The following is a 53,533-nucleotide window of genomic DNA, read 5'->3' as shown; positions in this document are numbered from 1 at the left end:
AGGCTGTCTACAGTGTCCCTCTGTCTCTCTACGTGTAGGCTGTCTACAGTGTCCCTCTGTCTCTCTACGTGTAGGCTGTCTACAGTGTCCCTCTGTCTCTCTACGTGTAGGCTGTCTACAGTGTCCCTCTGTCTCTCTACGTGTAGGCTGTCTACAGTGTCCCTCTGTCTCTCTACGTGTAGGCTGTGTCCCTCTGTCAGTGTCCCTCTGTCTGTCTCTACGTGTAGGCTGTCTACAGTGTCCCTCTGTCTCTCTACGTGTAGGCTGTCTACAGTGTCCCTCTGTCTCTCTGTCTCTCTCTGTCTCTCGTGTAGGCTGTCTACAGTGTCCCTCTGTCTCTCTACGTGTAGGCTGTCTACAGTGTCCCTCTGTCTCTCTACGTGTAGGTCTGTCTTTCTGATGCTGTCTGTGCCCTGTATAAGTAGGACATGCTGTCTGGCCCATATAAGCCATTGATGCCGCCCGTAGCATTGAAGACAAGGGAAGCCAGCCAGTGTTTGGCCTGCCTTGACAAAAAAAGTATGAAAAATGTGCCAATCAGCGTTGAGCTAAACTGAGCGAGCTCAAATGTGAATGGTCCTGGCGCACCAAAAATACTGCGTCACTCTTATCAAATCCCATTGAGAGCATAAATCATTGACAAAAAATCTTGAATTGCTGCATCTCGTTGTTGTCCTCCGGTGGCTAGCTAGTCAGCAAGCTAAAATTGTCCCTTTCCTAAATTAGTCATGGACTGAGATAGGGCTCAGTCCATGACTAAATGAGATCATTTCCATACTGTCACGTAGGGCTGCATGATATTGGCAAGCAATCTGGGCCTTATTTTTAACCAAATGTTGCAATTTGACTTGCGGTTTAGAGCAAAACACTTGGGTTAACTGTTGGAATCATGGAAATAGAATATCTATCCAAATGATATAGTTACAATATAATAGTGGGCTTAGTGTTGTTTGACATGACAACGAATGAAAATGCAAGAGATGAGTTATTGTGACAGGGTAGGAAGTAATGTGTTTCCTAGGGGACCTATTATCTTTGGCTACATTGAATGTTTTTTCTTAGCTACTTCATGTAGCTAACATATTCTTGCTTTGCCTTTACCTCTTTAATTTAGAAGACACTGTTGCTGATTTAGGTCTACACCATCACTGTTATTATCAGGCTGTATAGCTAATTACGCATTTAATTACACATCTAATTACACATTTACTAGCTAGCTAGCGATTGCGGCTAACAAGATTTAGGAACAACTTGCTAAGAAAAGATGAACTAGCTGTTTGCAGATGTAAGAAACACAAGCTAATAGTCTAATTATAGAATGCTAGTTGATTTATATTAAGAAGCAAAGTGACAACTGCATCATTGTTGTCAACATTGTTGCATTTGCTGCATTGACCATGCAGACTGTATGTGTCTCCTGGACGAGGAAAAACAAATGCACTCCTTGAGTGACAGGGGGCGGGGCTAGGTCTGTGTGGAAAGCATTGTGGAGAGAGATGACTCCAGTAGCGAAGTAAACTATAAAAATGGATGTTACACACTGCGTGTCACATTTGAACAAACCAAAGATTCAAATACCGTTATAGAAGGTAAAGTAAAAACCCAAACAGATCCGTGCATCAATACTGGTATATCGCAAAAAACTGTAAACCGACCAACCCTAGACTGAGATAATTTTGAGTTGTGCTTTTACTTAATTCTCTGTACCCGGCCAATGACTATAATGGTGATTCTGATCCAACCATTAATTAATACATTGTTGTGCCCCTGGCCTGAGATGATGGAAGTTCAATATGTAGCTAGATGTAGAAGGCCAATGAACTTCATAGGGATAGGCCCCTTTTTTCTCCACTTCCGGTCTGAATGACGTGCCCAAAGTAAACTGCCTGTAGTTCAGGCCCTGAAGCCAGGATATGCATATAATTGGAAAGAAAACACTTTGAGGTTTGTAGAAATGTTTAAATAATTTAGGAGAATATAACACAATAGATATGGTAGAAGAAAAACCAAGCTGACTTTTTTTGAGAGAGAAAACATCCTCTTAGAAATGCAAGAGAAAGGTCATATTGACAATTAGCTCCCTGGATGCAATTCCTTTGGCTTCCACATGGTGTCAGCAGTCTATGTTCAAGGTTTCAGGCGTGTAACTTCAAAAACGAATAAGAAATATCAGTTTTAGTAGAGGGACAGTCTTGGAAATTCACGTTTGCGCGCGCCATGAAGACATTACGCACCTGCTAAAATCAGTTTCCTATTGAACATACTACTTTCCGAAATAAATATTATAGTTTGATTACATTTTAGGGTATCTGAGGAGTAAATAGAAATGTATTTTGACTTGTTGAAACAAAGTTTAGGGGTAGATCTTCGGATTCCCTTCTCTGCAAGTTGAACGAGTGGATTACTCAAATCGATGGCGCCAACTAAAAGGACTTTTAGGGATATAAAGAAAGATTTTATCTAACAAAACGACACTACATGTTATAGCTGGGACCCTTTGGATGAAAAAGTAAGTGAATATTTAATCGTTGTATGTGAATGTATGAACCTGTGCCGGTGGAAAAAATATTTGGATGTGGGGCGCCGTCCTCAAACAATCACATGGCATATTTTCACTGTAATAGCTACTGTAAATCGGACAGTGCAGTTAGATTAACAAGAATGTAAGCTTTCTGCCAATATAAGACACTTATATGTACATAAATGTTTAAAATCCATAATATTTCTGACTATTTATTTGAATTGCGTGCTCTCCAGTTCCCCAGCAGTTTGTCCCGCTAGCGGGCCACCTGGTCCTAAGAAGATTGAAGTAGTTCTAACTTTTCCCATGAATAGAAGTTATGCTAGTGAGCAAGCATTTTAGCCAGGTAGCCTAGGACAACAATAATAAAAGTGTGTACTGTATGACAGAGTGATAGACCGTTTCATCCACATGAAAGAGAGCAGGATGGCATTGGTGTTTCTCTACAAGTAGGGTGAGTCAACATGTTTTTCTACTTGCATGAACGCACACACACACAAATCAGAACCATGGACAGCCACATCATATTTAGCTTACATTGATTGGACTAAATTGTTTTTGATATCTTTTAGTTGTCACTGTATTAGACTAAGCAGAAGTGATTGGGTGATGTTGAAATGGTGCTGGAACAGTGGAGGCTCTGTTTTCTTTGTGACTTGTGGTAACTCTGTGGTTCTAAAGCAATAGTTGTTTAGTGGTCCAAAAATGTCAGGAACATTAACTTGCTTTACCTTTAGCTGTAGGTCATGTAACTGTCTGTTACTGTACATGCAATATGCTTTGTGGACTTCACTAGACAGAGGTTGCTCTCCAGATTTGTGATAAAACAAAGGTGTGGTTGAATCTATTCTGCCACTGTGTCTTCTTGTTGTCTCGGCCTTTAGGCCTGTGTATCACTGTGGCAAGGCATGTGAACTAGCAGGTTATAGAGCAAACAATGCAATTATCACAACACATAATATGGATCTTTTTGAGGGTGTGTGCTTCCCCAGTGATTTTACCCATTCACCACTACTGCCCATTTTACCCATGCACCACTACTGCCCATGCACCACTACTGCCCATGCACCACTACTGCCCATGCACCCACTACTGCCCATGCACCACTACTGCCCATGCACCACTACTGCCCATGCACCACTACTGCCCATGCACCACTACTGACCATGCACCACTACTGCCCATGCACCACTACTGCCCATGCACCACTACTGCCCATGCACCACTACTGCCCATGCACCACTACTGCCCATGCACCCACTACTGCCCATGCACCACTACCCATGCACCACTACTGCCCATGCATCCACTACTGCCCATGCACCACTACTGCCCATGCACCACTACTGCCCATGTACCACTACTGCCACTGAGTCACGGTATTCTCCTCCTATTCTGCACTCTGTAAGCCTACATGAATGGTGCTGATGCATTGCTGGTACCCAACTCACTAACGGCTGTCAGGTTGCTAATGAATGGTCTGGTACTCAGCGCTCTATTGTCCCTCTAATCACTCTGATATCAATGCAAATTAAATCAAAATCACATCACATTAAACACTTCATGATTTGAATTTGTATAATCTGAATGATGAGAATAAATGCTGATGGGACTTAAGAGGGCCCGTTTTGAAATGGACGCGGGGCTTTCCCAGCTGGACACAATTAATTTTTAAAACATTCGCCCGGTCCACACCAGGTCCGGTCCGAGTGAGGGAAGTAGTAGTATTTTATTTTTTTGTACTTTATTAACCAGAGCAGAGGAAGGGAGACAAACAGAGCATGGTGCTAGGGAGCAGGGGAGAGGCTGTGTGGGTGTGTTTGTGTGTGCAATGTGAGTGACATGGGAGCTGGCACAGAAATACAGAGAGACAGAGAGACACACAGAGACATAGAGAGAGACAGACACAGAGAGAGAGACAGACACAGAGAGAGAGAGACACACAGAGAGAGAGACACAGAGAGAGAGACAGACACAGAGAGAGAGAGAGACACAGAGAGAGAGAGACACAGAGAGAGACAGACACAGAGAGAGACAGAGAGAGAGACAGACACAGAGAGAGAGAGAGACACAGAGAGAGAGACACAGAGAGAGAGAGACACAGAGAGAGAGACAGACACAGAGAGAGAGAGACACAGAGAGAGAGAGAGACACAGAGAGAGACAGACAGAGAGAGACAGACACAGAGAGAGAGACACAGAGAGAGAGAGACACAGAGAGAGACAGACACAGAGAGAGAGAGACACAGAGAGAGACAGACACAGAGAGAGAGAGACACAGAGAGAGAGAGACACAGAGAGAGAGAGACACAGAGAGAGACAGAGACACAGAGAGAGAGAGACACACAGAGAGAGAGACACAGAGAGAGAGAGAGACACAGAGAGAGAGAGACACACAGAGAGAGAGACACACAGAGAGAGAGACACAGAGAGAGAGAGACACAGAGAGAGAGAGACACAGAGAGAGAGAGACACAGAGAGAGAGAGACACAGAGAGAGAGAGACAGAGAGACAGACACAGAGAGAGAGACACAGAGAGAGAGAGACACAGAGAGAGAGAGAGACACAGAGAGATGGCAAGTACTGTTAACTCCCTCTAGTAGACTAACTTCTTGCTAGTTATTTATCATCCCATCTGATTACATAATACTTGTATTGACTGCATCAAACCGAGAGAAACTAGTTCATTCTTAATTTAGTTACGCAATGATTTTCATTCAGCATTCTACCCCCTCCTGCAGAGAAAAATACATTCCCTCTTTCCCCCGACACACACATGAGGGGATATCTCAAGGCTGCAACCCAATCTCTTCCCACTGCACCATGAGAGAAGGAAGGCCAAGCTAGATTAAAACTATTTGTCACTGTTGGGAGAAAGGAAAGGAGAAAGGTAGAAAAGAACAAAGCGAGCAAACAAAAAAGAAGAATTCAGCTTTGGGAGTTGGTAAATGAGTGTGTTGCCAGAGATAAGTATGTGTCGTGGAAATGTCCTGTATTACCAAATCATGAGAGAGCAAACCACACACAAGTCAGAGTTATATCATAAAGTCCATATTTAATTATATGAGCTTCACCACAGCCCTGTTTGACTCTCAGATCAATTCAGTGTCTATAAATGAATTCTCTGAGAGTGCTTACAAAACAATTCTTAGTATCATTTATAGCCAAGACACACCCCTCTCAACTCACATGACGAATAACAGATCTTAGGAACATTACAAAGGAAGACTTTACTTGAGAGAGGAGTATCCCATAGCCAGACAGCATTAGCTATAAATTATCGTTCAGTTTGCTCTCCTAAAATGAGGTTCTACTTCTCGTTCTTGGTACAACATAGTACCAAAACATTACCTCATCCAATGGCATATATCAATTGTCAATTCTAGATACATCAAAAATACAACCCCTCCTGGACAAGCTCACGGAGAGGAGTGACTGGCACACAGACATTGTGGAGCCACCTAACTGGTTCCCCATTAATCACACCATCCCTTCACATGGTTTAGGAATAGTTACAGACACATCCACAGATAAGACTAACCTGACTTCTCCCCTAACTGGTTCCCCATTAATCACACCATCCCTTCACATGGTTTAGGAATAGTTACAGACACATTCACAGATAAGACTAACCTGACCTCTCCCCTAACTGGTTCCCCATTAATCACACCATCCCTTCACATGGTTTAGGAATAGTTACAGACACATTCACAGATAAGACTAACCTGACTTCTCCCCTCTCTGGGCCCCAAGGAACTGAGCCCTAGCAGAGAAGGGATAACTGCAAACTGCCAACAGTATCATCCAAAAAGAAGACATCCTAATGACAAATATCTCGCATAAGCATTATTATGTAAATAAAACATCTTATTTATCAATGTTACCTAACTAATTGTGATTCTGCTACCACACATGGCAGGTAGTTGGATGTAGCCTTTCAGCTGTGGTGGTGTCAGAGTGAATCCTGTGGAGGAGAAACGGTTTAGACTAGTTCTCTCTTAACCATGCACTCCCTGCTTGTACAGGTTTGTCCTCCTAGATGAAGACACATTTCCCACAGATTGATTAGTTGTATAGTAGGGCACTGCACGCTTCACCTCACCTCTGAGATGGTGCCAGTGTGGCTTCATCCAAACACTCACTCATCTTCTCCAGCTCCTTGCGCTGCGACATTTGTCTCTCCACGCCGTCCTGTTGGATGACAGTAACGCTGGGTAACGAGGGTGACTCCCTCTTTCCCCTCCTTTGTCACATGGATGTGGCACACAATACAATGCTGTACCCAGGAGAGTCTAGCCAGGGTCTAACACACACTGAGGCTATGCAGCAGCTGCTGTTTCCTGGCCCCTTGGAGCCTCATCAATGGAGACATTGTCATGTGACGCCACGGAGAGGAGCTCCTTCTGACAATCGGACAGCTGAAAGATGTCTCATGGCTGATGTTTGCATTTCTCCTCAGCAGCGGTGCTGTGTTGGTGTGGTGCCCTGGGGGCCACGGAGAGAGGGGGATTCTGGGATGTGGGGTCTATACAGACAGTGTGATTGGCTGTTGCTGTCTGTAGGGGGAAGGGATCGGAACCCCTACCTGACATATCTGACAGGGTCGGGGAATCCCTGAGAGAGCTGCTGTGTGCTTGTTGTTGTTGTACGGCTCAGCTCACTGACCTCCATCTCCTGAGATCCACTACCTCTCTGTGTGTAGTTGGACTGCTTGGACACCTGCTCAAATGATTCTCTAGGTTTGTTTTATACCGGTGAAACATACTCAGGATACTCCAGCACGTGTATTATGATAACCGTTTGACCCTGTCATTTACATCAAAATGACAAGTTAAACAGCTGTAAATATAACAAACGTTAACTGTGAACTCTGACCTTTGTTGTTCCTCAGGACAGCGACCTGGAGGCCATGATGAGACACATGGAGCAGGTTCTGGAAGGAGAGCTCAGTGGTGAGTTAGAACACACCACGCAGGGGGTCGATGGACTTGTCCTAATGGTAGCAGAGAAGTGAGAAACCAGGTTACAAGTGCTCTGCAGTGGTCATTGATGTAGCTGCAGCCTACCGATGTTAAGGATATTGATGTGTTTCCACACCGTGAACACACTCCTACATTAACTGTACTGGAAGGCCTGTGGTGGGCTGAGAGCCTGTCTGGTTGGAGCATTGATCAGGTCTTTCACTGTGCTGCTGTTTACCGGTGCTAGAGTAGCTATATCAGATGTGCTTACCTTCGTATGGATGTCTGGATAGGGCTGGGATGTTTTCCCTGCATTACATCCTCTCTATACCTTATTAGGGTTCTTCCTCCTGACATGTTGAACACGTTGATGTTGTGTGTTCTATAGGTAGGTGTAAATCCTCCTCTCTCACCGTCCAGCATGTTCACCACAACACCATTCAATGCATTTCCTGTCAAGGTCCCTTCTTTCTAAACAAGTTAAAAAAGCACTTATTTTTCCTCTATTTTCAAGTTCTCCATTTGATATTTGAAGAAATTGCTCACGTTACTCCTGTGTGTCCAAGCACTAGATTACTGTCTGTTCTGTCACTAACAACAGAGAGACTAGTTACTCCTGTGTGTCCAAGCACTAGATTACTGTCTGTTCTGTCACTAATAACAGACAGACTAGTTACTCCTGTGTGTCCAAGCACTAGATTACGGTCTGTTCTGTCACTAATAACAGACAGACTAGTTACTCCTGTGTGTCCAAGCACTAGATTACAGACAGACTAGTTACTCCTGTGTGTCCAAGCACTAGATTACTGTCTGTTCTGTCACTAATAACAGACAGACTAGTTACTCCTGTGTGTCCAAGCACTAGATTACTGTCTGTTCTGTCACTAATAACAGACAGACTAGTTACTCCTGTGTGTCCAAGCACTAGGAAAACTAGCTAAAAACAAGCAAAAATTCCAGTATATTCAGCTGTACTCAGTTGATATTCTAATGGTGAATATTATACCACGGATATGACAAAACATTTATTTTTACTGCTCTAATTACATTGGTAACCAGTTTATAGCAATAAGGCACCTTGGGGGATTGTGGTATATGGCCAATATACCACGGTTAAGGGCTGTGTCCAGGCACTCTGCTTTGCGTCGTGTGTAAGAACAGCCCTTAGCCATAGTATATTGGCCATATACCACACCCCTCTGGCCTTATTGCTTAACTGTTGCTGTCCTCTTAGGTTGATGTGTTCGTTTGCATATTTTGGGCTCTGACAGGTGGGTGTTCTCTCTAACAGGTTGTGCTGAAGCCCTATGCTCTATGTATCCCTCCATGATGTTTACAGGGAAGGGAGTGGAGAGCAACAGTGGTCTGGTGGAATAGAAAGGAAAGGAAGGAATGCCTGTTTCATCCACAGAGAATGGAAAGGAATGCCTGTTTAATCCACAGAGAATGGAAAGGAATGCCTGTTTAATCCACAGAGAATGGAAAGGAATGCATGTTTAATCCACAGAGAATGGAAAGGAATGCCTGTTTAATCCACAGAGAATGGAAAGGAATGCATGTTTAATCCACAGAGAATGGAAAGGAATGCATGTTTAATCCACAGAGAATGGAAAGGAATGCCTGTTTAATCCACAGAGAATGGAAAGGAATGCATGTTTAATCCACAGAGAATGGAAAGGAATGCCTGTTTAATCCACAGAGAATGGAAAGGAATGCCTGTTTAATCCACAGAGAATGGAAAGGAATGCCTGTTTAATCCACAGAGAATGGAAAGGAATGCCTGTTTAATCCACAGAGAATGAAAGGAATGGAATCCACAGAGAATGGAAAGGAATGCATGTTTAATCCACAGAGAATGGAAAGGAATGCCTGTTTAATCCACAGAGAATGGAAAGGAATGCCTGTTTAATCCACAGAGAATGGAAAGGAATGCCTGTTTAATCCACAGAGAATGGAAAGGAATGCCTGTTTAATCCACAGAGAATGGAAAGGAATGCCTGTTTAATCCACAGAGAATGGAAAGGAATGCATGTTTAATCCACAGAGAATGGAAAGGAATGCCTGTTTAATCCACAGAGAATGGAAAGGAATGCCTGTTTAATCCACAGAGAATGGAAAGGAATGCCTGTTTAATCCACAGAGAATGGAAAGGAATGCCTGTTTAATCCACAGAGAATGGAAAGGAATGCCTGTTTAATCCACAGAGAATGGAAAGGAATGCCTGTTTAATCCACAGAGAATGGAAAGGAATGCATGTTTAATCCACAGAGAAATGGAAACAGAGAATGGAAAGGAATGCATGTTTAATCCACAGAGAATGGAAAGGAATGCCTGTTTAATCCACAGAGAATGGAAAGGAATGCCTGTTTAATCCACAGAGAATGGAAAGGAATGCCTGTTTAATCCACAGAGAATGGAAAGGAATGCCTGTTTAATCCACAGAGAATGGAAAGGAATGCCTGTTTAATCCACAGAGAATGGAAAGGAATGCCTGTTTAATCCACAGAGAATGGAAAGGAATGCCTGTTTAATCCACAGAGAATGGAAAGGAATGCATGTTTAATCCACAGGAAAGAATGGAAAGAGAATGGAATGCCTGTTTAATCCACAGAGAATGGAAAGGAATGCCTGTTTAATCCACAGAGAATGGAAAGGAATGCCTGTTTAATCCACAGAGAATGGAAAGGAATGCCTGTTTAATCCACAGAGAATGGAAAGGAATGCCTGTTTAATCCACAGAGAATGGAAAGGAATGCATGTTTAATCCACAGAGAATGGAAAGGAATGCCTGTTTAATCCACAGAGAATGGAAAGGAATGCATGTTTATCCATGTATTCTATCCATCTCACGTATTTCTCTCTTCTTACAAATAATGACTTACTCCGATTCACACACACGCACACACACTCCATCGCCCGTGTCACTCACAACGTACACATACACACACACACACACACACACACACACACACACACACACACACACACACACACACACACACACACACACACACACACACACACACACACACACACACACACACACACACACACACACACACACACACACACACACACACACACACACACACACACACACACACACACACACACACACACACACACACACACACACTCTTAGCTGGCCCAGTGAACCGTGGTACCTCATGTCAGATACTGGCAGCTCCTAGACATCGCCACTCTGCCTGCTCACCTGTGGTGAAGCTCTACTCTCAGCAGCTGCTTTTATTTAATATTGGCCTAGATAAGTCTGGAAACAGACAATAAGAAACTTTCTTCCAACCCACTGTGGAAGTGCCGCAGTAAGTGCTGCCTTGGTGACAACGATTTCAAACTTTCATGTACATAAGGAAGAGAATAACCACACACCCAAAACTGATTAGTGAAGGTGCTGGAGGCTTGCACAGATGAATCTCGACTGAACGAAAGCTCAGCTACTATTAAAATACATTTGCATCTGACCGGAAGTGTGCCAGGACCGTTTCCTGTTTTTCCAGTTCAAACAATGAAACAAAATGCTAAATAAATCAAGTTATTACTTTACCTGAATGTAAATGAGTTGTGTATTTCTCTAAAAGTGACCATGTGTTATGTTGATGTCTTCTTCTCTCACCCATCACTCTGTTTTAGGTTAAAGACGCTGGCTGGGACATCTACAGAACAGTCTCTTTCTCTCTGTCCTCTCTCTCTCTCTCTCTCTCTCTTTCTCTCTCTCTCTCTCTCTCTCTCTCTCTCTCTCTCTCTCTCTCTCTCTCTCTCTCTCTCTCTCTCTCTCTCTCTCTCTCTATCTCTCTCTATCTCTCTCTATCTCTCTCTCTCTCTCTCTCTCTCTCTCTCTCTCTCTCTCTCTCTCTCTCTCTCTCTCTCTCTCTCTCTCTCTCTCTCTCTCTCTCTCTCTCTCTCTCTCTCTCTCTCTCTCTCTCTCTCTCTCTCTCTCTCTCTCTCTCTCTCTCTCTCTCTCTCTCTGTGGGTGGGTGGATGTGTAATTGATGACACCAAATAAAAGATTTGGATATACTTCCTCTGCTCTCTTTACATAAATATACTTTTTAATAACTCAAAACAACCCAAGCTAAATGGCAATGGCACCAACAACTCTCCCTGCACTCTGGCAGTATTTCATCTGAGTGGAGACAAGATGACACACAGCGTGATTTACTGTGATTAGATAGACAAGGGCAGAGATACCATCACAACCCCACAGTCGTTGAGAACAGATGTGGTGTGTGTGGGGGGATGCGAGGTTGTGATGGATACTCTTGAACTAACAGAGATCATTGTTGTTTTGTTTCTATATTTTGTCACGTAGGAAGTGATTGTCACAGACCAAGGAGAATTTGCTTTGATTTTATACTAAATTTGAGTATATTAAAAAAGATCAGAAGATTGCTTACAAAATTATGAAATCATGTAAATATGAAAATATCAGTTTTAGCCTTACATTTAGCTGTATTTTTAATGAATGAATTGCCCATGCGTGTCCCCAATAATCACAATTTCCTCTACAGTGGCTGAAGCAGTGCCAGAAGAGGGCCAGTGGGTACCCATGGGGCCTCCAGTCATCAACAGCACCATGGCTGAGACAAGGATTCAGCGCATGACTGAGTGAGTATGAGAACCTCTCCTTTCACCTGACTTCACATTTGATTTGTTTTCTTTAAATGACGATAAACTCTAAAGTATTTATTAACTCTGAACAATTATGTTAATTATCTCGTGAAAAGCCTAACTTGTGATCAGAAACTACAACACTGTATATTCACTTCAGCTAAAGAGCGGGCTAACTTCATTTCCATCCCTGCACATACTGGCAACAGCAAACTTTAAAATGTTCAATACACTCGGCATTGAAGTTTTAAATGAGGCCTCTCTATCCATCCACCCTCTTGTTGTCCTATCCATCGATCTGTGGTGCACATCAATATGGATATCACATCAGCCTGGTGTCGCTGTGGGAGAGGGGCCCATCCCTCTGCTGTCTGCCCAGTGAGGTGGATGTGTGATTGGGTGAGAAGGGGAGTGGCAGGGCCTGACGGTGCTGCTGGCCCAGGGGCCCAAACCTCACCTCGACACTACTCTCCTGTACAGACAGCTCTCTGGACTACAGACAGACAGACAGACAGACAGACAGACAGACAGACAGACAGACAGACAGACAGACAGACAGACAGACAGACAGACAGACAGACAGACAGACAGACAGACAGACAGACAGACAGACAGACAGACAGACAGACAGACAGACAGACAGACAGACAGACAGACAGACAGACAGACAGACAGACTAAATACGTAACTGTAAGTGAAGTTAAGTATTTTTTGGGCTAAGTGAAGTGATGGGTTTGGAGTTTGGGCTAAGTGAAGTGATGGGTTTGGAGTTTGGGCTAAGTGAAGTGATGGGTTTGGAGTTTGGGCTAAGTGAAGTGATGGGTTTGGGCTAAGTGAAGTGATGGGTTTGGAGTTTGGGCTAAGTGAAGTGATGGGTTTGGAGTTTGGGCTAAGTGAAGTGATGGGTTTGGGCTAAGTGAAGTGATGGGTTTGGAGTTTGGGATAAGTGAAGTGATGGGTTTGGAGTTTGGGCTAAGTGAAGTGATGGGTTTGGGTTAAGTGAAGTGATGGGTTTGGGCTAAGTGAAGTGATGGGTTTGGAGTTTGGGCTAAGTGAAGTGATGGGTTTGGGTTAAGTGAAGTGATGGGTTTGGGCTAAGTGAAGTGATGGGTTTGGAGTTTGGGCTAAGTGAAGTGATGGGTTTGGAGTTTGGGCTAAGTGAAGTGATGGGTTTGGGTTAAGTGAAGTGATGGGTTTGGGCTAAGTGAAGTGATGGGTTTGGAGTTTGGGCTAAGTGAAGTGATGGGTTTGGAGTTAAGTGAAGTGATGGGTTTGGGTTAAGTGAAGTGATGGGTTTGGAGTTTGGGCTAAGTGAAGTGATGGGTTTGGAGTTTGGGCTAAGTGAAGTGATGGGTTTGGAGTTTGGGCTAAATGAAGTGATGGGTTTGGAGTTTGGGCTAAGTGAAGTGATGGGTTTGGAGTTTGGGCTAAGTGAAGTGATGGGTTTGGGTTTGGGATAAGTGAAGTGATGGGTTTGGAGTTTGGGCTAAGTGAAGTGATGGGTTTGGAGTTTGGGCTAAATGAAGTGATGGGTTTGGAGTTTGGGCTAAGTGAAGTGATGGGTTTGGAGTTTGGGATAAGTGAAGTGATGGGTTTGGAGTTTGGGCTAAGTGAAGTGATGGGTTTGGAGTTTGGGCTAAGTGAAGTGATGGGTTTGGGTTAAGTGAAGTGATGGGTTTGGGTTAAGTGAAGTGATGGGTTTGGGCTAAGTGAAGTGATGGGTTTGGAGTTTGGGCTAAATGAAGTGATGGGTTTGGAGTTTGGGCTAAGTGAAGTGATGGGTTTGGAGTTTGGGATAAGTGAAGTGATGGGTTTGGAGTTTGGGCTAAGTGAAGTGATGGGTTTGGAGTTTGGGTTAAGTGAAGTGATGGGTTTGGGTTAATAAGTGAAGTGATGGGTTTGGAGTTTGGGCTAAGTGAAGTGATGGGTTTGATGGATGGGTTTGGGCTAAGTGAAGTGATGGGTTTGGAGTTTGGGCTAAATGAAGTGATGGGTTTGGAGTTTGGGCTAAGTGAAGTGATGGGTTTGGAGTTTGGGCTAAGTGAAGTGATGGGTTTGGAGTTTGGGCTAAGTGAAGTGATGGGTTTGGAGTTTGGGCTAAGTGAAGTGATGGGTTTGGAGTTTTTGCTAAGTGAAGTGATGGGTTTGGAGTTTGGGCTAAGTGAAGTGATGGGTTTGGAGTTTGGGTTAAGTGAAGTGATGGGTTTGACAGACAGACAGACAGACAGACAGACAGACAGACAGACAGACAGACAGACAGACAGACAGACAGACAGACAGACAGACAGACAGACAGACAGACAGACAGACAGACAGACAGAATAAATACGTAACTGTAAGTGAAGTTAAGTATTTTTTGGGCTAAGTGAAGTGATGGGTTTGGAGTTTGGGCTAAGTGAAGTGATGGGTTTGGAGTTTGGGCTAAGTGAAGTGATGGGTTTGGGCTAAGTGAAGTGATGGGTTTGGAGTTTGGGCTAAGTGAAGTGATGGGTTTGGAGTTTGGGCTAAGTGAAGTGATGGGTTTGGAGTTTGGGCTAAGTGAAGTGATGGGTTTGGAGTTTGGGCTAAGTGAAGTGATGGGTTTGGAGTTTGGGCTAAGTGAAGTGATGGGTTTGGGCTAAGTGAAGTGATGGGTTTGGAGTTTGGGCTAAGTGAAGTGATGGGTTTGGAGTTTGGGCTAAGTGAAGTGATGGGTTTGGAGTTTGGGATAAGTGAAGTGATGGGTTTGGAGTTTGGGATAAGTGAAGTGATGGGTTTGGAGTTTGGGATAAGTGAAGTGATGGGTTTGGGTGAAGTGATGGGTTTGTTTGATGGGTTTGGAGTTTGGGATAAGTGAAGTGATGGGTTTGGAGTTTGGGCTAAGTGAAGTGATGGGTTTGGGTTAAGTGAAGTGATGGGTTTGGAGTTTGGGCTAAGTGAAGTGATGGGTTTGGAGTTTGGGCTAAGTGAAGTGATGGGTTTGGGCTAAGTGAAGTGATGGGTTTGGAGTTTGGGCTAAGTGAAGTGATGGGTTTGGGCTAAGTGAAGTGATGGGTTTGGAGTTTGGGCTAAGTGAAGTGATGGGTTTGGAGTTTGGGCTAAGTGAAGTGATGGGTTTGGGCTAAGTGAAGTGATGGGTTTGGAGTTTGGGATAAGTGAAGTGATGGGTTTGGAGTTTGGGCTAAGTGAAGTGATGGGTTTGGGTTAAGTGAAGTGATGGGTTTGGGTTAAGTGAAGTGATGGGTTTGGAGTTTGGGCTAAGTGAAGTGATGGGTTTGGAGTTTGGGCTAAGTGAAGTGATGGGTTTGGAGTTTGGGCTAAATGAAGTGATGGGTTTGGAGTTTGGGCTAAGTGAAGTGATGGGTTTGGAGTTTGGGCTAAGTGAAGTGATGTGTTTGGGTTTGGGATAAGTGAAGTGATGGGTTTGGAGTTTGGGCTAAGTGAAGTGATGGGTTTGGAGTTTGGGCTAAATGAAGTGATGGGTTTGGAGTTTGGGCTAAGTGAAGTGATGGGTTTGGAGTTTGGGATAAGTGAAGTGATGGGTTTGGAGTTTGGGCTAAGTGAAGTGATGGGTTTGGAGTTTGGGCTAAGTGAAGTGATGGGTTTGGGTTAAGTGAAGTGATGGGTTTGGGCTAAGTGAAGTGATGGGTATGGGCTAAGTGAAGTGATGGGTTTGGAGTTTGGGCTAAATGAAGTGATGGGTTTGGAGTTTGGGCTAAGTGAAGTGATGGGTTTGGAGTTTGGGATAAGTGAAGTGATGGGTTTGGAGTTTGGGCTAAGTGAAGTGATGGGTTTGGAGTTTGGGCTAAGTGAAGTGATGGGTTTGGGTTAATAAGTGAAGTGATGGGTTTGGAGTTTGGGCTAAGTGAAGTGATGGGTTTGGTTTAAGTGAAGTGATGGGTTTGGGCTAAGTGAAGTGATGGGTTTGGAGTTTGGGCTAAATGAAGTGATGGGTTTAGAGTTTGGGCTAAGTGAAGTGATGGGTTTGGAGTTTGGGCTAAGTGAAGTGATGGGTTTGGAGTTTGGGCTAAGTGAAGTGATGGGTTTGGAGTTTGGGCTAAGTGAAGTGATGGGTTTGGGTTAAGTGAAGTGATGGGTTTGGGCTAAGTGAAGTGATGGGTTTGGAGTTTGGGCTAAGTGAAGTGATGGGTTTGGAGTTTGGGCTAAGTGAAGTGATGGGTTTGGGTTAAGTGAAGTGATGGGTTTGGGCTAAGTGAAGTGATGGGTTTGGAGTTTGGGCTAAGTGAAGTGATGGGTTTGGGTTAAGTGAAGTGATGGGTTTGGGTTAAGTGAAGTGATGGGTTTGGAGTTTGGGCTAAGTGAAGTGATGGGTTTGGAGTTTGGGCTAAGTGAAGTGATGGGTTTGGAGTTTGGGCTAAATGAAGTGATGGGTTTGGAGTTTGGGCTAAGTGAAGTGATGGGTTTGGAGTTTGGGCTAAGTGAAGTGATGTGTTTGGAGTTTGGGATAAGTGAAGTGATGGGTTTGGAGTTTGGGCTAAGTGAAGTGATGGGTTTGGAGTTTGGGCTAAATGAAGTGATGGGTTTGGAGTTTGGGCTAAGTGAAGTGATGGGTTTGGAGTTTGGGATAAGTGAAGTGATGGGTTTGGAGTTTGGGCTAAGTGAAGTGATGGGTTTGGAGTTTGGGCTAAGTGAAGTGATGGGTTTGGGTTAAGTGAAGTGATGGGTTTGGGCTAAGTGAAGTGATGGGTTTGGGCTAAGTGAAGTGATGGGTTTGGAGTTTGGGCTAAATGAAGTGATGGGTTTGGAGTTTGGGCTAAGTGAAGTGATGGGTTTGGAGTTTGGGATAAGTGAAGTGATGGGTTTGGAGTTTGGGCTAAGTGAAGTGATGGGTTTGGAGTTTGGGCTAAGTGAAGTGATGGGTTTGGGTTAATAAGTGAAGTGATGGGTTTGGAGTTTGGGCTAAGTGAAGTGATGGGTTTGGTTTAAGTGAAGTGATGGGTTTGGGCTAAGTGAAGTGATGGGTTTGGAGTTTGGGCTAAATGAAGTGATGGGTTTAGAGTTTGGGCTAAGTGAAGTGATGGGTTTGGAGTTTGGGCTAAGTGAAGTGATGGGTTTGGAGTTTGGGCTAAGTGAAGTGATGGGTTTGGAGTTTGGGCTAAGTGAAGTGATGGGTTTGGAGTTTGGGTTAAGGGAAGTGATGGGTTTGGAGTTTGGGCTAAGTGAAGTGATGGGTTTGACAGACAGACAGACAGACAGACAGACAGACAGACAGACAGACAGACAGACAGACAGACAGACAGACAGACAGACAGACAGACAGACAGACAGACAGACAGAATAAATACGTAACTGTAAGTGAAGTGATGGGTTTGGGCTAAGTGAAGTGATGGGTTTGGAGTTTGGGCTAAGTGAAGTGATGGGTTTGGAGTTTGGGATAAGTGAAGTGATGGGTTTGGCGTTTGGGCTAAGTGAAGTGATGGGTTTGGGTTAAGTGAAGTGATGGGTTTGGGCTAAGTGAAGTGATGGGTTTGGGTTAAGTGAAGTGATGGGTTTGGGTTAAGTGAAGTGATGGGTTTGGAGTTTGGGCTAAGTGAAGTGATGCGTTTGGAGTTTGGGCTAAGTGAAGTGATGGGTTTGGAGTTTGGGCTAAATGAAGTGATGGGTTTGGAGTTTGGGCTAAGTGAAGTGATGGGTTAGGAGTTTGGGCTAAGTGAAGTGATGTGTTTGGAGTTTGGGATAAGTGAAGTGATGGGTTTGGAGTTTGGGCTAAGTGAAGTGATGGGTTTGGGCTAAGTGAAGTGATGGGTTTGGGCTAAGTGAAGTGATGGGTTTGGAGTTTGGGCTAAGTGAAGTGATGGGTTTGGGCTAAGTGAAGTGATGGGTTTGGAGTTTGGGCTAAATGAAGTGATGGGTTTGGAGTTTGGGCTAAGTGAAGTGATGGGTTTGGAGTTTGGGATAAGTGAAGTGATGGGTTTGGAGTTTGGGCTAAGTGAAGTGATGGGTTTGGAGTTTGGGCTAAGTGAAGTGATGGGTTTGGGTTAAGTGAAGTGATGGGTTTGGGCTAAGTGAAGTGATGGGTTTGGGCTAAGTGAAGTGATGGGTTTGGAGTTTGGGCTAAATGAAGTGATGGGTTTGGAGTTTGGGCTAAGTGAAGTGATGGGTTTGGAGTTTGGGAAAAGTGAAGTGATGGGTTTGGAGTTTGGGCTAAGTGAAGTGATGGGTTTGGAGTTTGGGCTAAATGAAGTGATGGGTTTGGAGTTTGGGCTAAGTGAAGTGATGGGTTTGGAGTTTGGGCTAAATGAAGTGATGGGTTTGGAGTTTGGGCTAAGTGAAGTGATGGGTTTGGAGTTTGGGCTAAGTGAAGTGATGGGTTTGGAGTTTGGGCTAAGTGAAGTGATGGGTTTGGAGTTTGGGCTAAGTGAAGTGATGGGTTTGGAGTTTGGGATAAGTGAAGTGATGGGTTTGGAGTTTGGGATAAGTGAAGTGATGGGTTTGGAGTTTGGGATAAGTGAAGTGATGGGTTTGGGCTAAGTGAAGTGATGGGTTTGGAGTTTGGGCTAAGTGAAGTGATGGGTTTGGAGTTTGGGATAAGTGAAGTGATGGGTTTGGCGTTTGGGCTAAGTGAAGTGATGGGTTTGGGTTAAGTGAAGTGATGGGTTTGGGCTAAGTGAAGTGATGGGTTTGGAGTTTGGGCTAAGTGAAGTGATGGGTTTGGGTTAAGTGAAGTGATGGGTTTGGGTTAAGTGAAGTGATGGGTTTGGAGTTTGGGCTAAGTGAAGTGATGGTTTGCAGTTTGGGCTAAGTGAAGTGATGGGTTTGGAGTTTGGGCTAAATGAAGTGATGGGTTTGGAGTTTGGGCTAAGTGAAGTGATGGGTTTGGAGTTTGGGCTAAGTGAAGTGATGTGTTTGGAGTTTGGGATAAGTGAAGTGATGGGTTTGGAGTTTGGGCTAAGTGAAGTGATGGGTTTGGGCTAAGTGAAGTGATGGGTTTGGGCTAAGTGAAGTGATGGGTTTGGAGTTTGGGCTAAGTGAAGTGATGGGTTTGGGCTAAGTGAAGTGATGGGTTTGGAGTTTGGGCTAAATGAAGTGATGGGTTTGGAGTTTGGGCTAAGTGAAGTGATGGGTTTGGAGTTTGGGATAAGTGAAGTGATGGGTTTGGAGTTTGGGCTAAGTGAAGTGATGGGTTTGGAGTTTGGGCTAAGTGAAGTGATGGGTTTGGGTTAAGTGAAGTGATGGGTTTGGGCTAAGTGAAATGATGGGTTTGGGCTAAGTGAAGTGATGGGTTTGGGTTAATAAGTGAAGTGATGGGTTTGGGTTTAAGTGAAGTGATGGGTTTGGAGTTTGGGATAAGTGAAGTGATGGGTTTGGAGTTTGGGCTAAGTGAAGTGATGGGTTTGGAGTTTGGGCTAAGTGAAGTGATGGGTTTGGGTTAATAAGTGAAGTGATGGGTTTGGGCTAAGTGAAGTGATGGGTTTGGAGTTTGGGCTAAGTGAAGTGATGGGTTTGGGTTAAGTGAAGTGATGGGTTTGGGCTAAGTGAAGTGATGGGTTTGGAGTTTGGGCTAAATGAAGTGATGGGTTTAGAGTTTGGGCTAGGTGAAGTGATGGGTTTGGAGTTTGGGCTAAGTGAAGTGATGGGTTTGGAGTTTGGGCTAAGTGAAGTGATGGGTTTGGAGTTTGGGCTAAGTGAAGTAATGGGTTTGGAGTTTGGGCTAAGTGAAGTGATGGGTTTGGAGTTTGGGTTAAGGGAAGTGATGGGTTTGGAGTTTGGGCTAAGTGAAGTGATGGGTTTGACAGACAGACAGACAGACAGACAGACAGACAGACAGACAGACAGACAGACAGACAGACAGACAGACAGACAGACAGACAGACAGACAGACAGACAGACAGACAGACAGACAGACAGACAGACAGACAGACAGACAGACAGACTAAATACGTAACCGTAAGTGAAGTTAAGTATTTTTTGGGCTAAGTGAAGTGATGGGTTTGGAGTTTGGGCTAAGTGAAGTGATGGGTTTGGGCTAAGTGAAGTGATGGGTTTGGAGTTTGGGCTAAGTGAAGTGATGGGTTTGGAGTTTGGGCTAAGTGAAGTGATGGGTTTGGAGTTTGGGATAAGTGAAGTGATGGGTTTGAAGTTTGGGCTAAGTGAAGTGATGGGTTTGGTTTAAGTGAAGTGATGGGTTTGGGCTAAGTGAAGTGATGGGTTTGGAGTTTGGGCTAAGTGAAGTGATGGGTTTGGGTTAAGTGAAGTGATGGGTTTGGGCTAAGTGAAGTGATGGGTTTGGAGTTTGGGCTAAGTGAAGTGATGGGTTTGGGCTAAGTGAAGTGATGGGGTTTGGAGTTTGGGCTAAGTGAAGTGATGGGTTTGGAGTTTGGGCTAAGTGAAGTGATGGGTTTGGAGTTTGGGCTAAGTGAAGTGATGGGTTTGGGTTAATAAGTGAAGTGATGGGTTTGGGCTAAGTGAAGTGATGGGTTTGGAGTTTGGGCTAAATGAAGTGATGGGTTTGGAGTTTGGGATAAGTGAAGTGATGGGTTTGGAGTTTGGGATAAGTGAAGTGATGGGTTTGGGCTAAGTGAAGTGATGGGTTTGGAGTTTGGGCTAAGTGAAGTGATGGGTTTGGAGTTTGGGATAAGTGAAGTGATGGGTTTGGAGTTTGGGCTAAGTGAAGTGATGGGTTTGGGTTAAGTGAAGTGATGGGTTTGGGCTAAGTGAAGTGATGGGTTTGGAGTTTGGGCTAAGTGAAGTGATGGGTTTGGGTTAAGTGAAGTGATGGGTTTGGGCTAAGTGAAGTGATGGGTTTGGAGTTTGGGCTAAGTGAAGTGATGGGTTTGGAGTTTGGGCTAAGTGAAGTGATGGGTTTGGAGTTTGGGCTAAATGAAGTGATGGGTTTGGAGTTTGGGCTAAGTGAAGTGATGGGTTAGGAGTTTGGGCTAAGTGAAGTGATGTGTTTGGAGTTTGGGATAAGTGAAGTGATGGGTTTGGAGTTTGGGCTAAGTGAAGTGATGGGTTTGGGCTAAGTGAAGTGATGGGTTTGGGCTAAGTGAAGTGATGGGTTTGGAGTTTGGGCTAAGTGAAGTGATGGGTTTGGGCTAAGTGAAGTGATGGGTTTGGAGTTTGGGCTAAATGAAGTGATGGGTTTGGAGTTTGGGCTAAGTGAAGTGATGGGTTTGGAGTTTGGGATAAGTGAAGTGATGGGTTTGGAGTTTGGGCTAAGTGAAGTGATGGGTTTGGAGTTTGGGCTAAGTGAAGTGATGGGTTTGGGTTAAGTGAAGTGATGGGTTTGGGCTAAGTGAAGTGATGGGTTTGGGCTAAGTGAAGTGATGGGTTTGGAGTTTGGGCTAAATGAAGTGATGGGTTTGGAGTTTGGGCTAAGTGAAGTGATGGGTTTGGAGTTTGGGAAAAGTGAAGTGATGGGTTTGGAGTTTGGGCTAAGTGAAGTGATGGGTTTGGAGTTTGGGCTAAGTGAAGTGATGGGTTTGGGTTAATAAGTGAAGTGATGGGTTTGGGCTAAGTGAAGTGATGGGTTTGGAGTTTGGGCTAAATGAAGTGATGGGTTTGGAGTTTGGGCTAAGTGAAGTGATGGGTTTGGAGTTTGGGCTAAATGAAGTGATGGGTTTGGAGTTTGGGCTAAGTGAAGTGATGGGTTTGGAGTTTGGGCTAAGTGAAGTGATGGGTTTGGAGTTTGGGCTAAGTGAAGTGATGGGTTTGGAGTTTGGGCTAAGTGAAGTGATGGGTTTGGAGTTTGGGATAAGTGAAGTGATGGGTTTGGAGTTTGGGATAAGTGAAGTGATGGGTTTGGAGTTTGGGATAAGTGAAGTGATGGGTTTGGGCTAAGTGAAGTGATGGGTTTGGAGTTTGGGCTAAGTGAAGTGATGGGTTTGGAGTTTGGGATAAGTGAAGTGATGGGTTTGGAGTTTGGGCTAAGTGAAGTGATGGGTTTGGGTTAAGTGAAGTGATGGGTTTGGGCTAAGTGAAGTGATGGGTTTGGAGTTTGGGCTAAGTGAAGTGATGGGTTTGGGTTAAGTGAAGTGATGGGTTTGGGTTAAGTGAAGTGATGGGTTTGGAGTTTGGGCTAAGTAAAGTGATGCGTTTGCAGTTTGGGCTAAGTGAAGTGATGGGTTTGGAGTTTGGGCTAAATGAAGTGATGGGTTTGGAGTTTGGGCTAAGTGAAGTGATGGGTTAGGAGTTTGGGCTAAGTGAAGTGATGGTTTGGAGTTTGGGATAAGTGAAGTGATGGGTTTGGAGTTTGGGCTAAGTGAAGTGATGGGTTTGGGCTAAGTGAAGTGATGGGTTTGGGCTAAGTGAAGTGATGGGTTTGGAGTTTGGGCTAAGTGAAGTGATGGGTTTGGGCTAAGTGAAGTGATGGGTTTGGAGTTTGGGCTAAATGAAGTGATGGGTTTGGAGTTTGGGCTAAGTGAAGTGATGGGTTTGGAGTTTGGGATAAGTGAAGTGATGGGTTTGGAGTTTGGGCTAAGTGAAGTGATGGGTTTGGAGTTTGGGCTAAGTGAAGTGATGGGTTTGGGTTAAGTGAAGTGATGGGTTTGGGCTAAGTGAAATGATGGGTTTGGGCTAAGTGAAGTGATGGGTTTGGGTTAATAAGTGAAGTGATGGGTTTGGGCTAAGTGAAGTGATGGGTTTGGAGTTTGGGATAAGTGAAGTGATGGGTTTGGAGTTTGGGCTAAGTGAAGTGATGGGTTTGGAGTTTGGGCTAAGTGAAGTGATGGGTTTGGGTTAATAAGTGAAGTGATGGGTTTGGGCTAAGTGAAGTGATGGGTTTGGAGTTTGGGCTAAGTGAAGTGATGGGTTTGGGTTAAGTGAAGTGATGGGTTTGGGCTAAGTGAAGTGATGGGTTTGGAGTTTGGGCTAAATGAAGTGATGGGTTTAGAGTTTGGGCTAGGTGAAGTGATGGGTTTGGAGTTTGGGCTAAGTGAAGTGATGGGTTTGGAGTTTGGGCTAAGTGAAGTGATGGGTTTGGAGTTTGGGCTAAGTGAAGTGATGGGTTTGGAGTTTGGGCTAAGTGAAGTGATGGGTTTGGAGTTTGGGTTAAGGGAAGTGATGGGTTTGGAGTTTGGGCTAAGTGAAGTGATGGGTTTGACAGACAGACAGACAGACAGACAGACAGACAGACAGACAGACAGACAGACAGACAGACAGACAGACAGACAGACAGACAGACAGACAGACAGACAGACAGACAGACAGACTAAATACGTAACTGTAAGTGAAGTTAAGTATTTTTGGGCTAAGTGAAGTGATGGGTTTGGAGTTTGGGCTAAGTGAAGTGATGGGTTTGGGCTAAGTGAAGTGATGGGTTTGGAGTTTGGGCTAAGTGAAGTGATGGGTTTGGAGTTTGGGCTAAGTGAAGTGATGGGTTTGGAGTTTGGGATAAGTGAAGTGATGGGTTTGAAGTTTGGGCTAAGTGAAGTGATGGGTTTGGTTTAAGTGAAGTGATGGGTTTGGGCTAAGTGAAGTGATGGGTTTGGAGTTTGGGCTAAGTGAAGTGATGGGTTTGGGTTAAGTGAAGTGATGGGTTTGGGCTAAGTGAAGTGATGGGTTTGGAGTTTGGGCTAAGTGAAGTGATGGGTTTGGGCTAAGTGAAGTGATGGGGTTTGGAGTTTGGGCTAAGTGAAGTGATGGGTTTGGAGTTTGGGCTAAGTGAAGTGATGGGTTTGGAGTTTGGGCTGAGTGAAGTGATGGGTTTGGGCTAAGTGAAGTGATGGGTTTGGAGTTTGGGCTAAGTGAAGTGATGGGTTTGGAGTTTGGGCTAAGTGAAGTGATGGGTTTGGAGTTTGGGATAAGTGAAGTGATGGGTTTGGGTTAAGTGAAGTGATGGGTTTGGGCTAAGTGAAGTGATGGGTTTGGAGTTTGGGCTAAGTGAAGTGATGGGTTTGGGCTAAGTGAAGTGATGGGTTTGGAGTTTGGGCTAAGTGAAGTGATGGGGTTTGGAGTTTGGGCTAAGTGAAGTGGTGGGTTTGGGCTAAGTGAAGTGATGGGTTTGGAGTTTGGGCTAAGTGAAGTGATGGGTTTGGAGTTTGGGCTAAGTGAAGTGATGGGGTTTGGAGTTTGGGCTAAGTGAAGTGGTGGGTTTGGGCTAAGTGAAGTGATGGGTTTGGAGTTTGGGCTAAGTGAAGTGATGGGTTTGGAGTTTGGGATAAGTGAAGTGATGGGTTTGGCGTTTGGGCTAAGTGAAGTGATGGGTTTGGGTTAAGTGAAGTGATGGGTTTGGGCTAAGTGAAGTGATGGGTTTGGAGTTTGGGCTAAGTGAAGTGATGGGTTTGGGTTAAGTGAAGTGATGGGTTTGGGTTAAGTGAAGTGATGGGTTTGGAGTTTGGGCTAAGTGAAGTGATGCGTTTGCAGTTTGGGCTAAGTGAAGTGATGGGTTTGGAGTTTGGGCTAAATGAAGTGATGGGTTTGGAGTTTGGGCTAAGTGAAGTGATGGGTTTGGAGTTTGGGCTAAGTGAAGTGATGTGTTTGGAGTTTGGGATAAGTGAAGTGATGGGTTTGGAGTTTGGGCTAAGTGAAGTGATGGGTTTGGGCTAAGTGAAGTGATGGGTTTGGGCTAAGTGAAGTGATGGGTTTGGAGTTTGGGCTAAGTGAAGTGATGGGTTTGGGCTAAGTGAAGTGATGGGTTTGGAGTTTGGGCTAAATGAAGTGATGGGTTTGGAGTTTGGGCTAAGTGAAGTGATGGGTTTGGAGTTTGGGATAAGTGAAGTGATGGGTTTGGAGTTTGGGCTAAGTGAAGTGATGGGTTTGGAGTTTGGGCTAAGTGAAGTGATGGGTTTGGGTTAAGTGAAGTGATGGGTTTGGGCTAAGGAAATGATGGGTTTGGGCTAAGTGAAGTGATGGGTTTGGGTTAATAAGTGAAGTGATGGGTTTGGGCTAAGTGAAGTGATGGGTTTGGAGTTTGGGATAAGTGAAGTGATGGGTTTGGAGTTTGGGCTAAGTGAAGTGATGGGTTTGGAGTTTGGGCTAAGTGAAGTGATGGGTTTGGGTTAATAAGTGAAGTGATGGGTTTGGGCTAAGTGAAGTGATGGGTTTGGAGTTTGGGCTAAGTGAAGTGATGGGTTTGGGTTAAGTGAAGTGATGGGTTTGGGCTAAGTGAAGTGATGGGTTTGGAGTTTGGGCTAAATGAAGTGATGGGTTTAGAGTTTGGGCTAGGTGAAGTGATGGGTTTGGAGTTTGGGCTAAGTGAAGTGATGGGTTTGGAGTTTGGGCTAAGTGAAGTGATGGGTTTGGAGTTTGGGCTAAGTGAAGTGATGGGTTTGGAGTTTGGGCTAAGTGAAGTGATGGGTTTGGAGTTTGGGTTAAGGGAAGTGATGGGTTTGGAGTTTGGGCTAAGTGAAGTGATGGGTTTGACAGACAGACAGACAGACAGACAGACAGACAGACAGACAGACAGACAGACAGACAGACAGACAGACAGACAGACAGACAGACAGACAGACAGACAGACAGACAGACTAAATACGTAACTGTAAGTGAAGTTAAGTATTTTTGGGCTAAGTGAAGTGATGGGTTTGGAGTTTGGGCTAAGTGAAGTGATGGGTTTGGGCTAAGTGAAGTGATGGGTTTGGAGTTTGGGCTAAGAAGTGAAGTGATGGGTTTGGAGTTTGGGCTAAGTGAAGTGATGGGTTTGGAGTTTGGGATAAGTGAAGTGATGGGTTTGAAGTTTGGGCTAAGTTGATGGGTTTGGTTTAAGTGAAGTGATGGGTTTGGGCTAAGTGAAGTGATGGGTTTGGAGTTTGGGCTAAGTGAAGTGATGGGTTTGGGCTAAGTGAAGTGATGGGTTTGGAGTTTGGGCTAAATGAAGTGATGGGTTTGGAGTTTGGGCTAAGTGAAGTGATGGGTTTGGAGTTTGGGATAAGTGAAGTGATGGGTTTGGAGTTTGGGCTAAGTGAAGTGATGGGTTTGGAGTTTGGGCTAAGTGAAGTGATGGGTTTGGGTTAAGTGAAGTGATGGGTTTGGGCTAAGTGAAATGATGGGTTTGGGCTAAGTGAAGTGATGGGTTTGGGTTAATAAGTGAAGTGATGGGTTTGGGCTAAGTGAAGTGATGGGTTTGGAGTTTGGGATAAGTGAAGTGATGGGTTTGGGCTAAGTGAAGTGATGGGTTTGGAGTTTGGGCTAAGTGAAGTGATGGGTTTGGGTTAATAAGTGAAGTGATGGGTTTGGGCTAAGTGAAGTGATGGGTTTGGAGTTTGGGCTAAGTGAAGTGATGGGTTTGGGTTAAGTGAAGTGATGGGTTTGGGCTAAGTGAAGTGATGGGTTTGGAGTTTGGGCTAAATGAAGTGATGGGTTTAGAGTTTGGGCTAGGTGAAGTGATGGGTTTGGAGTTTGGGCTAAGTGAAGTGATGGGTTTGGAGTTTGGGCTAAGTGAAGTGATGGGTTTGGAGTTTGGGCTAAGTGAAGTAATGGGTTTGGAGTTTGGGCTAAGTGAAGTGATGGGTTTGGAGTTTGGGTTAAGGGAAGTGATGGGTTTGGAGTTTGGGCTAAGTGAAGTGATGGGTTTGACAGACAGACAGACAGACAGACAGACAGACAGACAGACAGACAGACAGACAGACAGACAGACAGACAGACAGACAGACAGACAGACAGACAGACAGACAGACAGACAGACAGACAGACAGACAGACAGACAGAAATACGTAACCGTAAGTGAATTAAGTATTTTTGGGCTAAGTGAAGTGATGGGTTTGGAGTTTGGGCTAAGTGAAGTGATGGGTTTGGGCTAAGTGAAGTGATGGGTTTGGAGTTTGGGCTAAGTGAAGTGATGGGTTTGGAGTTTGGGCTAAGTGAAGTGATGGGTTTGGAGTTTGGGATAAGTGAAGTGATGGGTTTGAAGTTTGGGCTAAGTGAAGTGATGGGTTTGGTTTAAGTGAAGTGATGGGTTTGGGCTAAGTGAAGTGATGGGTTTGGAGTTTGGGCTAAGTGAAGTGATGGGTTTGGGTTAAGTGAAGTGATGGGTTTGGGCTAAGTGAAGTGATGGGTTTGGAGTTTGGGCTAAGTGAAGTGATGGGTTTGGGCTAAGTGAAGTGATGGGGTTTGGAGTTTGGGCTAAGTGAAGTGATGGGTTTGGAGTTTGGGCTAAGTGAAGTGATGGGTTTGGAGTTTGGGCTAAGTGAAGTGATGGGTTTGGGTTAATAAGTGAAGTGATGGGTTTGGGCTAAGTGAAGTGATGGGTTTGGAGTTTGGGCTAAATGAAGTGATGGGTTTGGAGTTTGGGATAAGTGAAGTGATGGGTTTGGAGTTTGGGATAAGTGAAGTGATGGGTTTGGGCTAAGTGAAGTGATGGGTTTGGAGTTTGGGCTAAGTGAAGTGATGGGTTTGGAGTTTGGGATAAGTGAAGTGATGGGTTTGGCGTTTGGGCTAAGTGAAGTGATGGGTTTGGGTTAAGTGAAGTGATGGGTTTGGGCTAAGTGAAGTGATGGGTTTGGAGTTTGGGCTAAGTGAAGTGATGGGTTTGGGTTAAGTGAAGTGATGGGTTTGGGTTAAGTGAAGTGATGGGTTTGGAGTTTGGGCTAAGTGAAGTGATGCGTTTGGAGTTTGGGCTAAGTGAAGTGATGGGTTTGGAGTTTGGGCTAAATGAAGTGATGGGTTTGGAGTTTGGGCTAAGTGAAGTGATGGGTTAGGAGTTTGGGCTAAGTGAAGTGATGTGTTTGGAGTTTGGGATAAGTGAAGTGATGGGTTTGGAGTTTGGGCTAAGTGAAGTGATGGGTTTGGGCTAAGTGAAGTGATGGGTTTGGGCTAAGTGAAGTGATGGGTTTGGAGTTTGGGCTAAGTGAAGTGATGGGTTTGGGCTAAGTGAAGTGATGGGTTTGGAGTTTGGGCTAAATGAAGTGATGGGTTTGGAGTTTGGGCTAAGTGAAGTGATGGGTTTGGAGTTTGGGATAAGTGAAGTGATGGGTTTGGAGTTTGGGCTAAGTGAAGTGATGGGTTTGGAGTTTGGGCTAAGTGAAGTGATGGGTTTGGGTTAAGTGAAGTGATGGGTTTGGGCTAAGTGAAGTGATGGGTTTGGGCTAAGTGAAGTGATGGGTTTGGAGTTTGGGCTAAATGAAGTGATGGGTTTGGAGTTTGGGCTAAGTGAAGTGATGGGTTTGGAGTTTGGGAAAAGTGAAGTGATGGGTTTGGAGTTTGGGCTAAGTGAAGTGATGGGTTTGGAGTTTGGGCTAAGTGAAGTGATGGGTTTGGGTTAATAAGTGAAGTGATGTTTTTGGGCTAAGTGAAGTGATGGGTTTGGAGTTTGGGCTAAATGAAGTGATGGGTTTGGAGTTTGGGCTAAGTGAAGTGATGGGTTTGGAGTTTGGGCTAAATGAAGTGATGGGTTTGGAGTTTGGGCTAAGTGAAGTGATGGGTTTGGAGTTTGGGCTAAGTGAAGTGATGGGTTTGGAGTTTGGGCTAAGTGAAGTGATGGGTTTGGAGTTTGGGCTAAGTGAAGTGATGGGTTTGGAGTTTGGGATAAGTGAAGTGATGGGTTTGGAGTTTGGGATAAGTGAAGTGATGGGTTTGGAGTTTGGGATAAGTGAAGTGATGGGTTTGGGCTAAGTGAAGTGATGGGTTTGGAGTTTGGGCTAAGTGAAGTGATGGGTTTGGAGTTTGGGATAAGTGAAGTGATGGGTTTGGAGTTTGGGCTAAGTGAAGTGATGGGTTTGGGTTAAGTGAAGTGATGGGTTTGGGCTAAGTGAAGTGATGGGTTTGGAGTTTGGGCTAAGTGAAGTGATGGGTTTGGGTTAAGTGAAGTGATGGGTTTGGGCTAAGTGAAGTGATGGGTTTGGAGTTTGGGCTAAGTGAAGTGATGGGTTTGGAGTTTGGGCTAAGTGAAGTGATGGGTTTGGAGTTTGGGCTAAATGAAGTGATGGGTTTGGAGTTTGGGCTAAGTGAAGTGATGGGTTTGGAGTTTGGGCTAAGTGAAGTGATGGGTTTGGGATAAGTGAAGTGATGGGTTTGGAGTTTGGGCTAAGTGAAGTGATGGGTTTGGGTTTGGGCTAAGTGAAGTGATGGGTTTGGGCTAAGTGAAGTGATGGGTTTGGAGTTTGGGCTAAGTGAAGTTTTGGGCTAAGTGAAGTGATGGGTTTGGAGTTTGGGCTAAATGAAGTGATGGGTTTGGAGTTTGATGGGTTTGGAGTTTGGGATAAGTGAAGTGATGGGTTTGGAGTTTGGGCTAAGTGAAGTGATGGGTTTGGAGTTTGGGCTAAGTGAAGTGATGGGTTTGGGTTAAGTGAAGTGATGGGTTTGGGCTAAGTGAAATGATGGGTTTGGGCTAAGTGAAGTGATGGGTTTGGGTTAATAAGTGAAGTGATGGGTTTGGGCTAAGTGAAGTGATGGGTTTGGAGTTTGGGATAAGTGAAGTGATGGGTTTGGAGTTTGGGCTAAGTGAAGTGATGGGTTTGGAGTTTGGGCTAAGTGAAGTGATGGGTTTGGGTTAATAAGTGAAGTGATGGGTTTGGGCTAAGTGAAGTGATGGGTTTGGAGTTTGGGCTAAGTGAAGTGATGGGTTTGGGTTAAGTTGGGTTTGGGCTAAGTGAAGTGATGGGTTTGGAGTTTGGGCTAAATGAAGTGATGGGTTTAGAGTTTGGGCTAGGTGAAGTGATGGGTTTGGAGTTTGGGCTAAGTGAAGTGATGGGTTTGGAGTTTGGGCTAAGTGAAGTGATGGGTTTGGAGTTTGGGCTAAGTGAAGTGATGGGTTTGGAGTTTGGGCTAAGTGAAGTGATGGGTTTGGAGTTTGGGTTAAGGGAAGTGATGGGTTTGGAGTTTGGGCTAAGTGAAGTGATGGGTTTGACAGACAGACAGACAGACAGACAGACAGACAGACAGACAGACAGACAGACAGACAGACAGACAGACAGACAGACAGACAGACAGACAGACAGACAGACTAAATACGTAACTGTAAGTGAAGTTAAGTATTTTTGGGCTAAGTGAAGTGATGGGTTTGGAGTTTGGGCTAAGTGAAGTGATGGGTTTGGGTTTGGGCTAAGTGAAGTGATGGGTTTGGAGTTTGGGCTAAGTGAAGTGATGGGTTTGGAGTTTGGGCTAAGTGAAGTGATGGGTTTGGAGTTTGGGATAAGTGAAGTGATGGGTTTGAAGTTTGGGCTAAGTGAAGTGATGGGTTTGGTTTAAGTGAAGTGATGGGTTTGGGCTAAGTGAAGTGATGGGTTTGGAGTTTGGGCTAAGTGAAGTGATGGGTTTGGGTTAAGTGAAGTGATGGGTTTGGGCTAAGTGAAGTGATGGGTTTGGAGTTTGGGCTAAGTGAAGTGATGGGTTTGGGCTAAGTGAAGTGATGGGTTTGGAGTTTGGGCTAAGTGAAGTGATGGGTTTGGAGTTTGGGCTAAGTGAAGTGATGGGTTTGGAGTTTGGGCTAAGTGAAGTGATGGGTTTGGGCTAAGTGAAGTGATGGGTTTGGAGTTTGGGCTAAGTGAAGTGATGGGTTTGGAGTTTGGGCTAAGTGAAGTGATGGGTTTGGAGTTTGGGCTAAGTGAAGTGATGGGTTTGGGTTAAGTGAAGTGATGGGTTTGGGCTAAGTGAAGTGATGGGTTTGGAGTTTGGGCTAAGTGAAGTGATGGGTTTGGGTTAAGTGAAGTGATGGGGTTTGGAGTTTGGGCTAAGTGAAGTGATGGGGTTTGGAGTTTGGGCTAAGTGAAGTGATGGGTTTGGGCTAAGTGAAGTGATGGGTTTGGAGTTTGGGCTAAGTGAAGTGATGGGTTTGGAGTTTGGGCTAAGTGAAGTGATGGGTTTGGAGTTTGGGCTAAGTGAAGTGGTGGGTTTGGGCTAAGTGAAGTGATGGGTTTGGAGTTTGGGCTAAGAAGTGATGGGTGAAGTGATGGGTTTGGAGTTTGGGATAAGTGAAGTGATGGGTTTGGAGTTTGGGCTAAGTGAAGTGATGGGTTTGGGTTAAGTGAAGTGATGGGTTTGGGCTAAGTGAAGTGATGGGTTTGGAGTTTGGGCTAAGTGAAGTGATGGGTTTGGGTTAAGTGAAGTGATGGGTTTGGGTTAAGTGAAGTGATGGGTTTGGAGTTTGGGCTAAGTGAAGTGATGGTTTGGAGTTTGGGCTAAGTGAAGTGATGGGTTTGGAGTTTGGGCTAAATGAAGTGATGGGTTTGGAGTTTGGGCTAAGTGAAGTGATGGGTTAGGAGTTTGGGCTAAGTGAAGTGATGGGTTTGGAGTTTGGGATAAGTGAAGTGATGGGTTTGGAGTTTGGGCTAAGTGAAGTGATGGGTTTGGGCTAAGTTGATGGGTTTGGGCTAAGTGAAGTGATGGGTTTGGAGTTTGGGCTAAGTGAAGTGATGGGTTTGGGCTAAGTGAAGTGATGGGTTTGGAGTTTGGGCTAAATGAAGTGATGGGTTTGGAGTTTGGGCTAAGTGAAGTGATGGGTTTGGAGTTTGGGATAAGTGAAGTGATGGGTTTGGAGTTTGGGCTAAGTGAAGTGATGGGTTTGGAGTTTGGGCTAAGTGAAGTGATGGGTTTGGGTTAAGTGAAGTGATGGGTTTGGGTTTGGGCTAAGTGAAATGATGGGTTTGGGCTAAGTGAAGTGATGGGTTTGGGTTAATAAGTGAAGTTGGGTTTGGGCTAAGTGAAGTGATGGGTTTGGAGTTTGGGATAAGTGAAGTGATGGGTTTGGAGTTTGGGCTAAGTGAAGTGATGGGTTTGGAGTTTGGGCTAAGTGAAGTGATGGGTTTGGGTTAAGTGAAGTGATGGGTTTGGGCTAAGTGAAGTGATGGGTTTGGAGTTTGGGCTAAGTGAAGTGATGGGTTTGGGTTAAGTGAAGTGATGGGTTTGGGCTAAGTGAAGTGATGGGTTTGGAGTTTGGGCTAAATGAAGTGATGGGTTTAGAGTTTGGGCTAAGTGAAGTGATGGGTTTGGAGTTTGGGCTAAGTGAAGTGATGGGTTTGGAGTTTGGGCTAAGTGAAGTGATGGGTTTGGAGTTTGGGCTAAGTGAAGTGATGGGTTTGGAGTTTGGGCTAAGTGAAGTGATGGGTTTGGAGTTTGGGTTAAGTGAAGTGATGGGTTTGGAGTTTGGGCTAAGTGAAGTGATGGGTTTGACAGACAGACAGACAGACAGACAGACAGACAGACAGACAGACAGACAGACAGACAGACAGACAGACAGACAGACAGACAGACAGACAGACAGACAGACAGACAGACAGACTAAATACGTAACTGTAAGTGAAGTTAAGTATTTTTTGGGCTAAGTGAAGTGATGGGTTTGGAGTTTGGGCTAAGTGAAGTGATGGGTTTGGGCTAAGTGAAGTGATGGGTTTGGAGTTTGGGCTAAGTGAAGTGATGGGTTTGGAGTTTGGGCTAAGTGAAGTGATGGGTTTGGAGTTTGGGATAAGTGAAGTGATGGGTTTGGAGTTTGGGCTAAGTGAAGTGATGGGTTTGGGTTAAGTGAAGTGATGGGTTTGGGCTAAGTGAAGTGATGGGTTTGGAGTTTGGGCTAAGTGAAGTGATGGGTTTGGGTTAAGTGAAGTGATGGGTTTGGGCTAAGTGAAGTGATGGGGTTTGGAGTTTGGGCTAAGTGAAGTGATGGGTTTGGGCTAAGTGAAGTGATGGGGTTTGGAGTTTGGGCTAAGTGAAGTGATGGGTTTGGAGTTTGGGCTAAGTGAAGTGATGGGTTTGGAGTTTGGGCTAAGTGAAGTGATGGGTTTGGGCTAAGTGAAGTGATGGGTTTGGAGTTTGGGCTAAAGTGAGTGATGGGTTTGGAGTTTGGGCTAAGTGAAGTGATGGGTTTGGAGTTTGGGATAAGTGAAGTGATGGGTTTGGAGTTTGGGCTAAGTGAAGTGATGGGTTTGGAGTTTGGGCTAAGTGAAGTGATGGGTTTGGGTTAAGTGAAGTGATGGGTTTGGGCTAAGTGAAGTGATGGGTTTGGAGTTTGGGCTAAGTGAAGTGATGGGTTTGGGCTAAGTGAAGTGATGGGTTTGGAGTTTGGGCTAAGTGAAGTGATGGGTTTGGGCTAAGTGAAGTGATGGGGTTTGGAGTTTGGGCTAAGTGAAGTGATGGGGTTTGGAGTTTGGGCTAAGTGAAGTGATGGGGTTTGGAGTTTGGGCTAAGTGAAGTGATGGGTTTGGAGTTTGGGCTAAGTGAAGTGATGGGTTTGGAGTTTGGGCTAAGTGAAGTGATGGGTTTGGAGTTTGGGCTAAGTGAAGTGATGGGATTTGGAGTTTGGGCTAAGTGAAGTGATGGGTTTGGAGTTTGGGCTATGTGAAGTGATGGGTTTGGAGTTTGGGCTATGTGAAGTGATGGGTTTGGAGTTTGGGCTATGTGAAATGATGAGTTTGGAGTTTGGGCTAAGTGAAGTGATGGGTTTGGAGTTTGGGCTAAGTGAAGTGATGGGTTTGGGTTAAGTGAAGTGATGGGTTTGGGCTAAGTGAAGTGATGGGTTTGGAGTTTGGGCTAAGTGAAGTGATGGGTTTGGGCTAAGTGAAGTGATGGGTTTGGAGTTTGGGCTAAGTGAAGTGATGGGTTTGGGCTAAGTGAAGTGATGGGGTTTGGAGTTTGGGCTAAGTGAAGTGATGGGGTTTGGAGTTTGGGCTAAGTGAAGTGATGGGGTTTGGAGTTTGGGCTAAGTGAAGTGGTGGGTTTGGAGTTTGGGCTAAGTGAAGTGATGGGTTTGGAGTTTGGGCTAAGTGAAGTGATGGAGTTTGGAGTTTGGGCTAAGTGAAGTGATGGGATTTGGAGTTTGGGCTAAGTGAAGTGATGGGTTTGGAGTTTGGGCTATGTGAAGTGGTGGGTTTGGAGTTTGGGCTATGTGAAGTGATGGGTTTGGAGTTTGGGCTATGTGAAGTGATGGGTTTGGAGTTTGGGCTAGGTGAAGTGGTGGGTTTGGAGTTTGGGCTAAGTGAAGTGATGGCGTTTGGAGTTTGGGCTAAGTGAAGTGATGGGTTTGGAGTTTGGGCTAAGTGAAGTGATGGGTTTGGAGTTTCGGTTAAGTGAAGCTGCAATAGGCTGTTACCTGGAAAACACAGCCCCACTCGTCAAGCAGGACACACTTTCCTTTTCACACAGCGACAGTAGTATTCTGTTAAACACACACACACACAGCGTGAGTTCTCAGCTCCATGCTCCCATGGTGAGACCGGTGCTGGTGTATTAATAACAGAAGCCCAATTCCTGTGGGAGAGAGAATTAGACCCTGTCAGATCCCTCAGAGCTGCCGCTTCATAAAGGCCCAGGAATAAGAGGGAGCGAGGATGAAGGGAGGGGAAGGAGGGAGGACAGGAGAACAGGTAGCAATTTACAGCAACAGAATCTGTTACCACGGCTCTCTTGGCTCCAGGATGTTTGATTGTACCTCTCATCTAAACGCAGGCTTAAGCCCACTGTGTCTGACTCTGTGTACATGAGAACCTTTGGAAACCCTCCTCAATCTAATGTTCTGTTCATCATTGGAACAATCCTATTCTGGTTTTATGGGAAATGTTTATACCTATCAAGTCAATGCACCAGCACAGTAAGCAAATAAAATGTTTATACCTATCAAGTCAATGCACCAGCACAGTAAGCAAATAAAATGTTTATACCTATCAAGTCAATGCACCAGCACAGTAAGCAAATAAAATGTTTATACCTATCAAGTCAATGCACCAGCACAGTAAGCAAATAAAATGTTTATACCTATCAAGTCAATGCACCAGCACAGTAAGCAAATAAAATGTTTATACCTATCAAGTCAATGCACCAGCACAGTAAGGGTCTTAAAACGTTTTGCAATTTACAACAACAGATAGCTGGGTTGTCATGAGCTGCCATGGCCTGTTATGACAGCATTATGTTGTGATAGATGTTCATTAAGAGGCCTTTATTACGGTGAAGGGAATCCATCAGGCTCACCGTCTTAGACTTCCTCTGTCTGTTGTTAAGTGCTGCAGAAGGGGGCCATTTCTTGATTGCTGAATAGAGAGGTAAGCTTTGATGCTGATGCAAGAGTTTCTGTTGGGTTTTTTTGGTGGATGAGGAGGGATGCTGATTAGGAGATGGAGGAGAGAGAGGGGGAGAAGGAGATGGAGGAGAGAGAGGGGAGAAGGAGATGGAGGAGAGAGGGAGAGAAGAGAGATGGTGGAGAGAGGAGATGATGAGAGAGAGGGAGAGAGAGGGAGAAGGAGATGGAGGAGAGGAGGAGGAGAGAAAGAGGGAGAGGAGGAAGGAGAGAGAGGAGAGAGGAGGAGATGGAGAAGAGGAGGAGAGAGGAGAGAAAGGGAGGAGCGAGGAGGAGAGAGGAGAAGGAGAAGGAGATGGTGGAGAGAGGAGGAGAGAGGAGAGGAGAAGAGATGGAGGAGAGGAGATGGTGGAAGGAGAGAGGGAGGAGCGCAGAGGAGAGAGGGAGAAGGAGCTGGTGGAGAGAGGAGGAGAGTGAGAGAGAGAAGGAGATGGTGGAGAGAGGAGGAGAGTGAGAGGAAGAAGGAGATGGTGGAGAGAGGAGGAGAGAGAGAGGGAGAAGGAGATGGTGGAGAGAGGAGGAGAGAGAGAGAGAGGGAGAATGAGATGGTGGAAAGAGGAGGAGAGAGAGGGAGAAGGAGATGGTGGAGAGAGGAGGAGAGAGAGAGAGGGAGAAGGAGATGGTGGAGAGGAGGAGGAGAGAGGGAGAAGGAGATGGTGGAAAGAGGGAGAGAGAGAGGGAGAAGGAGATGGTGGAGAGAGGAGAGAGAGAGGGAGAAGGAGATGGTGGAGAGAGGAGGAGAGGGAGAAGGAGATGGTGGAGAGAGGGGAGAAGGAGATGGTGGAAAGAGAGGAGGAGAGGAGAGAGGGAGAAGGAGATGGTGGAGAGAGGAGGAGAGAGAGAGAGAGAAGAGATGGTGGAAAGGAGAGAGGGAGAGAGATGGTGGAGAGAGGAGAGAGAGGGAGAGGAGATGGTGGAGGAGAGAGAGAGAGGAAGGAGATGGTGGAGAGAGGAGGAGAGAGAGAGGGAGAAGGAGATGGTGGAGAGAGGAGGAGAGAGAGAGGGAGAATGAGATGGTGGAGAGAGGAGGAGAGAGAGAGGGAGAAGGAGATGGTGGAGAGGAGGAGGAGAGAGAGGAGAAGGAGATGGTGGAGAGAGGAGGAGAGAGAGAGTGAGAAGGAGATGGTGGAGAGAGGAGGAGAGAGAGAGAGGGAGAAGGAGATGGTGGAGAGAGGAGGAGAGAGAGGGAGAAGAGGTGGAGAGAGGGAGAAGGAGATGGTGGAAGATGGTGGAGGAGGAGGAGAGAGAGGTGGAGAGAGAGAGAGAGAGGGAGAAGGAGATGGTGGAGAGAGGAGGAGAGAGAGGGGAGAAGGAGATGGTGGAAGAGAGGAGAGAGAGAGGGAGATGATGGTGGAGAGGGAGGAGAAGAAGGAGATGGTGGAGAGAGAGGAGAGAGAGGAGAAGGAGATGGTGGAGAGAGAAGAGAGAGAGAGGAGAGAAGGAGATGGTGGAGAGAGGAGGAGATAGAGAGGGAGAAGGAGATGGTGGAGAGAGGAGGAGAGAGAGGAAGAAGGAGATGGTGGAGAGAGGAGGGAGGAGAGAGAGGAGGAGGAGATGGAGGAGAGAGAGGAGAAGGAGATGGTGGAGAGAGGAGGAGAGGAGGAGAGGAGAGAAGGAGATGGTGGAGAGAGGAGGAGAAGGAGATGGAGGAGAGAGTTCCATCAGAAGGAGATGGTGGAGAGAGGAGGAGCGAGGAGGAGAAAGTTCCATCAATGAGAAGGAGATGGTGGAGAAGGACCAAAATAATCTCCATCAATGTAGTAAAGATGTCTGCTATCACAGAGCCTCAAAAATGATGAATTAATTATACAGTTCCATTATAAAATGATCAGATGAATTAGATTCCATCAATTGTAAACAATCAATCGTAAACGATCGTAAACGAATTAGATTATACAGTTCCATCAATCGTAAACGATCAGATGAATTAGATTATACAGTTCCATCAATCGTAAACGATCAGATGAGTTGTGGGTATGACAACTCATGCAGGGTGTTGGTGTGTACGCAATACGCATGGCCCCTCTCTTATCATCAGTCTTACAGTGGAGACCATGCTGACACAGTGGAGACCCTGCTGACACAGTGGAGACCCTGCTGACACAGTGGAGACCCTGCTGACACAGTGGAGACCCTGCTGACACAGTGGAGACCCTTCTGACACAGTGGAGACCCTGCTGACACAGTGGAGACCCTGACACAGTGGAGACCCTGACACCAGTGACACAGTGGAGACCCTGCTGACACAGTGGAGACCCTTCTGACACAGTGGTAGCTGCCATGCTGACTAGACCCTGCTGAAAGTTCCATGCTGACACAGTGGAGACCCTGACAGTGGAGACACCAGTCCAGACACAGTGGACCCTGCTGACACTGGAGACCCTGTTGACTTAATCTGCTGACACAGTGGAGATCCTGTTGACACAGTGGAGACCATGCTGACACAGTGGAGACCCTGCTGACACAGTGGAGACCCTGTTGACACAGTGGAGACCCTCTGACACAGTGCGGACCCTGTTGACACAGTGGAGACCCTTCTGACACAGTGGTAGCTGCCACCTCTAGAGTGAAAGTTCTGCCCCAGTCAAACACTCATAATCTTGACTGGAAAGATTTGGAATTGGTCCACCTGCTCACTGCCGTGTCTCAGAATGCCTGCCCCAAAAATCATATAAAGAGAGGCCAAGTTCAGTCTATACAAGACACTTCTGTTAAGAGAGAGAGGGGAGAGAGAGAGGGAGAGACTCTAACACTCACTAGGCTCCCTTGTGCCTCTGCAACAATACCTCAGAGAGGACTATCAATCCTCTCACAATCCTAGCTGTTCCTATCTTCTATCCGTTCCATAGGAAGCCGTAAACCAGAGATGACTTAGAATGGAATTATAATAATGAGACAGCATTTGCTAGGCCTGAATATTCTCTCTAAGAAAAATACAAAGCCAAAATACACATTTATTGCTAAACTTAACTTCAGCCTTCTGGGGACATTTATAATGTTAAGAAGGATGGATAGCTCTGGAATTGCATCTGTTGCTACAGACTTATAGCCCCATCTGTTGCTACAGACTCTCTGCTGATTGAGAACCTCTCTGCTGACTGAGAACCTCTCTGCTGACTGAGAACCTCTCTGCTGATTGAGGACCTCTCTGCTGACTGAGAACCTCTCTGCTGATTGATTGGACCTCTCTGCTGACTGAGAACCTCTCTGCTGATGAGAACCTCTCTGAAGAACCTCTCTGCTGATTGAGGACCTGCTGATTGAGAACTGATTGAACCTCTCTGCTGATTGAGAACCTCTCTGCTGATTGAGAACCTCTCTGATTGAGAACCTCTCTGCTGATTGAGAACCTCTCTGCTGATTGAGAACCTGATTGAACCTCTCTGCTGATTGAGGACCTCTCTGCTGATTGAGATTGACCTCTCTGCTGAGGACCTTGATTGAGGACCTCTCTGCTGATTGAGAACCTCTCTGCTGATTGAGGACCTCTCTGCTGATTGAGAACCTCTCTGCTGATTGAGAACCTCTCTGCTGATTGAGGACCTCTCTGCTGATTGAGAACCTCTCTGCTGATTGAGAACCTCTCTGCTGATTGAGAACCTCTCTGCTGATTGAGAACCTCTGCTGATTGAACTTTCTGCTGATTGAGAACTGCTGATTGAGAACCTCTCTGCTGATTGAGGACCTCTCTGCTGATTGAGAACCTAACTGATTGAGAACCTCTCTGCTGATTGAGAACCTTGATTGAACCTCTCTGCTGATTGAGGACCTCTCTGCTGATTGAGAACCTCTCTGCTGATTGAGAACCTCTCTGCTGATTGAGAACCTCTCTGCTGATTGAGGACCTCTCTGCTGATTGAGGAACTCTCTGCTGATTGAGGACCTCTCTGCTGATTGAGAACCTCTCTGCTGATTGAGGACCTCTCTGCTGATTGAGAACCTCTCTGCTGATTGAGGACCTCTCTGCTGATTGAGGTTCTCTCTGCTGATTGAGGTTCTCTCTGCTGATTGAGAACCTCTCTGCTGATTGAGGACCTCTCTGCTGATTGAGGTTCTCTCTGCTGATTGAGAACCTCTCTGCTGATTGAGGACCTCTCTGCTGATTGAGGTTCTCTCTGCTGATTGAGAACCTCTCTGCTGATTGAGGACCTCTCTGCTGATTGAGGACCTCTCTGATTGATTGATTGAGACCTCTCTGCTGATTGATTGAGAACCTCTCTGCTGATTGAGAACCTCTCTGCTGATTGAGGACCTCTCTGCTGAATGAGAACCTCTCTGCTGATTGAGGACCTCTCTGCTGATTGAGGACCTCTCTGCTGATTGTGAACCTCTCTGCTGATTGAGATCTCTCTGCTGATTGAGAACCTCTCTGCTGATTGAGAACCTCTCTGCTGATTGAGGACCTCTCTGCTGATTGAGGATTGAGAACCTCTCTGCTGATTGAGGACCTCTCTGCTGATTGAGGACCTCTGCTTGAGGACTGATTGAGGAATTGAGAACCTCTCTGCTGATTGAGGACCTCTGCTGATTGAGGACCTCTGCTGATTGAGATTGAGGACCTCTCTGCTGATTGAGAACCTCTCTGCTGATTGAGGACCTCTGCTGATTGAGGACCTCTCTGTCGAGGACTGTGATTATTTTCCTTCAGTGTGCTTTGTATTCTCTTGAACTTTTTAAAGCTGTTTATTTTGTATTTTCTGGTGTATTCTCTGGGGTATTTTCTAGTGTATAAATTGTGTATAATTGTAAGATACAGGGTTCCCTTCTGAAAGAGACCTTGGTCTTAATGGGACTCCCTGTTAAAATAATAAATAATGAACACAACCATGAACACACAACTGAGCTATGGACAGAAAACTCTGAACATACAACTATGGCCAACCAAACACATTTCTGTTGATCTGAAGCTTTGTCTGAGGCCCCAGGGTCATCTCCAAGATCACTATAGACAAAAATACCATATAGCCCCAAATGTGATGGTACTTTTAGGTGAAAATGAATTACGCTTCTGGGCTTTCCTCTCTCCCAGACAACCCCAGAACATCCATAAAGTCCCATCTGAGATCCTAATGGTTCATTTCTCTGGGATAGAGGTTTCACCAGATTTATAGACCTGATAGCACCATTATCAGATTACTGGACAAGCCAAAGTACAGTAGACATTCATCTTTACATCACAATATTAACTCCAGAAATAGCATCTGGTAGAAGGCGTCCAGGGAAGACAGGAAGGATCAGATGTATTTTCTAAATGTCCGTTTTCTCTGACTGTGACGTCTCCAGAAAACACTGCAGTGAATCTCAACAGATCTCAATAGAGACTTGACAGTTGTCCCATGACAGCCCAGTACTATGTGTTCTGGGCATTAGAAACGGTTCATTTAGTGTCTGATGTGTTGGACTGTTGGAGTTGTGTTGTCTCCTAGTGGAAGATGTGGACTTTGGTATATGATACTAGGAGTTTCTTGGGCCCACATCCTCGTCAAAGTCACGAGGCCCGCCCCAATGGACCTGCTCTTTTCCTGCTGCCAGCTCAATGGCAACGGAACACCCACTGATGACAGCACACACAGACACTTAGGCAGCTTAGCACTGGCTAGTGACACTGTATGTCTCCATGTGATGAAATAACTATGCTTTTTCCATTCTATTGGACAGACAGGTTTAGTAATACTCTATCTCTCACAGCATCCATTATGCATTATGTGAAAGCATACAGGGACAAATGGACTACTCTTGTTGCTAACGGGTACACGAGTGGTCTATTTGTGGTATTGTGTGGCTCTGTTGATAGAGCATGGAGCTTGCAACCCCAGGGTTGTGGGTAAATTCCACGGGGGAACCGTACAAAGAATTTATGCACTCACTACTTTAAGCCGTTCTGGATAAGAGTGTCTGTTAAATGACTAAAATGTAAATGCCAAGTGCTGTTATTCTGTCTGGATACGTCTGTTCACCTGCTTTAGCAACAATCGTCCTGGTTCTGCTCAAGATTAGCTTGAGGTTGCTCACTGTGCACACTATGCAAATGTTTAGCATGATATTTCACTGAAGTACAAGCTCAATGTCATTTCCTGCCTCCTGTAATCACATCAAATCACTCTACACAGAGAGCATGTTATGGGACCGGGACAACATTTAAACTGTCAAAATGTCAGCCAATGTCAGGCTGATGAGTGTGATTAGTGGACAGAGTTGACACCCAGTCTCTCTCCCTGTGTCTGTTCCAGGTCAGTGTCCCGTCGGCTGGGTCTAACCGTCTTCCAGAGGGTGTATAACTACCTGAAGGGAGCCAGGGAGAGGCAGGAGGATGAGGGGAGCATCAGACAGGCCCTCAGCAGCCTGGTGGAGAGGCCCAGTGATGGCTTTGAAGTGGACCAACTACTGTACTACGAGGAGCAGCTCCAGGGAGCCAGAGAGGGAGCCAGAGAGGGAGCCAGAGAGGGAGACAGAGAGGGAGACAGAGAGGGAGCCAGAGAGGGAGACAGAGAGGGAGACAGAGAGGGAGACAGAGAGGGAGACAGAGAGGGAGCCTGGTGAAAAACATGTCTGACACTGACTAACCTGCGATCATGTTGCCTATCCAAACATTTCAGGAAGAGCACATCTTGTTGCTCTCCAGGACCAGGGTTGGTGACCTAGTAGATCAACAGAGATGACAGACATTTACTTCATGATAGACCAGGGTTGGTGACCTAGTAGATCAACAGAGATGACAGACATTTACTTCATGATAGACCAGGGTTGGTGACCTAGTAGATCAGCAGAGATGACAGACATTTACTTCATGATAGACCAGGGTTGGTGACCTAGTAGATCAGCAGAGATGACAGACATTTACTTCATGATAGACCAGGGTTGGTGACCTAGTAGATCAGCAGAGATGACAGACATTTACTTCATGATAGACCAGGGTTGGTGACCTAGTAGATCAGCAGAGATGACAGACATTTACTTCATGATAGACCAGGGTTGGTGACCTAGTAGATCAGCAGAGATGACAGACATTTACTTCATGATAGACCAGGGTTGGTGACCTAGTAGATCAGCAGAGATGACAGACATTACCTCATGATAGACCAGGGTTGGTGACCTAGTAGATCAGCAGAGATGACAGACATTTACTTCATGATAGACCAGGGTTGGTGACCTAGTAGATCAGCAGAGATGAAATCAATATTGACTATGATAGATAGATTTTTGGTGACCTAGTAGATCAGCAGAGATGACAGACATTTACTTCATGATAGACCAGGGTTGGTGACCTAGTAGATATCAACAGAGATGACAGACATTTACTTCATGATAGACCAGGGTTGGTGACCTAGTAGATCAACAGAGATGACAGACATTTACTTCATGATAGACCAGGGTTGGTGACCTAGTAGATCAGCAGAGATGACAGACATTTACTTCATGATAGACCAGGGTTGGTGACCTAGTAGATCAGCAGAGATGACAGACATTTACTTCATGATAGACCAGGGTTGGTGACCTAGTAGATCAGCAGAGATGACAGACATTTACTTCATGATAGTTATTTTCTTTTTGTTCTTCCTGTCATTTCCATCTAGAAGAACAAGTGATTCAATTAAATCAATATTGAATATTAGTGCATAGATTTTGGGCTAGTTTCTATCAGAATAGATGTTTTTGCGGTGTTAAAGGGGGAACTGCGGTAGAGCTGTCAAATATCCACAAGCAGCTCATTTCGTTAGCTTGATGCGACAATTTATTGCAACAAAAGCACCTGACATTATAAAGCGACAAATCCCATGCAGCAACGTTATAAGTTCATGCAGCAACGCTCAAACATGCGTGATGTTCAGGTGTACAGGGTCAAGGTAGGACAGATAGGGTCAGTAAAACCAGAAATGGGGAAAACTATCAGGTATGAATGTAAGACTCAGGCAATAGACAGGTCAAGGTAGGCAGGGGTCAGTAAACCAGAGGTGGGGCAACGGTACGGGATGGCAGGCAGGCTCAGGGTCAGGGTCAGGCAGGGGTCAGTAAACCAGAGATGGGGCAACGGTACGGGATGGCAGGCAGGCTCAGGGTCAAGGTAGGCAGGGGTCAGTAAACCAGAGGTGGGGCAACAGTACTGGACGGCAGGCAGGCTCAGGGTCAGGCAGAGTGGTCAGGCAGGTGGGCTCAGAGTCAGGACAGGCAAGGGTCAAAACCAGGAGGGCGAGAAAAAGAGAGACTGGGTGTCATGTTCTGACCATAGTTCTTTTGTGTTTTCCTTGTTTTAGTGTTGGTCAGGACGTGAGCTGGGTGGGAATTCTATGTTGTGTGTCTGGTTTGTCTATTTCTATGTTTGGCCTGATATGGTTCTCAATCAGAGGCAGGTGTTAGTCATTGTCACTAATTGGGAACCATATTTAGGTAACCTGTTTTGTGTTGGGATTTGTGGGTGGTTGTTTCTTGTCTTTGTGTCTATGCACCAGATAAGACTGTGTTCAGTTTTCAAATGTATTGTTTTGTAGTTAGTTCATGTTAAGTGTCTCTTATTAAAGAACTCCAACCACGCTGCGGTTGGTCCGCCTCTCCTTCCCAGGAAGAAAGCCGTTATACTGGGAAAGGCAGGAGTTGAGAATAAAAACGCTGGTTGACTTGACAAACAAGACGAACTGGCAACAGGAAAACAGAGAACACAGGTATAAATACATGGGGGATAATGGGAAAGACACCTGGAGGGGGTTGGAGACAATTACAAAGACAGGTGAATCAGATCAGGGTGTGACAAAAACATGCATTAGCCGACACACTCTATCGCCGTTTTGAACTTCTAAGGCGGTAGGGATAATAAGGAGGCGAGTGGTTTGTTACACACAAGAGCAACCGCTCACCTACTGGTCAGCTCATACAGCAGTTACACCTCCAACACCACCAAAACATCTGCTATGCAGGTGTTTGCCAACGCAGGTTAACACTCAATCTGATTGAATTGAGGCCTTACTTTCATCAGCAGTGCTCAGTAGTTCGATATAAGCTTTATTAATGTAATGGCAAGGAGTATTTTAGTTGAATGCATTCAGTTGTGCAACTGACTAGGTTTCCGATTTCCCTATTTGATCTATCAGATGAATACGTTCCAACCTTTCATCTCCACACTGTGTGGATTTGTTTTTTTTGCTCTTTCATGTGAACCAGGAAACTCTCAGGAGTTCCCACAGTAACACCATATTAGTCTTGATCATCAAGCTGATGTTTTCGTTGTGTGGTTTCGTCAAAATAGGCTCCAAGATATGGAGACCAAAAATATCTTAACAATTGCATAAATCTGGAAATGATTGATGTTACCTGTCTGTATGTTCATAAAGCATACATGACACATCATAAACATGACATAACTATGAATTATGCTTCATAGCTCTGTAGTTCTCCAGAAATGGGATTACTGTAACTCTGTAAACTCATTAGAGACTATTGACTGTTTGATGACAACCAGGGAGAGAGTTCTTGTTCTTTCTCATCTCATATAATTCCCATTTCAGACACATATAGAATAATGGCTTCAATAAGAGGTGGTATTGATTAATCTGGGTGTGCATAGCTACTCTTGCCCCTGGGCTGAAGACAGACCTGATTTCTGTACGGGCCTCTCCTCTCCAACATCAATAGTAATACTATTAGCATAATCTCTTATCTCTCCAAGGAACTGAACAGAATGTATGAATATTGGCCATTAAAAGTAAATGACTTCTGAAGACAGTCATTGCCTGGTCCTCTGACATCCTTTTAGATGTCTCTGTACTACAGACAGCCTTTTGCTTGACAATAAAGCATTTATGAAAATCTGGAGTTTGAGCACCAGTCTTTGATGTGAACTTTTAAGGGCATGAAATATACAAGAAGTCGTCAAGTCATAGTGTAGCTACTAGACGCTGTAGGAAAAACACAGATACAGTGAAAAGAGAGAAGCTTCTGCCCGTCTGCCAGTATGGATTCTCTGTTATCTGTTATCTCTGTTGTACAGTCAACTCCTGACTCGGATCTGAGGAAGGCCCGGCACGAGGGGGAGGTGGGAGTTAAACTCCTGTTATCTCTGTTGTACAGTCAACTCCTGGCTCGGATCTGAGGAAGGCCCGGCACGACGGGGGAGATGGGAGATTAAACTCCTGTTATCTCTGTTGTTATCTCTGTTGTACAATCAACTCCTGGCTCGGATCTGAGGAAGACCCGGCATGACAGGGGGAGGTGGGAGATCAAACTCCTGTTATCTCTGTTGTACAGTCAACTCCTGGCTCGGATCTGAGGAAGGCCCGGCATGACGAGGGGAGATGGGAGTTCAAACTCCTGTTATCTCTGTTGTTATCTCTGTTGTACAGTCAACTCCTGGCTATCTGAGGAAGACCCGTTATCTCTGGGAGATCAAACTCCTGTTATCTCTGTTGTACAGTCAACTCCTGGCTCGGATCTGAGGAAGGCCCAGCATGACGGGGGGAGGTGGGAGTTCAAACTCCTGTTATCTCTGTTGTACAGTCAACTCCTGGCTCGGATCTGAGGAAGGCCCGGCACGACGGGGGAGATGGGAGATCAAACTCCTGTTATCTCTGTTGTACAGTAAACTCCTGTTATCTCTGTTGTACAGTCAACTCCTGGCTCGGATCTGAGGAAGGCCCGGCACGACGGGGGAGATGGGAGATTAAACTCCTGTTATCTCTGTTGTTATCTCTGTTGTACAGTCAACTCCTGGCTCGGATCTGAGGAAGACCCGGCACAACAGGGAGAGGTGGGAGACTTAAACTCCTGTTATCTCTGTTGTACAGTCAACTCCTGGCTCGGATCTGAGGAAGGCCCGGCACTGACGGGGGAGATGGGAGATTAAACTCCTGTTATCTCTGTTGTTATCTCTGTTGTACAGTCAACTCCTGGCTCGGATCTGAGGAAGACCCGGCACGACAGGGGGAGGTGGGAGATCAAACTCCTGTTATCTCTGTTGTACAGTCAACTCCTGGCTCGGATCTGAGGAAGGCCCGGCATGACGGGGGGAGGTGGGAGATTAAACTCCTGTTATCTCTGTTGTACAGTCAACTCCTGGCTCGGATCTGAGGAAGGCCCGGCACGACAGGGGGAGATGGGAGAACAAACTCTGATATCTCTATTGTCTTCACAGTCAGATCCAGGACATCAAATCTGTTTGTTGAAGGCCCAATTTAACTGAGGAGCGATGGTGAATGACCAACAAACATTTCACCAACATCTCAACAGATTCTCAGATTCTCACATCTTACCATGATTGAACAATATTTCAGACTCATAATTAAGAAAACGCAATATACTATTTGATTGGTTCTTACAGCTTGTTTCATTTTTGACACAAGATGTTTTATCCGAGGTGGAACATTAACAGGGAAAAAGTAATCAACACACATAGGGGAAGAGAAGGATGTCATGCTGATTGGAGGTATCTTGGGGGATTTAGGATTGTGATTGGAGGAAGAGCAGGATGTAATGCTGATTGGAGGTATCTTGGGGGAATTTGGATGGTGATTTGGTGAAGAGAGAGATGGAATGCTGATTGGAGGTATCAATCTTCATTTTTGGTGAAGAAACCAGATGGAATGACATTGGATGTATTTGGAGGTTGGATGGTGATTTTGAACAATTTAACTGAGGAGCGATGGTGAATGACCAACAAACTGATTGGAACATCTTGGGGGAATTTGGATGGTGATTTGGTGAAGATTGAACAATGGAATGCTGATTGGAGATCTTGGAGGAATTTGGATGGTGATTTGGTGAAGAGAGATGGAATGCTGATTGGAGGTATCTTGGAGGAATTTGGATGGTGATTTGGTGAAGAAGATGTTTTATGCTGATTGGAGGTATCTTGGAGGAATTTGGATGGTGATTTGGGGAAGAGAAGGATGGAATGCTGATTGGAGGTATCTTGGGGAATTTGGATGGTGATTTGGTGAAGAGCAGGATGTAATGCTGATTGGAGGTATCTTGGGGGAATTTGGATGGTGATTTGGTGAAGAGAGAGATGGAATGCTGATTGGAGGTATCTTGGAGGAATTTGGATGGTGATTTGGTGAAGAGAGAGATGGAATGCTGATTGGAGGTATCTTGGGGGAATTTGGATGGTGATTTGGTGAAGAGAGAGATGGAATGCTGATTGGAGGTATCTTGGAGGAATTTGGATGGTGATTTGGTGAAGAGAGAGATGGAATGCTGATTGGAGGTATCTTGGAGGAATTTGGATGGTGATTTGGTGAAGAGAGAGATGGAATGCTGATTGGAGGTATCTTGGAGGAATTTGGATGGTGATTTGGTGAAGAGAAGATGGAATGCTGATTGGAGGTATCTTGGAGGAATTTGGATGGTGATTTGGTGAAGAGAACATGGAATGCTGATTGGAGGTATCTTGGAGGAATTTGGATGGTGATTTGGTGAAGAAGAGATGGAATGCTGATTGGAGGTATCTTGGAGGAATTTGGATGGACAGATTTGGTGAAGAGAGATGGAATGCTGATTGGAGGTATCTTTGGAGGAATTTGGATGCTGTGCCTTTTGGTGACAGATAGGTGGAGACCAACATCACAACCTTATTGCTGCTGTGCCTTGATGGAGTCTTTAGGGACAGATGGAATGCTGATGGAGTCTTTAGGACAGATAGTATCACAACCTTATTGCTGCTGTGCCTTGATTTGGGATCCAACATCACAACCTTATTGCTGATTGGGTGAAACATCACAACCTTCTGCTGTGCCTTGATGGAACCTTTAGACAGATAGGTGGAGACCAACATCACAACCTTATTGCTGCTGTGCCTTGATGGAGGACAGATAGGTGGAGACAACATCACAACCTTATTGCTGCTGTGCCTTGATGGAACCTTTAAGGACAGATCCAACATCACAACCTTATTGCTGCTGTGCCTTGATGGAACCTTTAAGGACTGATAAGACCAATATCACAACCTGCTGAGACCAACATCACAACCTTATTGCTGCTGTGCCTTGATGGAACCTTTAAGGACAGATAGGTGGAGACCAACATCACAACCTTATTGCTGCTGTGCCTTGATGGAACCTTTAAGGACAGATAGGTGGAGACCAACATCACAACCTTATTGCTGCTGTGCCTTGATGGAACCTTTAGGGACAGATAGGTGGAGACCAACATCACAACCTTATTGCTGCTGTGCCTTGATGGAACCTTTAGGGACAGATAGGTGGAGACCAACATCACAACCTTATTGCTGCTGTGCCTTGATGGAACCTTTAGGGACAGATAGGTGGAGACCAACATCACAACCTTATTGCTGCTGTGCCTTGATGGAACCTTTAGGGACAGATAGGTGGAGACCAACATCACAACCTTATTGCTGCTGTGCCTTGATGGAACCTTTAGGGACAGATAGGTGGAGACCAACATCACAACCTTATTGCTGCTGTGCCTTGATGGAACCTTTAGGGACAGATAGGTGGAGACCAACATCACAACCTTATTGCTGCTGTGCCTTGATGGAACCTTTAGGGACAGATAGTTCTTCAGAGTTTTTCTCTTGTGATGTCAGTCACTGATAGTCACTCAATTAGCCACGTCAGCTAACATTTGTTCGATGGGTAAGTTAGTCTAGCGGCCAGCTATCTAAACCTGATATCATAGTGGAATTACTGACTGTGTGCCCCCATTGATTTTGTTAGTCAGTCTCACTCAGATATCATATTACAAACTTCAAGCATTTCTCTCCACCCTATGGCAAAATGTGTAGAATTCAGGAAATTAGCTGTAAAACAGCTAATTTCCTTTCCACCCTGTCTCAAAATGAGTAGAATTGCATGAATTTAGTCATAAAATTCCAATTGGTAATGTGTGTGACAGTGATGAGCCGGTGCTTAAATCTATCATTTTATTAGGATTGAGGCCTTGGAGCTGATATGAATGGCTTTAATATGAGATGTAAAGATGGCCCATATTACCACTAAAGGGGAGAGAGATTGAATTAAAACACATATGATCTAGCTATTTATCATTCACTTCCTCAATTACAATGACAGTTATAATAATATAGGCTGTGAGTGGATAGCAGATATGTCTCTATGAAACTTTAATCAACACTTTGCAACACTTAGAGATGCTCTTCATCCAGAAAGGTTCCTGTCATTCTGTTTCTGTTTCTTTTCAAAACATGTCTTCAATCCCATCACTTTGGACCAATGTTCAAAACTGGATGCTTGCTGCACAAGCTTTGGTGACTTTAATATAAAATTAATTGAAAACAGTAATGGAGAACCTCCATGTCCAATTCAACTGACTGGAATTGTCGAGGTGGCAGGCAGGGGAGGAGCAGGTAGGGGAGGAGAGGAACAGTGGGGTTATGTGAGGATGCCAGACCGCTGCATGGATGATGGGAGGAATGTCAAGGTTCAGGGGGTATAGACACCCACAGCTCTCTGAACAGTGGATCCTGATTAGGCCTCCCCATGCAGTCGTCTGGGAGATGTGTGGCAGATTGTAGCTCGACACACAGAAGTATGGCAGCTGAGTGTATGTGTTATAATGTGTTACTGTGTGTGTGTGTGTGTGTGTGTGTGTGGGTGTGCTATTATGTATGTGTGTGTGCTATTCTGTGTGTGTGTGTTATAATGTGATACTGTGTGTGTGTGTGTGTGTTATAATGTGATACTGTGCGTGTGTGTGAATGTGTGTGAATGTGTGTGTGTGTGTGTGTGTGTGTGTGTGTGTGTGTGTGTGTGTGTGTGCTATTCTGTGTGTTTTTATTTTTGTATTATTTTTATTTCACCTTTATCTAACCAGGTAGAGGCCATAGAGGCAAAAATAATTACAATTTTGCATTAAAACTGGAGTGATAGATGTGCAGATGATCATATGCAAGTAGAGATACTGGGGTGCAAAAGAGCAAGAAGATAAATAACAATATGGGGATGAGGTAGTTGGGTGTGCTATTTACAGATTGGCTATGTACAGGTACAGTGATCGGTAAGCTGCTCTGACAGCTGATGCTTAAGGTTAGAGAGGGAGATGCAGTATAAGTCTCCAGCTTCAGTGATTCTTGCAATTTGTTCCAATCATTGGTAGCAGAGAACTGGAAGGAAAGGCAGCCAAAGGAAGTGTTGGCTTTGGGGGTGACCAGTGAAATATACCTGCTGGAGTGCGTGCTACGGGTGGGTATTGCTATGGTGACCAGTGAGCTGAGATAAGGTGGGCCTTTACCTAGCAAAGACTTATAGATGACCTGGAGCCAGTGGGTTTGGCGACGAATATGTAGCGAGGGCAGGCCAACGAGAGCATACAGGTCGCAGTAGTGGATAGTATATGGGGCTTTGGTGACTGCATCCAGTTTTCTGAATAGAGTGTTGGAGGCTATTTTGTAAATGACATCGCCGAAGATAAGGATCGGTAGGATAGTCAGTTTTACGAGTGTATGCTTGGCAGCATGAGTGAAGCAGGCTTTGTTGCGAAATAGGAAGCCGATTCTAGATTTTGGATTGGAGATGCTTTATGTGAGGGACACCGTACCTTCTCCATTATGCAATCTGGCTTACGAGCTGGTCATGGGTGCACCTCAGCCATGCTCATGGTCCTAAACAATATCATAGCCGCCATCGATAAAAGACAGTACTGTTAAGCCGTCTTCATCGACCTGGCCAAAGCTTTCGACCGTGTCAATCACCGCATTCTTATCAGCAGACTCAATAGCCTTGGTTTCTCAATGACTGCCTTGCCTGATTCACCAACTACTTCTCAGATAGAGTTCAATGTGTCAAATCGTGCCTGTTGTCCGGATCTCTGGCAGTCTCTATGTTTCTGGAAATGTGGATTTTTAAAAGTAGAAGCTCGAATTGTTTGGGCACAGACCTGGATAGTATGACAGACCTCTGCCGGCTATCTCTGCAGTAGATTGCAACTCCACCCCCTTTGGCAGTTTTATCTTGTCGGAAAATGTTGTAGTTGAGGATGGAAATTTCAGGATTTTTTGTGGCCTTCCAGAGCCAGGATTCTGACATGGCTAGGACATGTGGGTTGGCGGAGTGTGCGTTCGGGAACAGAGACTAAACGGAGCAGATTTCTGGGCGTGGAAGAATAGATTTGTGTGTGTGTGTGTGCCTTCCTCTCACACACCATCTGTGTGGGTCTCTCTTACTTGTTCACCCTTTAACATTTTCCTCTCCTATTCCAGTTTAGATGAGTTTCATTCTTCACTCTGTCCATTTTCCATTCAGCAGGAGGTATTCGTGAATGCAATGAAATGAAAAGGGGTGTAAAGAAGCCTATGAGTTTAATGAATGATGACCAGCCTCTGGCTTCCTATTGTATATGCACACACAAACACAGTATTTCTCTCAATGTCTCACCTTATCCCCTATCACTTGTTCCTTTCTCTCTCTCTCTCTCTCTCTCTCTCTCTCTCTCTCTCTCTCTCTCTCTCTCTCTCTCTCTCTCTCTCTCTCTCTCTCTCTCTCTCTCTCTCTCTCTCTCTCTCTCTCTCTCTCTCTCTCTCTCTCTCCTCCCCCCTCTCTCTCTCTCTCTTCCTCTCTCTCACTCTCTGTCTGGATGCAATTAGTATGCTGTGCTGTGCGGGCTGCTGTGTGCATAGCTGCAGGGAGATAAATGAATTGATATTTGGGTGGTGGGGAGAGGTAGCGACAGTTCCACTCCAATGGACACACTTATACACGCTGACCCACTTTTGAAGCTGAGTGCTCACTGTCAAACTGAGGCTGCAAATCAGAAAGCGCTCAAGAGAGCCAAGTCAATGTCACTTGAGGCCCTATTCAATCAACGTGCTAACCAGGAGTTTCTGGAATAATGCAAAACAAAGCTTGCCATGGCATCAGGCATGCTTATACATTTGAGTGTGTAAACATGGTTTTGTTACGAACATGAATCCAAAATGTATATCCCAGTGTAGTGGGATAAAGCTGTTGTTTTGTATTTTCCTCAAAACCCAGGTGAGTGGTTTTGATTGATTAGGACCCCTTTAGTCGGTAAAATGGACTCAATCATTTATCAAAACACAATGAAACAATAGTGTCCTCTTTTATACGAGTATTGTCCACATACAATAAATCATGGATTTCAAATACCTTGGTACCCATAGGAGGGAGATTTGTGAAAGACAGGGGAAATCGCTCCAGTGAATTGGGTATTTTCAGCAGAAAGAGGTCATCTCTAACCCAGGGGAGGGGGCACCAGCTGGCTGGAGGCGTTGGACACCGAAGTAAAGGAACTGGTATTAATGTCTCTGTATTTCATCATCAGCCAATGAGGAGCTAAGTGTCCCCTCTAAGTGTCCCCTCTCCCTCTACCTGAACCCACACAGCACACAAAATAATGAGGAGCTAAGTGTCCCCTCTAAGTGTCCCCTCTCCCTCTACCTGAACCCACACAGCACACAAAATAATGAGGAGCTAAGTGTCCCCTCTAAGTGTCCCCTCTCCCTCTACCTGAACCCACACAGCACACAAAATAATGAGGAGCTAAGTGTCCCCTCTAAGTGTCCCCTCTCCCTCTACCTGAACCCACACAGCACACAAAATAATGAGGAGCTAAGTGTCCCCTCTAAGTGTCCCCTCTCCCTCTACCTGAACCCACACAGCACACAAAATAATACTAAAGTATTATGTTATAGCATCACCCTCAGTTAAATAAAGGTTCAATTAAAACAATTATAATAATAACTCAAATAAAAAAGGTTCATTTTGAATTAACTGCAATGAATGTCAGGTTGTTACAATTAATAAAAGTAAATTCCCCAATTTATGGATACACATTTTTCTCACACTTACCCATCGCCCTTAACACAAAAACCTCATGTATTGATGGATGGGGGCTATTTAAACATTTGTGAGGCATAATTGTGTCTTTTTACCCCGAGGTAACCTCGTAAAGAGGATTTCCCAGATGGATGGAGGGTGTTATAATAAAATTCATGGTAGCAGATTATTACATTTACATTTTACATTTAAGTCATTATTCATCCAATATCCCACTATTATTTCATTTGTCAGGAGGCTCTCATTTGCAGGATAAGTTTTGTAAGCAACACCAAAATAAGTAATTTAACATTTCAGTAACAATTCCTGAAAACAGACCTACAGCTTATACAACTTTGGGGCAATTTCAATATTAAGGCAGAAGAGTACCCTCATTTATGCCTTAAATCCTTACATCTGATAAATGAGGGTTATTAGAAAGCTCTGTGGAGAGAGAGAGAGGGAAAGAGAGAGAGGAGGGAGGGTGAGAGGACTGAAGAGTTTGTCCTCCCCAAATCAGATTTGCCCCAGGCTCTAAATATAGCACTGGCGATATCAGGACACCTCCCTAGAGGAACCAGCTTTCCTACCATATTGAGGGTATCCTAAATTATTCGAGTTTTGTTAATGCAAGTGACAAATTGCCCTGGATTGTGTGTGTGTGTGTGTGTGTGTGTGTGTGTGTGTGTGTGTGTGTGTGTGTGTGTGTGTGTGTGTGTGTGTGTGTGTGTGTGTGTGTGTGTGTGTGTGTGTGTGTGTGTGTGTGTGTGTGTGTGTGTGTGTGTGTGTGTGTGTGTGTGTGTGTGTGTGTG

At 45.1% G+C, this 53,533-nt stretch overlaps 1 protein-coding gene across 1 annotated transcript; it reads left to right on the top strand.

Annotated features, from left to right (window-relative positions):
• Positions 1-7,421: 7,421 nt before the first annotated feature.
• LOC124024855 (serine/threonine-protein kinase Nek11-like) lies at positions 7,422-42,147 on the top strand. Its single transcript, XM_046338625.1, has 3 exons — positions 7,422-7,472; positions 12,011-12,107; positions 41,220-42,147. The coding sequence occupies exons 1-3, from the start codon at positions 7,430-7,432 to the stop codon at positions 41,527-41,529; spliced, it is 450 nt and encodes a 149-aa protein (XP_046194581.1). The 5' UTR covers positions 7,422-7,429; the 3' UTR covers positions 41,530-42,147.
• The last annotated feature ends 11,386 nt before the right edge of the window (positions 42,148-53,533 follow it).

Source organism: Oncorhynchus gorbuscha, unplaced genomic scaffold, assembly GCF_021184085.1.
Source record: "Oncorhynchus gorbuscha isolate QuinsamMale2020 ecotype Even-year unplaced genomic scaffold, OgorEven_v1.0 Un_scaffold_2047, whole genome shotgun sequence".
Classification (NCBI taxonomy): Eukaryota; Metazoa; Chordata; class Actinopteri; order Salmoniformes; family Salmonidae; genus Oncorhynchus; species Oncorhynchus gorbuscha.
The sequence above is the reverse complement of the archived record's forward strand: the minus strand, read 5'-3'. Positions and strand labels throughout refer to the sequence as shown.

Coding starts and splice junctions, on each gene's coding strand:
- LOC124024855 (XM_046338625.1), top strand. CDS start 7,430: ATGATGAGACACATGGAGCAGGTTCTGGAAGGAGAGCTCAGTG. Junction 7,473..12,010: donor TCTGGAAGGAGAGCTCAGTG/GTGAGTTAGAAC, acceptor TTTCCTCTACAG/TGGCTGAAGCAGTGCCAGAA. Junction 12,108..41,219: donor AGGATTCAGCGCATGACTGA/GTGAGTATGAGA, acceptor TGTCTGTTCCAG/GTCAGTGTCCCGTCGGCTGG.